At 47.4% G+C, this 71,229-nt stretch overlaps 1 protein-coding gene and 2 long non-coding RNA genes across 4 annotated transcripts; 1 reads left to right on the forward strand and 2 right to left on the reverse strand.

Annotated features, from left to right (window-relative positions):
* Nucleotides 1–1,247: 1,247 nt before the first annotated feature.
* Nucleotides 1,248–32,365, reverse strand: LOC129147711 (uncharacterized). Its single transcript, XR_008554979.1, has 3 exons — nucleotides 32,076–32,365; nucleotides 8,236–8,326; nucleotides 1,248–1,628 (listed from the first exon to the last, which is right to left on the reverse strand). It is a non-coding gene; the product is annotated as an uncharacterized LOC129147711 (long non-coding RNA).
* Nucleotides 32,366–32,757: 392 nt separating this feature from the next.
* On the forward strand, nucleotides 32,758–34,907 carry LOC114230842 (uncharacterized). Of its 2 annotated transcripts, none has more exons than XR_003616810.2 (2): nucleotides 32,758–33,452; nucleotides 34,775–34,907. It is a non-coding gene; the product is annotated as an uncharacterized LOC114230842 (long non-coding RNA). The 2 variants fall into 2 exon arrangements; XR_003616811.2 differs by having other exon boundaries at nucleotides 32,758–33,421.
* Nucleotides 34,908–66,331: 31,424 nt separating this feature from the next.
* Nucleotides 66,332–69,844, reverse strand: HSBP1 (heat shock factor binding protein 1). Its single transcript, XM_008139710.3, has 4 exons — nucleotides 69,682–69,844; nucleotides 69,012–69,078; nucleotides 68,246–68,366; nucleotides 66,332–66,579 (listed from the first exon to the last, which is right to left on the reverse strand). Exons 1-3 carry the CDS (start codon nucleotides 69,724–69,726, stop codon nucleotides 68,248–68,250), a joined length of 231 nt encoding a protein of 76 aa, XP_008137932.1. The 5' UTR covers nucleotides 69,727–69,844; the 3' UTR covers nucleotides 66,332–66,579; nucleotides 68,246–68,247.
* Between the last annotated feature and the right edge of the window lie 1,385 nt (nucleotides 69,845–71,229).

Here is a 71,229-nt window from a genome sequence, read left to right on the forward strand (position 1 = left end):
GTCCTCTTTGATTCTGGAGAGTAACGGCTGCCAGTGAGTCAATCTGATCCTGTCCTGCAACAATACTTTGGGCTATCTTTTCTAAGCTGTCAGCAAGATCTTTGGATAGGCTCTGATAGGAGAGGGAAGTTCCAGTGCTAACCCCTGTTGTAATGCCGAGCGTTATAAGGAGAGGGATTAGCTGGACTGCTCTCTTGTATAGGATATGGTGTGTTATGGGGACGGGCAAGGACTGATTATTGGGGACTAGATCTACATTGGGTGAGAGATAGATGAGAGTGCAAGTCCCTGTCCAGTTTGTGGGGAGACAGACACACGTGTTTTGTCCACAGAGGAAGAAGATTCCCTGATTATGGAGACAAGCTGAAAGGTGTAGAGAAAAAAGGTGAGTTGCAGGGTATGGGGGTCTCTGTCCTGATTCTGCGCTCCAAACCGAGAGGGTGGCTGCCACGGCGCTTCCGATAAGGGGTGACAGGTGTGAGGTTGAGACTCTTTTGCAGTGAAAATGGGTAGGAATACTAGTATGAGGTGTTATCCAAGGAAAAAGTGAAAGGGAAGGAAAAGAACAATTGAAGCCTTGGACCTGGACTGTCGGGTAAGAAGTAAAACTGCCTGGTCGTAGAAAATGACCATCGGCTTCCGGGGAGACCTGGTAGTCAATCCGTTGGGACCAATAGGTATTTGGCAGTTCCAATTTGACTGGTGTTGCAAGCAGAGGATGGGAGGTCACCCATTGATAGACTGCCCTGTGATCTTGTAAAGCATAAAGGGGCCTGGGCGAGTAGTGGGGTGTGCAGAGCAACAGGGCCTGTGACTGGGAGAGAGGACGAAGCTACCTTAGCAAGAGACTGAATATAGGTACGAAAGAGAAGGGAGGCTTGGTTTGCCTGGGCTGTAGGATAATCACCTAATAGGGTGTTAGCTCTTCCAGAAAATATATTCCCCTTCTCTTTCTTATAAGCCAGAGTGATTTTGGCCTGGTTCCATCCCTTGATGGGTGTAGGGACAGTGCCATATGGTGAAGAAGAGAGAGAAAGGCAGAGCCAGCAGTCCCTGGCTAAGGCCGGGTTGGTCTGATTTAAGAGGGAGAGGGTAAGGCTAAGCGTTTGGTGGAGATAGTGAGGAGTTAGGAGGTTCTTACGAGGCAGAGTGTAGACCTGGGAGTGGTCGAGATTAAGAGAGTTCAGTAACAGTAAAAGAACCAGCCTCAGCCTCATTTTGTTTCTTTGCTGTGTAGGAGGCAGTAATTTTATGGTGCTTCTGTGTCCCAGCACGGGCAGAAGAGTTCTCCTCCTGGGACTAGCCTAGGGTCCCGGCGACACTCATAAAAAGACAAAATAAGAATATTAGAAAGATAAAAACAATGATTATCCAGAAATACCAAAAAATATTACCTTTTAGGAGGCGATAAGAAAGAAAGATTAGTGTAAGGGAGAATTCAGCAGGGTGCTATCTGAATTCCTTGGAGCAGGTTGATCAGCCAGGTCCGCTGTCTTCTTGAGGGTGATCCGCAGGGGGTGTTTCTGGTCAGAGGTCACCTTTTCACTCAGGCTGGGTGTCACTCGACTGGTGGGCTGCTTTCACCCGGGAGTGGTGGATCCAGGTGTTCAGTCCTGCAACCTTGAGAGCTGTGGGGGTGGTTAGTATGACTGGATAGGGTCCCTTCCAAGTTGGCTTAAGGGGCTCCTTTTTCCAGTCCTTTACCCAAACCTGGTCTCTAGGCTTATAAGGGTGTACGGCTGTTCCTAGAGAGATGGGTAATCGGTCAATAACCCATCTGTGGACCTCAAAGACAATTTTTCCAAGTCCTTGTAATTGCTTTTGAATTTCTAAGTCCCCTTATTTCCTCCAAACCTCCCTTGGGCCGAAGTAAGGGAGGGGGGTCTGCCATATAGAATTTTAAAGGGAGAGAAACCTACCCTGGCCCTCGGGGCACAACGCACCCGCACGAGTACAAGAGGCAAGATATCTGTCCAGGGTAGGGTTGTCTCTTGGCATAGCTTAGCCATGGCCTGCTTGATTGTCCGGTTCATGCGCTCTACTTTCCCTGAACTGAGGCCTGTAAACTGTACGTAGGTTCCACTTAATTCCTAAAGCCTTGGCTACCTGTTGTACTATTTCTGCTACAAAGGCTGGGCCATTATCGGACCCTATGGTCAGAGGCATTCCATACCGCGGAATTATGTCCTTCAGCAATGCCTTAGTGACTTCTCTTGCCTTTTCTGTGCGGGTGGGATATGCCTTGACCCAGCCTGAAAAAGTACAAAGACTAGTAAATATTTATTCCCTCTGCTAGGCCCTATTTCTGTAAAATCTACTTCTAAGTCCTCAAAGGGAGCTTGCCCGCAGCGTTGAACTCCTATCGGTCCCACAGGACCCTGTTTGGCATTGCTCTGCACACAGAGGAGGCAACGCTGAGAGACTGAGGCACACAAGGAGGGAAGACGGGCAATCAGGTAGTCTCTGCCTAACAAAGCTTCTGGTGAAGTCTTCCCTGGATGAGTGAGTTCATGCTGCTGGAGGACTGCCTTATGGGCTAACTGTTCTGGGACACAGACCCTATGATCTGGGAGTATCCACCAACCTTCCTTCGTCCTCTTACCCCCCTCTGGCTGAGCCCATTCCTCTTCCTGAGGAGTGTATTTCAGGGATTCAGGTTTCAGGAGCCAGCATGATTCGTGAGGACACCGCCCGCTCCTTAGCAGCCAGAGAGTCGGTTCCCTTCAGACACTGAGTCTTTTCTCTGCTGATGTCCTTTTCAATGGATGACTGCTACTTCCTTGGGCTCCCAGGCTGCTTCTAATAACTTCAAGATCTCATTGTGATTTTTGATTCCTTTTCCTCTGGCCGTCAGGAGCCCCCTTTTCTTATATACGGCCCCATGGATATGCAGGGTAGCGAAGGCATAGCGCGAGTCAGTGTAGATGTTGGCACGCTTATCCTTACTGAGTTCTAGGGCTCTGACTAGGGCCCAAAGTTCTGCCCTCTGCGCTGACCATCCTTCAGGCAGGGCCTGTGCCTCAATTGTCTCAAAGTCTGATACCACTGCATACCCGGCTCGTCTTTTTCCTTCATCTAAGAAGCTGCTGCCGTCTGTGAACAATACTGAGTCTGGATTCTGTAGGGGCTTGTCTGTTAGATCTGGCTGGCTAGAGTAAACCTCCCTCAGTGATAGGTAAAAAGGTGGCAGGATTAAGAGTTCTCACTGCTTCTAATCGCACCCTGCGGATTTTCACATAGGAGCCCCTGATACTGAGTCACTGGAGCATGAGTCAGCCAGTGCTGCCCCCTAGCTTCCATTAGGGTAACAACAGCATGAGGTACTTTTACATTTAAGTTTTGTCCCAAAGTAAGCTTATCCGCTTCTCTAACTAATAATGTCGTGGCTGCAAAGGCCCTGAGACATGGGGGCCACCCAGAGGCAACTGTGTCAATCTGCTTGGAGAGATAAGCTACTGGTCTTTGCCAGGGTCCAAACTCCTGGGTTAGAACTCCTAGGGCTACCCCATTGTTCTTGTGAACAAAGAGGTTAAAGTCCCATGTCACATCTGGTAGTACTGGGGCCTCGGTGAGCTTTGCCTTAATAGTGATGAAGGCATTTTTCCTGCTCGGGACCCCAGTCGATGGGTGCCTTCTCTTCCCCCTTCAAAGCTTCATAGAGAGGCTTAGCTAGGTCTGAAAACCCTGGGATCCAAATTCGACAGAACCCTGTTGCTCCCACGAATTCCCGAATCTGCCACCGTGTGCTAGGGACTGGGATGGCACATACTGCCTGCTTCCTTTCAGACCCTAGCCTTCGTTTCCCTCCGGTGATTCGGAAGCCTAGATATTTGACTTCTTTCTGACAAATCTGTGGCTTTTTCTTGGACACCCGGTAACCTGTTTCAGTTAAGAGTCTCAGAAGGGCTCGCGTTCCTTCCTAGCACTGAGCTCGTGTGGAGCTGGCCAGTAGGATGTCGCCTACATATTGGAGTAGAACACACCCCAAGTCCTGTCCTGGGAACTTAGATCAGATGCTAGTGCTCCACTAAAAAGAGTAGGGGAGTTTTTGAACCCTTGTGGCAGTCTGATCCAGTGAACTGCTCCTTGGCCCCCGTAGTTGGGTTTTCCCACTCAAAGGCGAACAGGGGCTGGCTGGAGGGTGCCAACTGGAGGCAGAAAAAGGCATCTTTCAGATCTAGGCATGTAAACCATTCCGCCTCTGATGGAATGAGTCCTAGAAGTGTGTAGGGGTTTGGCAGCACCGAATGCAGGGTTATAACAGCCTCATTAACAGCCCGCAGGTCCTGCACCGGCCGGCAGTCATTAGTCCCAGGCTTTTGGACAGGCAAGAGAGGAGTTCCATGGAGACTGGCATCGTCTAAGAAATCCTCACTGAAGCAGCCGGTCTAAGTGGACCTGGAGTCCTAGGTGTGCCTCCCTTGGAAGTGGATATCGTCGGATTTTGACAGGCTGTGCCCCAGGCTTTAAATTAATTAGTATCGGGGCGTGGTCCTTGGCCAGGCCAAGGGGATTTCCTTCTGCCCAGACCAGCGGGAATTCTTCCTCTAATTCAGGCTCTAAAGGTGAGGCCTTTGACTGAGGGGTATAAAGTCTCCATTCTTCCTCCCTGGGCACTGCTAAGGACAGGATCGTTGGAGAAGTCTCCTCCTCACCTAGGCGCAGCTGTGCTGAGCCATCTGGGGCCAAGGCAGATCTCTGCCCCCATTTTGGCTAAAAGGTCTTTACCTATCAGAGGTACTGGACAACCTGGCAAGTACAGGAATTCATGAATTAATCGGTGGCTGCCAAACTGGCATCAGCGAGGCCGGCAGAATGGTCTACGGGTCTGGTCCCAGTAGCTTCGATAATGGTGACCTTCTTTCCTGAGAGGGCCGCTACTTTCTGAGTGACTACTGAGTGTTCAGCTCCCGTATCAATCATAAAGTTCCGTCTGGCCCCCTATTTTCATTCTGACCATGGGCTCGTGGGGGGCCCAGCTGAAAAGAGCCCGGTCTGTCCTAGTCAGAGTAAGCTGCCGTCAGCCCAATAAGGTCTGCTTCAGGCAGTTCTGGCCAGTAGCGGCTGGGTGGGTTGGACGGCCCTGGCCTTCCTTTCTGGCGCTTTGGACATTCATTCTTCCAGTGTCCAAAGTCCTTACAATGAGCACACTGGTCTCCCTTCAGGTTTGTCCTCCTGCCCCCCGGCCTAGGTTCTTGTTTTCCTTTCTTATCTGTCTGGGGGCTTGATTCCTTAATAGCCACCGCTATCAAGGTTGCTTTCTTTTTCAGTCTCTCCTCTGCTTCTTTCTTAGCCGCCCTGTCTCGGTTAATGAAAAGTTTGTTTGCTACTTCTAGCAGCTCAGTGGCGTTTTTTTCCTGCAAATCCTTCTAGCTTCTGTAGCTTTCTCCTTATGTCAGGCTGGGCTTGGCCCACAAAGGCCGAATTTACCATAGTTTGATATTCTGGGGCTCCAGGATTAAAAGGAGTGTAGACCCGGTATGCCTCACATAGTCTTTCATAGAAAGCCGCTGGACTTTCATCAGGCTTCTGGAAGACCTCAGAGGTCTTAGCCATATTGGTGGGCTTCTTGGCCCCACCCCTGACCCCCCTGGAGGAAGGCCCGCCGATATCTTTCTAGCCTGGCCCTTCCGTCTTCTGAGTTTGGGGCCCCATCAGGTTCCTCATCTGGGAGGGCCTCCCTGTCTGTATCTAATATCCCTGCCCGGGCCTGGGTCTGGAGCCACTTCCGAGCCTGTTACTATTCTCATGCACTCCTCAGTGTTAAAGAAAGTGAAAAGGAGCTGCTTGCAGTCCACCCAGGTGGGCTTCTGAGTCTGGAAAATTGACTCAAGGAGTCTACCATGGCCTGAGGTTTTACAGAATAAGCATGAGTGTGATGCTTCCAATTCAGGAGATCGGTCGTGGTAAAAGACCGATCTCCCTTCTTGTAGGGTCCCATCTTCTCCAAGCACTAGGGGACCCCAAATCTCCCAGAGAGGCATCTGGAAGGCTGGATGTGGCTCGGGTCTCTGATCAGCTGAGCACAAGCGCCGTCCAACTGGCTCTGGAGAGTCCGGTTGGGGAGAGACGGAAGGAGGTGATGTATCTAGACTTCCCTGACCAGGCAAGGGAGCACTGGGTGCCACTTGAGGCACATACGGAGGCGGTAAACTGGCGGGACTTCTTTGGGGGGGTTCCTGTAGAATAGGGGGCTGAACTTCCTTCTGAGGGACCTGTTTCTTTTCATCTACCTGATCCTGGCCTGCCTGCTTCTGTCCTGCTGCTGCTAAGGCCTTACTCTGTCCCTTCTTGCACACGCAGAGCCGGATCCAAGGAGGCTCGTGCAGAGCTATTCCTAGCCACTGATCAATAGAAGGAAGCTGTTCAGGATGAGCTGAATCTCCCGTTATAATTCTGTGAACATTCCTAATTGCGGGGACATCCAATGTGCCCTCTAGTGGCCATCCTACTCTAAGAGATGGCCAGTCTATTTCACACATTCCTTTTAACTTCCAAGAGATGAATTTTACCCCATAGTCCCCAGCAAATCCTTTCTTAAAATTCCTTAACATACATTCTAACACAGTGCGTGCTGAGGAGCTATTTCACACGTTGCAAGTATGTAGCCCACCCAATGATCGGAGACGCAAGATAAACAGGAGGTAACTTCGCCCGCCCGGCCGTGCTGGTTGCCAGGACTTAGGTGCCTCTTAGCTTTGATGGAGGATCCATATAAACCCGGGACCCGGATTGCCACCACAGGGAGGGACCGAGTTGTCTTAGTCCCCCAGGTGACGATGCCTCCCTTAGCCGTAGGAGGTCACCACGGAACCCTGGGGTAGCGCTCTCACAGGCTCTGTAGCTTTTCACTGTGGAGCACGTGCTTTCACACTCTCATTCACACACCAGTCAGTCCTTCCACCCACAGGAAGTCCCTGAGGCAAATATTTTGCCTAAGTAGTGATCAGCTACTTCTTCTGCCCCTAAAGGCAGGCCTGACCTCGGAATGATTCCCCAGGGGACACTCACCCATCAGACGTCTGGTCCAGAAAGGTGTTTCCTGCCTCAGGAAAATCCACTCGGACAGCGGAAGCTCAGCAGTCTTCCTGGGCCCCATGAGTCCAGGAACCAGCGAATGAGCCGGTGGCACCTTCCCAGAGTCACAGAGCCCGGGCTGAGCGCCCCGGAGTCCATTCTCGTCAGCGGTGGCCTCAAGAGCCAGTCTCAACTGACACGTTCCCGGCCAATGCACCAAATGTTATGGAATACGGAATTTATGAAATTGGCACGGAAGTGACAGTCAGACACTGTGAGGTTCGGGAAAGAGCCTTTAATTAAAGCAGCGCTGCTGGATCAGGGGACTCTAAGATCCAGATCCTGAACAGCCTGGACAATGAGATTTTCTCTGTATACATTGAAGGAGTTGAAAAGAACAAAACGGGGCAGAGAAAGACTGAGTGTGCTGAGCAGATATCCTGCAGAAAGCCTGCAGCCTTGAGCACAGCATAGCTTAGATAACCAGAAGACACCTGGCATGGGAGGAACCAAGGACGGGCCTGACCCTTCTGTCAGCAGAGCGGCTTGCAGGACCAGGTAATTAAGAAGGGGCGGGCAGTGACTTAATTATAGGCTATCAAGAGCATACATTAGGTTACTGGCACAGATTCAGATTGCTAGGGCCCCCCCCCCCAAAAAAATGTCTCATTTTCCCCATCACTATGTTCACTGCAGCATTATTCACAATAGCCAAGGTATGGAAACAACCCCAATGCCCCTTGTGGCATATATATATATATATATATATATATACAATTAAATATTGTTCCGTCTTAAAAGAGAAGGAATCCTGCCATTTGCAACAGCATGGATGGACCTGGAGGACATTGAGTTAAACCGAAGGACAAATACTTCATGATTCCCTTATTCGAACTATCTAAAGCAATCAGACTGATAGAAGCGGATAATAGGCTGTTGGCTGCCAGGAACTGAGAGGAGGAAATGGGGAGTTGACTTCAAGTTTCAATTATGCAAGATGAGTACGTTCTAGAGATCTGCTTGCTGTACGGCACAGTGCCCCTGGTTAGCAACAGTGTACTGTGCAATTCAACATCCGTTAAGACTGTAGATCTCATGTTAAGTGTTCTTACCACAAAAAGCAAATAGTGAAAACAAAACAAAACAAAAACAAGCAAGCAAACCCACCCAAAACCTAAGGGACAAGGAAATGCTTGAGGCGATGAATATGTTTATTACCTTGATTGTGGTGATGGTTTCATCGGTGCACACCTGTCCAAACTCATCAAATTGCATGCTTTAAATATGCACAGTTGATACTTCAATGAAGCTGGAAAAAAAAAAAAAAAAGAAAATACAGATTTCTTGAGCTTGAAAATCTCCCCACTTTTCCTGCTGAATCTTCTTAGATGGAGAACTCTGATGCCTGTACCTCCATTTCTCCACCACCCACCCTGCATCGTTTTAGAATTCAGCGAACTTCTCCCGGGAAGTCCACATGGATCAGGATCACTGGCACTTGCAGAGGTAAGGACTGTGGGAGCCTTAAATATGTACCTGTGCCCTACTGTAGACTTTCTCATCCTAAATCTTAGGAGACGGGGAGAGGATACAGAAATCTCCACTAAGAAAAAACAGCCTCTAAAAGGGGACTGGGGGGAGGTAGAAGAAGGTAAAGGGGGGATAAACAGAGATGGAAGGAGACTTGACTTGGGGTGGTGAACGCACAATAAGATAGACAGAGGATCTATTATAGAATCGTACACCCGAAACTTATAGCATTTCATTAACCAATAGCCCCCCCCCCCCAATAAATTCAATTAAAAACAAAAAACACCCCCAGCACTTCAGAAGATTCTTAACCCACAGTGAAGATTTAAGAACCACCCGTTTGGATGTAAAATGCATCTCCTATTCAAATTTTGCTAATAATGTAGCAAAACCTGGAAGTTCCAGCAGGGGAGGATGTTACTGCGTGGAAGAGGTCTTTGGCTGGAAAATGAGATCTGACAAGCCCGCTTTCCAGAACCAGGAAATGAAAATGTTTCCTTTGAAAGGATGTCCACCTGTGAAAGGGCTTCCCCACCGCCCTCCGTTTCGGAGATCTCAGAAGGGAATGGGGCACTTTGTGGGACAAACACTGGCCAAATTTGTGCATGTTCCCAGAATTTGGGAAATTGTCAACACACAATGCTGTTAAATTAGGAAGATCTTTGTTTTTAAGGAAATTATTTTGACACCCATTGCCATGTCAAGTGTGTTTCATTCTAAGTTGATTGACTCTCATTGTCAGGCTTGGCACTGTTTTGAGGAAGCTGTGAATGAAAGAAGCTGTGTTTCTTAATCCCTAGATGAACCGAGAAATCCAGAAATCATAGCAAAGTGGCGTTCACTCTTGGACTCAATTTGCTCTCACTTTTTTGCATCTTTATGGACGAGGCTTGTTCCCAGCATGAAGAATTGCATGGATGGAAATTCTAGCTGGAAGAGGGAGAGAAGCAGCAGCCTTGTGCAAGCAATTTATTCACTGTAGCCTTTAGTCCCCCCCCAGCCACTCTGAAAAGTCTGGCTTAGTTTCTGTTTTAAAGAGGGGAGAGCGCAGGAACAGAGAGGTGAGAAAATTGCCCAGATCATTCAGGGAGTGAGGAAGTGCTCAGATCATGATTTGAACCAGTAGAAAGCAAAAGAACCACGCCAACGTTACCTCAACTAGAGGAGGTTTGCCCTATCTGGTTTGGCTCAGTGGATAAAGCATCGGCCTGTGGATCGAAGGTTGGATTCTGGTCAAGGGCACGTACCTCGTACCTCAGTTGCAGGCTCCTCACTGGCCCGGGCCTTGTCAGGGTTCTTACAGGAGGCAACCAATCGACGTTTTTCTCTCACATTGATATTTCTCTCTGTCTTCCCTCTCTCTTCCACTCTCTCTAAAAATCAATGGAAAAATGTCCTCAGGTGAGGATTAAAAAAAAAAAAAAAGGAAAAAACACACGAAACAAACCAAAACACAAGAGGAGGTTTATTACTTTTAGCCCAAAGGGCAGAAATGTGACTGAAGAAATACCACGTGCATTAGCTGAAGATGAGGTTCAGTGCCCCTCAAAGCGTAGCCCAGAGAGCAAGCTTGTGGGGACTGCCCTGCTGGGAGTTCTCACATCCAATCTGCCCCGTCACCATTTCTCTCTTCCTTGGGCCAGTCATGGTTCCTGCCTAAGCTCTTTGTGGCAGGCAGTGTGACGGCCTCTAAAGATGTCCTCATCTTAATCCCCAGAACCTGTGAATATGTTTCCTTACATGGAAAAGGTGACTTTGCAGATGTGGCTGAATTAAGGAAGCAGGGCCAGGAGCCGGGGATGGAGTCTCCTCTAGAAGCTGCAAAAGGGAAGGACATGATTCTCCGCCAAAGCATCCAGAAGGAACCCAGCCCTGCTGATGCCTTGATTTTAGCCCAGTGAGACCCATTTTGGACATCTGACCTCCAGAATTGTTGTTGTTTCAAGCCACCAAGGTTATGGTCATTTGTTTCAGCAGCAATAGGAAACTGAAACAATTTCCAAACTTTTTTTTAAAAAAATATGTTTTTATTGATTTCACAGAGAGGGAGAGAGAGAGAGGGATAGAAACATCAATGATGAGAGAGAATCATTGATCATTGCCTCCTATATGCCCCCTGCACCCCCCAATTGGGGATGAAGCCTGCAACCCAAGCCTGTGCCCTGACCGAAATCAAACCAAGACCTCCTGGTTCATGGGTTGATGCTCAATCACTGAGCCACACCAACCCGGTAAAAAAAATAAAAGCTAAATATTTTTGATTATACATACCCATCAATAAAAAAAAAAAAAATCTGTACTGAACAGATGTATATTATATGTATACTAGTGACCCAGTGCACAGATTTGTGCACATTGAAAGGAAATGAATTAGAAGGTGGCTGGAGGGGCAGGACTGGGTGAGATGGGCCGGACACACCCTGGAACCAACCTCCCTCGGTCCCTCCCCAGTGTCTGCAGAGTGAGTGGAATCCTCTCGGTCAGGTGGGGTCCCTGGGCCTGGCCTGCGGGGATCGGGCTGAAACCAGCTCTCCGACATCCCCCGAGGGGTCCCGGAGTGCGAGAAGGCACTCTGCAAGTTTGCTGTTGTACAGGGTGTGGAAGTCAAATGCAAGTGTGCAGAGTAAACCAGATTCGGGGCCAATAGTGCCCCAGCAACAACATAACCCATGGCCGAAGGTGGAATCGCTCGGCCCCGTGAGGAATTGGGCTCCCTCCTCTCTGGTTTCAGGGTGCTTCACCCAAGAACTGCTGCTGCCAAGTCACTGCACCTTGGCAGCTCCTGCGTTGAGCATCTGCCCCCTGGTGGTCAGTGTGCATCATAGCAACAGGTTGAATGGTTGGACACTTAGCATATTAACCTTTTATATTTATAGAAGATTATAAAGCAAACAAAAACAAATGTTAAAAGGGATAAAATAAAGAGGACATAAAAATATTTCAAAATGCATTTTTAAGTTTAAGTGAATCAACAGTACAGATTTCTTTTGGTTATCATTTGTATTATGATGTTAGAGTGAAAGATTGAATATGCTTCATTACATTTTAAACTCTTTAACACTTTTTGATATCACAATTTAAGGACCTGATTGTAAGGTCCAGTAGATTTTTGTAGGTCATTTGAAAGACTATCATAACTGAAAAATATTCCACACAAAGATTCATGGATCTATGTGTAAGAAGATAATGATGTTTATTTTTGAATCCCAACGGCCAATTATGCAAAAAATTTTGCTGGCATCTGACTAGTAAATTTCCATGATTCAGGGTCTTGATGTTGTTCTTGCAAACTAATTGAAAGGTACTTACTTCTTCCAATATTTTTAATAAGTGAATTCAAAACCCAATAAAATTTTTTGAGAAATTTTGTAAATCGTTAGATTTATTTCCAAGATCTTTTGTCACATAGCTTTTATAGATGACTAGAAGCCCAATGCATGAAGATTTGTGCTAGAATGGGCCTTCCTTTCCCTGGCTGCCTGCACCGCCTTTCTACTCTGCCCCCAACCCGCCTCTTTCTGCTCTGGCCCTGGAACGGCCTCTTTCCACTCCTTCCCATGCTGCCCAGAGGCCCTGAGTGGCTGGGGAAGTGTGGAACACCTGCGTCATTGCCATGGCGACAATGCAAGCGTCCCGCCCGGCGCATTCAGATGCAAATTAACCTGCCATATTTGTTGGGATAATTTGCATACTCACTCCTGATTGGCTGGTGGGTGTCAAAAAGGTATGGTCAATTTGCCTCTTTCTCTTTTATTAGTGTAGATATATTTAAGTGTGTTTGTTTTTGCAAAAAAAAAGCGACATGATGAAAACTTCCCCATAGCAGGAGTTTCTTTAAGAAATGCTATTGGGATTTTGATGGGGAATGCATTAAATCTGTACATTGCTTTGGATAATACTAGTATGGTCATTTGAATTATGTTGATTCTTCTAATCAATGAACACAAAATATCTTTCCATTTATTTGTGTCTTCTTCAACTTCTTTTAATAATGTCTTGTAGTTTTTGGTGTATAGTTCCTTTATATCCTTTGTTAAGTTGAACATGGATGGATCTTGAGAATATCATGCAAGTGAATTAAGTCAGATAGGAAAAGTCAAGAACCATATAATTTCACTCATGTGTGGGATATTAAACTGAAAGCAACAAATGAACAAACAAGACAAAGAAAGAAAAACTTATAGACACCATAATAGTATGGTGGATACCCAAAGGGAAGGGGGGAGTAAAGGGCAAAGGGGGTCAAATATATGGTGACAGGAGATTTAACTTTGGGTAGTAAACACAGGATGCAATATACAGATGATGTATTACAGAACTGTACACTTGAAACCTATAGAATTTTATTACCCAATGTCACCGCAATGAGTTTAATTTTTTAAAAAAACTTTACTATGGCCTCTGCCTGGAGGTACTCAATGTCTGTGAGGTTTCTTCCCACCTCACTATGAGCTCTGGATTTCAGGGTAACTGCACCAGCGCCATCTAGTGGCACTGATGCGAGGTGCACTGACCTCAATTTCTTTCCCTTTTCCTTGCCTCCCTTCCCCCTTTGTTCCCTTTTTTGACCTTGGGCAAAGACGATTGGGTTAAACATAACCCTCAGTTCATAACACTCCATCATCACTGGTCCACCCAAGATCTCTCATTAAAAAAGAATTACTCCCTTGTATCCCCACAGGTCACTCATATTTCTCTAGCCCACTAAGAAATTGTTCTCCTGTATTTAATGTGAGGTGTAGGGTATGTGTCCTGGAAAAATACATGCTGATTTGTATGATGTATTTTTAATGTACCTAAATGGTATTCTATCTCATCATTACTTTTTCACTGAGCATTTGTCTTTAAACTCATTCATACTGCTGTGTGTGCACCTAAACTGTTCCTTCTAACTCCGGGCCACGGTATGCAACCTATATTGTATTTCTTTCTCTCCCAGGATGGACATCCAGCTTGCTTCTGACTCCTTGCCACCATAAAAATAATACATTGGACACCCTGTCCCTGGCCCTTTAAAAAGCTGTGTGTGTCGCTTCTAAGTGCTGGCTTCCTCCTCCCAGAAGAGCTAGCCTGCCCTCTCCTGCCCGAGGTACATGAGGAGCCCAGGTACCCACATCCTCCGCAACACGTGGCGTTATTCAGCGCTCTGACTCAGTCTTATACATATAAAATGCTATCTCACTGCTTTAACTTCCATGATTATTAATGAATCTGAACATCTTTACTGATGCTGGTGAGCTTTGTGCATTTCCTCTTTCACAAGTTGCCTGTTGATGTCTTTTGCCCATTTTCCTGTTGGGATTGCTCCCTGTTCCTACTGATTTTCAGGACTTCTGTGCATTGTCGGTGACTGTGCTGTCCAATACGGTAGCTTCTAACCACATGCGGCTACTGAGTGCTGAAAGTGGCTGGTCCAAACTGGGATGTGAAGAGTGTAAAATACACTTAGAGTTTAGGAGGCTCGGTGTGAAAAAGGTAAAGCAGCATTCTGATTAATAAATTTCTTTTTACTAATAGCATGTTGAAAGGGTAATATTCTAGATAGATCAGATTAAGTAACATATATTATCAAAATTACCTTCATTTGTTTATTTTTAAGTGTTAAAATGTGGTTACTAGAAAATTTAAAGTCCTACAAGTGGCTTGCATTGTATTTCTAGTGAAAAGGGCTGGGCCAGATAGCAAGCCTTTGTCCATCTGAGACTCTGTCAGTGTCTTCTCCCTTTCTGCCTCCTTTTCACCAACCTTATTCATGGTGTCCTTTACTTCTGAAAAAGCCTTAATCTTGATGTAGTCTCATTCGCTGCTTTTTGTTGCCTCATGATTGACGCTCTGAAATGTGTTTATAGAGAATTTCTTTCTCTGTCCTGACTCACAAAGATATTTTCCTAAATTTCTCCTATTAGCTTTATAGTTTCATCTTCCACTTATAACTCTTTAATTCACTGGAGGCCACTTTTATGTTACGGGAATCTTATCTAAATGGGTTTTCCTTATGTTATCTATTAAGCAATCTACCTTTCCCCCCTACTAATTGTGGTGCTACCGTTATTGTACAGTAAAAATACTCTTTTTTAAAAGAAGTCATTTACTATTGAGAATGTATATTCTCTGGTACATTTTTCATTTAATGGCTCACAAAAAAGTGGCCTTTTGTGTATTTCCTTATTGAAACAAAATCTCGCAAATACCATTAGCTACAAGTTTAAAAAAAAACCAACCCGTGCTCTCATCCACTTGTACAGAAAACCGCCCACACAACATACTTCTCATTCTGGTTTGTTCAGATCTTCAGTGTTTTCTGTGCCTTTTGCACTGGCGATGCTCACAAAGGGATGGATTTTACTTTCTGCACTTTTCTTTGTGTTGTTTCACCCATTTCTACTGCAGCAGAACAAGCAATTCCCCAATGGCATGTGTCTCTTTTGCCTTTTATTAAGAAATCTTAAAAGAGACTTTTGTATATTTATAACGACATTTAGTAAAATAATATAAAGTACTAGGCTGAGTACCGTCAAACCTTGGTTTTCCAGCGTCTCCCATCTTGGACAATTTGGTTCTCGACCAAGTTGTTCATGAAGAGGGGCGGGAAATGTGGGAATGTTTCAGTTGTCAAACAAAACTCTGGTTCTAGACCCACAGCCCTTCCATGCTGATACCTGTTTGATCAGTCAGGAGTCTCTCAGGCGACAAAGAGAATTCAGGAGTATGAGTCAGTTTACCGTTAAACCTTCCATTGTGAACATATCAGGAAAAAGTGCTGTGAATATTTCCATGGTTTTTTTGCTTTTGTGGCTGTTTTATTATTATTAAACTAGAGGCCCGGTGCACGAAATTCTTGCACTGGGGAGGGGCGGGGGTCTCTAAGCCCGGCCTGTGCCCTCTCACAGTTGGACATCCTTAGCACTGCGCAGAGGCGGGAGAGGCTCCCACCACTGCTGCTGCGCTTGCCAGCCACGAGCCCGGATTCTGGCTGAGTGGTGGCCCCCCGTAGGAGTGCACTGACCACCAGGGGGCAGCTCCTGCATTGAGTGTCTGTCCCCTGGTGGTCAGTGTGCATCATAGCGACCGGTTGTTCTGCCGTTCAGTCGATTTGCATATTAGCCTTTTATTATAGAGGATGCTTGTAATAAGTCATCATGGACCCTAAGGTTAGTGATAGCAGCAAAGTAAAAAGGAAAGTTGTGAGAACAATGATAGAGCTTAAAAAAGAAATAACTGCAAAGTATGATAGAGGTGTTTGTGTGTCTGATCTGGCTACTTGAGAAATGGCTCACCTGTCCAAATTTCAAATGACTGGGAAACAGAAGCATGGCAAAAATGAGACTTTTAATAACACTCTCAAGAGTGGGCATCCATTGTATGGCACACACGAGGGGCAGGGAACATAGCCTATTTAGTCCCTTCTCCAGTTCCTCATTGGTTGAGTGCCATTTGGTCACCTGTTTCCTAATACATCCCCTAGGTCTTGCTATCTCCCATTGGGCAATTTAAAATATTGGGCTGAGACCTTTCTAGCTATCTCCATCTCCCCTGTCTAGCTGAGGCAGACACCTCGAGGGTTGCTACCATGTTGGCCCACGTGTGCAGTTCTTTTTTTCCTACATCCTCTTCCCTCCTCCCCACATTCTGCTTGACCTGGGAAAATTCAGCAAATTCCATCAGAAGCCGACCATGCTGGAGATGGATCACAGAGGTCCATTTCTTACACTACTGCATATGGCATGGAGAAATCCATGATTAGCATAACGTTAAAGGAGGACATCAAGAGTGCTGATGTTGCTAAGGGTGTGAAAGTGCTCATGAAACAACCATCACAGGCAACTGAGAAAGGTTAGAGCAGAATCATTTAGGGGCCTGGAATGGATTATTTCAATTTATATTATTTCTAATAGGGGAAATTATTAGATTTTCAAATAAATCGCTTCTCAAATAGCCTTCCAGAACGAATTAAGTTTGAGAACTGAGGTTCCACTGTAGTGTCTTATTTTACATACTAGAGGCCCAGTGCACGAATTCATGCACCGGTGGGATCCCTTGGCCTGGCCAGCGATCGGGGCCTTCTCACCCAGTCCCAATCGTGGCTGGCTGGCTGGGGGGAGGGACCGCAGGAGATTGGCCTGCCGCGGGAGGTTGGCTGTGGGAGCGCACTGACCATTGGGGTAGCTCCTGCATTGAGCATCTGCCCCCTGGTGATCAGTGCACGTCATAGTGACCAGTTGACCAGTCATTTGGTTGACCGCTCGTAACAATAACTTAGGCTTTTATATATATGTGTGTGTGTGTGTGTGTGTATATATATATATATATATATATATATATATATATATATAGATTACTGAAAAGACAAACAAACACAAACTGTGGAGGCTTGCCTTCATGTCTTGGATTTTTTTTTTAAGGTCTTGTTCATCATGATGGCTTTGACTCTGGCTAGCTAATGGCTACTGGTGTATGAGAGGACAAGCTGAGAAAGGGGTGTGCTTTCCTACTCGTGTCCACTCCTCCTTCCCACCATCAGCACTTGGACTCTCAGCAGGTGGAGTTTTTGTACAACCGACACCAGTCCATGTGATCCAGAGGTGAGCACATGACTGGGCGCTGTCAGTGGGTGCGAGCGGCAGCTGCCAGCCCTGATCGCCCCTCAGGGCTTCTCCACCTCCCCCGGCTCCTGAGGGGCAATCAGGGATGGCAGCCGCATCTCACACCTGCTGCCGGCACTGGCCCCACTTGCACCTGCAGCTAGCGCTGCTGCTTGCACCCACTGCTGGCACCCAGCGTTGGTCCTGATAGCTCAGCGCTGTCAACAGGTGCGAGCAGCAGCTGCTAGCTCTCATCACCCCTGAGGGCTTCTCCACCTCCCCCTGCTCCTGAGGGGTGATCAGGGCAGCAGCTGCCACTTGCACCCGCTGACAATGCCAGCCCTGCTCACACCCGCTGCTGGTGCCGGCTCCAAATGCTCCGTGCTATCAGCAGGCGCGAGTGGGGCCGGTGCCATCAGCGTGTGGGAGTGGCGGCGGTGGGAGTGGGGCTGCCGGCAGGAGGGTCTGGGTGGGGGTGCTGAGGTTGGGCCAAGACCCGCCCCTGTGCCTACCACAGCCTCGCAGCCCACAGTTCCTTTCAAGGTGCATGAATTCATGCACTGGGCCCCTAGTTATATATAAGAGGCAGGGGAACTGCAAAGACATTTTTCCAAAGAAGGCATACAAATGGTTAAGAGGCATATCAGAAGATGCTCAACATCACTAATCATTAGGAAAATGTAAATCAAAACCACAGTGAAATATCACCTTACACCTGTTAGAACGGCTATTATATATATGTAAAAAAAGATAACAAGCATTAGCAAGGATGTGGAGAAAAGGGAACCCTTGCGCACTGCTGGTGAGAATGTAAATTGGTACAGCCACTATGGAAAACAGTATGGAGATTCCTCAAAAAGTTAAAAATAGAATGACCACATAATCCAGCAATCTCATTGCTGGGTATATGTCCAAAGGAATAAATTCAGGATCTCTAAGTGATATTTTCACTCCCATGTTCATTGCAGCATTATTCGCAATAGTCAAGTTATGGAAACAACCTAAGAGTCCGTAATGGATGAACGGATGAAGAATGTGGTACCTATTACGTACAATGGAATGTCATTCAGCCACGAGAAAGAAGGAACCCCCGCCACTTGCAACAACGTGGATAGACCTTGAGGACATTGTGCCAAATGAAATAAGTCAGACAGAGAAAGACAAGTACCGTATGACCTCACTAAGGTGTGGAATTTAAGAAAGTCAAGCTCATAGAACCAGAGACTAGGATGGTGGTTACCAGGGGCTGGGGGAAGGGGGAGACGTTCAAAGATTACAAATTCCTACTTGTAAGATGAGTAAGTTCTGGGGATCTAATGTGCAGCATGGTGGTTGTAGTTAATAATCCTGTATTACATACTTGAAAGTTTCTAACTGAGTAAATCTTAAATGTTCCCACCATGAAAAAGAAATAGTAACTCTGTGAGGTGATGCCAGTGTTAGCGAACACTATGGCGGGAATCATTTTGCAATATATACATGTATCAAATCACCGCATGTACCTTACGCTTACACAACGTTATATGTCAATTACAGCTCAATAAAGCTGGGGTGGGGAGGGATGAACTGACAAACAACATGGACGAATCTCAAAGCTATTATGCTAAGTGAAAGAAGCCAGGCCTGCTGGGCCGGTGTGGCTCAATTGTTGAGCATCGACCTATGAACCAGAAGATCATGGTTAGCTTTCTTTTTTATTTTTTTTAAATGTATTTTATTGATTTTTACAGAGAGGAAGGGAGAGGGATAGTTAGAAACATCGGTGAGAGAGAAACATCGATCAGCTGCCTCCTGCACGTACCAGACAATATTAATTTAACTACCGTAGTAGTTAATTTGTAATGTGTTTTTATTTTTTAATTTTTAATTTAATAAATCTTTATTGTTCAGATTATTACAGTTGTTCCTCTTTTTTCCCCCATAGCTCCCCTCCACCTGGTTCCCATCCCACCCTCTTCCCTTACCTCCCACCCACTGTCCTCATCAATAGGTGTACGATTTTTGTCCAGTCTCTTCCCGCACCCCTCACACCCTTTTACCCCTGAGAGTTGTCAGTCCACTCCCTTTCTATGACCCTGATTCTATTATATTCACCAGTTTATTCTGTATATCATATTTTTAATTCACTTGGTTTTTAGATTCACTTGTTGATAGATATGTATTTGTTGTTCATAATTTTTATCTTTACCTTTTTCTTCTTCTTCCTCTTCTTAGAGAATACCTTTCAGCATTTCATATAATACTGATTTGGCGGTGATGAACTCCTTTAGCTCTTTCTTATCTGTGAAGCTCTTCATCTGACCTTCAATTCTGAATGTCAGCTTGGCTGGGTAGAGTACTCTTGGTTGTAGGCTCTTGCTATTCATCACTTTGACTATTTCTTGCCACTCCCGTCTGGCCTGCATAGTTTCTGTTGACAAATCAGCTGACAATCGTATGGGTACTCCCTTGTAGGTAATTAACTGTTTTCTCTTGCTGCTTTTGATATTCTCTCTTTGTCTTTTGCTCTTGGCATTTTAATTATGATGTGTCTTGGTGTGGTCCTCTTTGGATTCCTCATTTGGGGTTCTGTGTGCTTCCTGGACTTGTAAGTCTATTTCTTTCACCAGGTGGGGGAAGTTTTCAGTCATTATTTCTTCAAATAGGTTTTCATTATCTTGCTCTCTCTCTTCTTCTGGCACCCCCATAATTCTGATGTTGGTACACTTGAAGTTGTCCCAGAGGCTTCTTATACTATCTTCAAATTTTTGGATTCTTTTTTCTTTTAGCTTTTCCAGTTGAGTGATTTTTGCTTCTTTGTATTTCAAATCTTTGACTTGATTCTTGCATTCCTCTAGTTTGCTGTTGGGTGTCTGTATAATATTTTTTATTTCAGTCAGTGTATGTTTAATTTCTAGTTGGTCCTTTTCCATATCCTTGAGGGTCTCTCGCATATCCTCGAGGGTCTCGCTAAATTTATCAGCCTTTTCTAGGAAATTCTTGAAAAACCTCATAACTGTGATTTTGAACTCTATGTCCAGTCATTTGTTTTCCTCCATTTCTTTGGTTTGTGATCTGTTTCTTTGTCTCCCCATTTTCGCTGCTTCCCTGAGTTGGTAGGGTAGCTTTGTGTGCTAGTTGTCCTATATGGGCCAGTGGCTCGGCCTCCCCAGTTACCTGAGGTGGACACTCTTGGTGCACCCCTTTGTGGACTGTATGTACAGCCTTGTTGTAGTTAAGTCTTGATTGTTGTTGGTATCAGTGGGAGGAGTTGACCTCCAGGCCAATTGGCTGTGAGGATCAGCTGTGTCTATGCTGGGAGACAGCCTTATTCGACTAGACTTGCAAAATTGTAAAAGCCTCTGTGCTCAGCTTGGATGGGGCGGAGTTTCAGGATGGAGCTTCAGGGTGGAGCCTACAGCCTTGGCTTCCCGTCGGCCCCGCCCTATGAGGTTCCTGGGTCTCAGTGTCCCTTGGTACTCGCTGCAAGCACCTCTGAGAGAAAGGCACCCTCGAGTTTTGCCCGCTGCCAAACAGTCTAGTCTCTCCCCCAATGAATCTGGATTCCCAGATTCTCGCCCGGAACTGGGGTGCAGTGCAGTCGGAACTGGGGCTTAGCGTAGTCCGGAGCTTTTGTCTCCTTCCTGCTAGAGCAATCCTGAGGCACACTCAACAGTCCGTCCTCTGCACGCATTCACGTGCGCGCCTCTGGAGCTCTGCCTTTTGCTGCTCCCCTGAGTTTCCGCCTTACAGCCCAGATTCCCCCAGTATGAGCCTGGGTCCCCAGGGTCTTGCCCAGTACTGGGGTTCAGTGCAGTCGGAGCTGGGGTTCAGCGCAGTCTGGAGCTTTTATCTCCTTCCTGCTAGAGAACGCCAGCCAGGCACTCAGCCGCCCGTCCTCTCCGGCTCCGTCCTCTCCGCACGCGCACGCCCGTGTCTCCGTACCTCAGTCTTTTACAGATCCTCTGATTTTCCTTATGGTTTTCTCTTTCCTTCTAGTTGTAGGATTTCCAGTCAGCCAGCCTTCCTGTGGTTCTGGATGATGTCCGTTTTGTCTTTTAGTTGTATTTTTGAAATTGTTGTGCGAGGCTGCAGTTTAGGTGTTTACCTATGCCGCCATCTTGGTTTCTCCTCATGGTTAGCTTTCTGGTCAGGACAAATGCCCTGGGACATGCAGGAGGCAGCCGATCAATGATTCTCATCATTGGTTTTTCTATATCTCCCTCTCCCTTCCTCTCTGAAATAAATAAAAAAATATATGTATTTTTAAAAAGAAGCCAGGCCCACCAAGTGCATAGTACATGATTTTGATTATAGGGATTCCAGGACAGACAAACTGATCTAGGGCATAAAAATCTGCTTTGGCAGCTCCGGACCCATGGTGGACTGTCCATTGAAAGCTGGGACCCAGGAAGGAAGGCAGCCACTTCCAGAGAAGGGTCCAGAAATACTCTGACTTCTCCCCTCCTCCTGCCCTCCAGTCACTGCCACTGTCTCCACTGCTCAAACCAGCTTGCACATACGGATCCTGCCAAACTTACATGGTTAGTGACAGAGCAGAGAGGAAAACCCAAGTGTACTTTGCTCCTAAGTTCAGGTTGCCAGATTTAGCCAATAAAAGACCACGTGACTGAATTTGAATTTCAGATAAACAACAAATGGCTTTTTAGGGCAAGTGTGTCTCATGCAATGTTGGGACGTACTTACCCTGGAACTGCCCTGAAATGGAAATTCAGCTGTGCATCCTGAAGGTTGTCCGGCAGTCCTCTCCTAAGCTCTCCACTTCACTGTCCCCCCGCCTCGTACAGGAAGAGACACATTGCTCCCCGCTCCCGGGGCCACATTTCCCACGAGCCACAGAGGGGCGTCTTCATTTATTTAGATTGGAGAACAGTCACAAGAAAGCCCATTTTAGGTCACGGGGAAGCAATTTCCACCCCGCTGGCCCTCAAAAGCGTGGTCCCCAGAGCGGCAGCGGCAGCGGCAGCATCCATGGGAGTTGGAGGACTGCCTCGGAGGCACTGAGTTGGAATCTGGGTTAACCAGCCTCCACGTGATTCTGACACACGCTCAGATGGGAGAACCACTGCACTAGACCCGCGATTTTCAACCTTTTTATCTCCTGGCACATGTAAACTAATTACTACAATTCTGAGGCACCCCAAAAATACATTTTTTGCTGATCGGACAAAACAAATAGGTATACTTTTGATTCGTTCACACCGAACGGCTATTGTTGTGTTGGCTGCTGTCATTTTTTCATTTGACAATCTAAGGGAAAAGAGGTCAGTGCCCCTGACTAAATATTCAGGTATTGCATGTTTGGAAAACTCTTGCAGCACACCGGTTGAAAATCGCTACCCCAGATGACGGGACGAAGGGGAGTTTCTCTTTCTGGAGGAAGAGAAGGGTTCTGGGCAGAAAGCTGTAAGTTATTATCCATCACCACACAAGCCTCTCTGAACCCAATTGGCATGAGTTCTCACAATGTTTTTTTATTTATTTTTTTTAAGATATGTTTTTATGGATTTCAGAGAGGAAGGGAGAAGCAGAGTGAGATAGAAACATCCATGATGAGAGAGAATCATTGATTGGTTGCTTCCTGCCCACTCCCCAGTGGGGAGTGAGCCGGGAACCCAGGCATGTGCCCTGACAGGGAATGGAACCATGACCTCCTGGTTCATGGGGTGACCCCCACCACAGAGCCACACTGGCCGGGCATCTCACAGTGCTCTGATAAAGTTGGGGGCTTGCAAGACGTCACCATGACAGGCGCACGGGTGGGGTGGAGTGGCCTGATGCTCAGCCTTGCCCGGGGGCATGCCCAAGCAGGTGCCTTTCAACCCTTGACCCCTCCCCTCTCAAACCAGGCTTTCCTGCCTCCATCCCTCCATAATTAAGCCACAATCAGTTGATCATTAGTATCCAAGACAGCAAGTCAGTGGAAAAAATAAGGATGCAGTGTTAGTGGTCCCTTTTAATGACATAAAGGGAGGCTTTTACATTTTGTAAAAATATGCCATTATGTTGATATGCCTAACCTAATTATGGTTTCTTCAAGTGCTTTTCTTTTTTCACTTAAGACATTAAGGTAAACATTTTAAACAATATCTTTGTGCATCTCCAACATTAACAAATTATTAGACACTAATTGCTCTGGGTTCTAACCACCTCTCTGAACAGACAGAGTTTTTCATTTGCAGAATTTAAAACATACCAGAGCAATTTATGTTCCTGAATAGCTACAGATTTGTTAGCTTGACTCAGAATCAGCAAAACCCAGGAAGCCATTATGTAAATATAGATAATGTCTCTCCAATGCGGATAATTAATGCAGAGATCTCCAGAAAAGCCTTCTCTTTATGATTAGGTTGTGACAAGCACTTGAAAGCCTGTGGGGTGGTACAAAGAACTGCCCCCCCACCCCCCGCAGTTCTTTCTGAGCCTGAGAAAGCTCTCAGGTTTCCATAGAGGGACACACAGCAGAGGAGGAAGGCTGTTTCCTTCTCTTCTGACGCCCCAGCATGGACCACTGCAGAGTGGCCCGTGTCTCCCTCTCAAATGGTCAGTTCCATTCAACCCCGAGTGCTGCGGCTGATACTGAGCATTCTAATTTGTATTAGAATCTTTCATTAAAAGTTGTGTTGGCTCCTAATCAGGGCAGAGATCTGCTGCATGTGTCAGGTAACTCTAGGCAATGAGGTCAATTTGCCGTTGCAGCTGACCTCATGCTTGTATTTGATGGAAGAGGAAACTGAGGCCCAAAAAGAGATTCATCCGACTAGAGAAGCAGCAGGTTATGGAAGGGGACTGGGAACCTCCCCCAAAGGATGGACTGGTCTTTGTAGTATCTACTGACTTCAAATCAATGAAACTTAACATTTTTTTTTTTTGGGGGGGGTGTCCCTGGTTTCGGTTACTCTACAAGGTGCATGGAGGACAGAGTGATGGGTAAGACATGGTCTTAGTCTTCAAGTAACTTTCAATCCAACATGACAGTCACATAGAAAAAGAAACAATATAAGAGAGGATGGAAAAAAATAATGTAAGTTAAATGCCTTGTCCTACGTGCCACATGGCTTTTACGCATGCTGTTTCCTCTGCCTGATGCACTCTCTTTCCTCTTTCACCTAGTTAACTCCCACCCACCCTTCCTCGTCCCGTCATCACTTCCTTCCCACTGGGGGGTGGGGGGGTCAGAGCGCCTCGCATGCACCCTCATTACACACTCAGTTCCTTAACAGAAAGTTCCTTGAAGGCCTCCACTGCATCTTTACTGCTCACCGTGGGACTCATGCACCCGAGAATGGAAACGAGTATATTCTGTGCATATTCAAACTGAAAAAGATGCGTGAGTGCCCATCAAGATAACAGAAGGTCTCAAAGGGCAGGGACAGCCTTTTCTTGACTGACTGTCCCACACATTGTAGGATATCTAGCATCTCTTTGAAGGCCACTGCTCATGCCAGACACTGGGACCACCAGAAAACCCCCACAAACTTCCAGAGCCCCCTCCTGGGGGTGGCAACTCCCACATTCAAAAGCCACTACTCTAGAAACCCAACAGAATTGGTTACATCCAATGAGACTAGCCTGTTGGGGTGTACGGCACGGGTGGAGATTGAGGGGTGACAATGCAGTGGCATGCCTTTGCCGCTTCATTCATTCAACGCTTATTTGTGTGTACAGTCGCACAGGCTGGGGGTTGAGGACTCACGGGTGAGCAAAACCTGACATGGTCCCTGCCTCCGTGGGGCCTCCCTCCAGGATTATAACACAGGCGATAGGAAGGTCCCTGATGAGTAGATGAATAGGAGCTTTGCACCACTACAGGTTAGAAAGTGCTGGAAGGAGTTACAGACCTTTGGCAGGACTTTGGCCCTTGTGGTGCACTGCACAGGAGATGCTGCTGACAGCTCATTTTCACGTGTACACTCATCTGTCGGCCCATCTCGGATGACACAGAAGACATATTTATCAGAGCTGAAGATGAGAACAAAAAGCAAGGGCTCTTACACTGGGTTAGAGCACTTACACAGAATTAAGGTTTTTTTTTTTAATTTAAAATATTTTTATTGATTTTTTACAGAGAGGAAGGGAGAGGGATAGAGAGTTAGAAACATCAAGGAGAGAGAAACATCGATCAGCTACCTCCTGCACACCCGCTACTGGGGATGTGCCTGCAACCAAGGTACATGCCCTTGACTGGAATGGAACCTGGGACCCTTCAGTCCACAGGCTGACGCTCTATCCACTGAGCCAAACTGGTCAGGGCCAGAATTAAAGTTTGATAAATCTTAACAGATTGATAGATGTTTGGAGAATAACTAGAAAAAATCAAATGAGGTGAATACTAAGAATTAGTCTTGTTATCCCCCTGTCCCAATTCCCACAAATATAGGACACAGGAGACCTAGCTCAAGAGAAGCTCATATGAAGACTCCCAGGCAGGGGGGGCGGGGAAGTTAGGTACCTTCAGACCAGCAAGCGGATGTGGGGGCCATTAAGTAAAAGCAACCCATTGTCTATATTAAAAAAGGTATTGGGTCCAGATGCAGGGAGGGGATTGTCCCACTAACTAGAGAGACAGTTATTCTTGATGAAAATCATATTATTACTGTTACTGAGTCCCTGATCTTCCCCATCTATTGTTGCCGCTTGCACTCAATGGACATCCTATTGAGATCACTAAGATACTGGGACTTTGAGAGAACCCGGATAAAGCCCAGTGGAAGGGGAGTGGCCTTACTAATTAGCTGTCTTTTTGAATCTCAGCGCCAGCACTGTTTAGCTGAGTGACACAGGTCAAGTCAGTTCATCTCTTTGACCCTCAGTTCCATCACCTGTGAGGTGGCGATGCGATATGTGAGGACTGAAGGAAACAATTTATGGACAGCATGAGGTCAGCCTTCAATTACTCTCAGGTCCCTCCCCTATAATTTCTAAGATTGGACGCAATTATATTTCTTCTTTCTTTGTCATCTAAGTTTGATGAATGCTTAAAACGTTCCACAGAGTGAAAGCGAGGGTCTTGTTACCAATCCCAATTGGGCATTACAAAAGCCCCATAAATCTTGGTGAACATGTTGTAGGAAATGGAAAGCTGAAACTGTACGGCCATGACTTTAGAGAACACAGCCACGTTCTCCTAAAGACCTCACGTAACTCTTCCTGTCTGCTTGGCAGTCTGTGTCTATCGATGACTGGCCGGCATCCATTTCCTCACCTGAACGCAGTGCATGGCTCCCGCTTCCCCGCCAGGACTAAAGGAAGAGGCGAGAGGGTGTTGAAAGAGATGGCCACTGGCTTAGGATTTGGGAGCATGTTAATCCAAACCATGAGTGACCTCTACGGAATTTGGGCGTCTCTGACTTTTGAGAATGGAACTGATTATTGACCTCTGTACCGCTCTCTTATTGTTTAATTAAAGAAACCACAGTCCCTGAGTGTATGCTGGTGACCCAGTCTCTTACACATTAACAAGCTAAATAGGGGTTGGGTGGCGTGGCTCTGTGGTTGAGTTTCAACCTATGACCCAGGAGGTCAGTGTAATGCCCAGTGTTCAGAATCCCCAAAAACCCCCCAGGAAGGAGCCAAGACCCGCTGTAACTGCAAGAGAACCTTTATTCGTGCTAGCACGAGCTCTCATCTCCAGCGCTCACCGGGGACAGAGAGAGCTTCTCTCGCCACAATAAAGGCTTTAAAGGGCGTCTCAAGCAGTGGGCAGGGAGAGTGTTTATGATTGGTCAGGGGTAGGGTGAGGGGTCCAGTTACACAAAGGCACACTGGGCAGCTTGCTTAAGGTGGACTGAGTCCACCTCTCTACATTCCTATTGGCAGGTTCATGCAATTGTTACATTCTCGCGGTTTTCTAAGAAAAAGGAGTTATATACATAGTTACACAGGGTGGAGGGTACAGTACATTTTGTGCTGTCCTGCTCTGCCCTTTCAGTCAGGGCTCGATTCCCATTCAGGGCACATACAGGGTTGTGGGCTCGATCCCCAGTGTGGGGTGTGCAGGAGGCAGCCGATCAATGATTTTCTCTCATCATTGATGTTTCTATCTCTCTCTCCCTTTCCTTTCCTCTCTAAAATCAATAAAAAATATTTTTTAAAAATTCCTCTTTAAAAAAAAAAAAGCAACAAGCTAAATGGGAAGGCGTATGAGCTATCACACACCTGTCACAGCTCTGTGGGAGTGGGACCCCGGGGTCCCTGACAATTCATAGCTTGTGTTCTACTTCCTGTAGAAGACAGACTCTACTCAAATCCATAGTAAACAACCCTGGTTCCTTATCAAGAGGAACATGTGAAGGTTAATTTTGTGTCAGCCTGACTGGCCACAGGGTGCCCAGATTCAACATTACTTCTGGGTGTGTCTGTGATGGTGTTTCCAGATGAGGTTAGTATTTGAATCCGGGGGCTCAGTAAAGCAGATGTCCCTCTCCAATGTGATGGGCATCATCTAATCTCTCGAGGTCCTAAATAGAACAAAAGGAGGAAGAAAGAATCCCCTCCTTTTTCTCCCTCACTGGGTTAGCTGGGAGTCGCATCTCATCTCCTGCCCTCATTCTAGGCTTTACAGCATCAGCTCCTCTGGTTCTTATTGGACTTGGACTGTGTTAGGTCGAGGCAGGGGGAAAGACCACAGCCATGCAAGCATCCGCAAGGTAGATGGTGACAAAGATAACTGGCGCCTTCCCAGACCCTTGCCAGCCTTCCCAGACCCCTGCCCGAGGCAGGAATTCCACATCTCTCATGCCCTCCACCCTCCCCTCACTAAACAGTTGTATAAAGGAAGTACCTAAGCCCCTGTTTTGGCGCGAACTCCCCTGGCCCACTCTTGGACCGGTGAGTTTCGCCCGGGAGCGCAAGATTAAAACCTCCCCCCTTTTCCATGGCCTGGACTCTGTGTCTTGTTTCCTGCGTCGCAAACCTTTCAGACTGAACTATGCCACATGCTCTCTCGAACCTCCGGCTTGTAGATGGCAGCTTACGGGACTTCTCAGCCTCCAGAACTGCTTGCGCCAAGTCCTCGTGATAAATACTTATATACCTGGATCTGCTCCTGGATGCGTTTCCCTAGAGAACCCTGACTGACTTGCCTCTGTTCCCCTTATTTATCGGTCTGCCAGGCATGTGTCTGGCTCAGCACTCCCCAACCTCATTCAGTGTAGACAGCCCCTGGGAAGGCACATGCGCATTCTTTAATTATTGTCAGCTGAACCCAAGGCGACAGGCAAAGCCATGCCCTGGGAACACGCTTTGCCAAAAGGGCAAGAGTGTTATCAGCTTGCCCTTCATTTCAGCCCAGGTGTCAGGTAGTGGGTCTTTGATATGTAAATCCAGTCAAGCACCAGGAATGCTAGGGCCTACTCAAGAATGCAAATGATCTCCTTTGTCTTGACTTTTGGTGAAACTTCCTGGTATTTGGGGATATAAAATAAACGTGCTGTATCAGCTCTGGGTCACTGTCTCTCCAGCAGAGAGGGCGGCGGTCCCACCCGGCTCCCAGCTTTTTCCTTCCATTTTGTGTCTGTCTCTTTCTTTTATTCCTCAATCCCCAGCCCCTCTACTCAGGAACTGGACCTGCTCTCTACCCTCACTGGACACGGAAAAGAGAGAAATATATTTACATTAATTCAGCCCTGGAAACAATGTGCAGGAATGGGGGGAAGTGGGCAGGAGGTAGCTGGGGAGGAAGAGACAGTGATTGAAACTGTGTGTGTGTGTGTGTGTGTGTGTGTGTGTGTGTCAGGAGGAGCACAGGAAGTGGAAGGTGGTCATGCCTGTGGAAATGGCACTATTTATACACAATTCTTTCCTTCCTGTCCTTGCCAAGACATCATTGTAGGTGGGGTCAACTCCGCTCTGCTGACTTAGAGCGTAGCCCTTGGACTTGCTTTGGCCAATGGAATATGAGCAGACATATAAGCGACACTGTACCAGAGTACTCACATGTGCTTTTGTGGTTTGGGCTGTCTTCTGGTGTTGGTTGCCCCCAACTTTCAAGAAGAGCATGTCCTAGAAAGCCACTGGCCCTTCAGGAATAAAAAGACACATGATGCATATGGGAACCCAGCCCAAGGCCAGAACAGAGCTGAGCCTAGCTCACTTGCTGATGCATGAGAGAGAAATAAATACCTGTAAGCTCCCAGTAACTGGGCATGGTTATTACACAGCATCACTGCAGCAAACCCTGACTGCTACAGTAGCTGTATCAGGTGCTGGGGGACAGGGAGCAAGAGGTGGAGAAGGCAGTGCGAATGGGGATCTGCCTCATGAGGCCCAAACTCTGAGCCATGGGCTGTGTCTGAGATTCAGATGGTGGCTTCCTGCTGAACGCCCCACCCAAGGTGTATTTCCCTGACAGGTAAATGCGACATTGTCATGGGCGCTTCAGGAGCCGTGGGTGCAGACTGTAATAGCAGCACTGTTTGTAAAGAGGAACAATGTAATACAACTTAAATTCCCATCCGCCGGAGAAATAAACAAAACCTAGGGGGTATATTAAAATGCAATGGCATATGAAACGTAAGTCGAATCGACTGAGCTAGAACCACGTACAGCCACATGGATGCTTTTCACAAACAACGTGGCGCCGAAAGAGCACGTTGTGAAATGAAGCAGTCTGGAGGATCAGATTTACATAAAATTAAAACCTCAAAACCAACACCACCCATCGTTTATGGATGTAGGAATATGCACTAACAGTATAAAAACACACACACACAGGAGAAACACCACACTGATGATGGGAGGACCTCAGGAGAGGGCGGGGTGGAAAGCGATGGGAGGCGGGCACTCGGGAGGCCTCAGCCAAATCAGAGAAAAAACAACAACAGAACAGAGAGATCTGAGCCAATGTGACATTTGGCTAAGACTGGATCAAGCTGCGTGGGGGCACATGGCATGCGTCATCTTGTTCTCTCTTTTTGTCTGTATGTAGGAAATACTTCAGATAAAACTGCTTTAAAGAAAGACATGTCCATGGTGCGTGATGTGTGTGAGGACGGATAAGGGATGGTGGTGACGGTGGGTGGGAGTGTGGGTATGGGTGTGGGAGGGGAGGTGACGTGACGGGGGATGACTCTGGGAGGGGATATGCAGGTGGTCATCTATTGGGGTGCCCTGGGATCAGCACTGTGGCTGGGAGGGGAGCAGCCTGGGCGGGGCACTGAGCTGCCATGCAGGCTTGGCCTGCCCTGGGAGCTATGGAGCTGGGGTGGCCCTCAGAGCTGTCCCCGCTGAGTCAGGATGGCTGGGCCTTCATGCACCAGCATGGGGCCCTGAGCACCAGCTGCCTGGGAAGGCCGACCCTGTGTGCTGATGACTCTGTGATGTGACAGCTGAGCTGTCTGTTGACGGCAGCACCAATGGCTGGGTCATGTCCCCTTTGAGGGGGTCTGGGAAGCCCCACAGATCATTTGGGGCAAATTCATGAAGGACTCAGGAATCTGGACATGGTTCTCTCAGCAACTGTCACTCTTTATTTATTTAAATATATTTTTTATTGATTTTTTTACAGAGAGGAAGGGAGAGGGATAGAGAGCTAGAAACATCGATGAGAGAGAAACATCGACTAGCTGCCTCCTGCACACCCCCTAACGGGGATGTGCCCACAACCAATGTACATGCCCTTGACCGGAATCAAACCTGGGACCTTTCAGTCCGCAGATCGACGCTCTATCCACTGAGCCAAACCGGTTTCGGCTAGCACACGACTGCTACACCTAGAATTTTAAATACCATTTGACAAGTGTTTAATCTGAAAAAATTTCAGAACTAGAGAAGTTGCAAGAACAGACCCGCATGCATACCCCTCACCCAGATTCATCCTTGTGACATGGGCCCTCAACAAATCCTGCCCCGCTCCTGCCCTTCCTCAGGACCCTCCCCCAGCCCCCGAGTCAGAAGTGGGAGCCATCCTGAGTCTGTCCTTCCATCATCAGCCAGGAACACAGAGCACAGTGACCACACTCGGGAAGCTGGCTATCCAGCCAATAATCTTATCTAAATAATAAACGATATCCCATTATCCCATAGTATGCTGGCCAGCAACTGTCCCCCATCCAGGGTCCAATCTAGGATCATTCACCGTATTTCAGAGTCATGCTAATAGCTTCTTAAAAGGGACACAATTTTGTGCTTTTTTGAAGTTTCCTGACAATTTCCAGCTTCAATTCACGGGGAGCTGCCGGGGTTCTTGTCCCAGCATTAAGAAGGGGTTCAGCAATCTGGAGAAAGGCTGTGTGCAGATCAAGCAGGAGGCCAAAGACAAAAGATAGTTTTGAAAGGCATTGGGGGTCAGAGGAGCTTCAGCTAAAGGAGCTAAAGACTCTCCTTGACTCAGGACCTGTGCTTTTTATTAACACAATTTGTCTTAAGGCAAGGTGGAGAGAATACACTTCAAAGGGTAGGGTATAGAAGCATTGTCAGATTGGGGAATAGCCTACGGCTGTTCAGGTGTTTGGCCAACAGGAGGCAATAACATGTAGGTTAAGATGCCCTGAGCTGCTGGCAGCAAACGATTACCCTATTCAGGTTTGGGGGAGATGCTTTTTAGCCGTTCCAACAGATGATTACATATGTGGCTCAGCCCTTGTTGAGCCCCTAAGCTTCATCAACCTTTTGATGAAACTCTTGTAATTATGACATGCTGGAACTGGCTCCCGGCAGGGAGCCTAGCTGGAAAGAGAAATGCTAGCTGCCCAGTGTAGGAGGGTCAAGCCCAAGCCTCTCTCCGTCTACCTCTCCTCTGTCTGTCCCTCCTCTGGGGCACTAAGGGTGACCACTGGGAAGGTTTCACTTGGCCTGTGGCTCTCAGAGCTTTGCTGTCTGTCTTCACAGCAAGCAGGAGCGGGAAGCCTCGGAAAGCCTTATGATGAGCGTTCTAGCCTCAGCAGGGGCTCTCGGGCCCCTGTACCTGGTGGGATTGTGGGGGTGCTGGGTTGGAGGAATACGCACCGTAGGTTGACCAGAGCTGAATGCTGATGCTTCTAAATCTGTGCAGCTGCTCCCATTGTTTCCAGGCCTGGCCTGCTCACTGAAACAAGTGCAGTGGCCCCGACATTCTACCAAGCTCCTGCCGCCAGCTGCTGCCGGAGGCCGCCTTCCACCACAGCCAGGCCTTGACCGCACACGTCCTGCAGCCGCTGCCTTCCCTCGCAAGTCTTCACCCGGAGGCCGTGCAGAGTAAAACCAACAGTCACAGACGCCATCAGAGACGCTTCACACACAAGTCGCTGTTCACGTCACACTAACAGTAATTAAACATCCCTTGTGAAAATCCCTATTAGTTCACGCAACTGTAGTTGCATTTTGTTCCATGTGCCAAGCACTCCTAACTGATACAAACTCCTTCAGGTACGGTGGCCGGAACCTGGCTTTCCCAGCAATGGACGCTTGTTCTAGCATCTGGTGCTACTAGCAACACCCTGCCGTCAGGCTCTGGCCCTGGAGACACACTGCTTGGCTTCCAATCCCGGCTTCATCCCCGAGGGACTCTGGGTCGAGGACTGAAGCCCTGTGAACCTCCACTTCTCATCTGTGAAAATGCCAGTAACGCTGTGAGAATGACGTGAACTGATGTCATAAAACACCTTGACAGTGACTGTGGCCGGGCAAGCACATTCCACGTTAGCAACAAGCGTCCTCACACTGACCTGCCGGTCCTCCCGCGAATGCTCCTGCGCCTGGGCCTGGGTCTCTCACGCAGAATGCACATGGCACACAACTGTGATCCCGCTAGTTCCTGCACCAATAAAAAAATACTAGTCAACGGAGAAATATTTGTACCGTATGTACAGATTAATGGTCATATCCTTAAACACAGAAAAAGAAAAATGAACCCAACTTTCAAAAATGGGCAACACCCTTATGCTGGCAATCCACAAAGAAGAACCATAAATGGCTGATAATCACACATTCCACTAGGAACTCAAGAAATGCAACTTAAATCAACAAGGAAAGAAATTCTTTAGCTATCATTTTCAGCTAAAAACTTTTCCCACACTGCTGGTGGGATAATAAATTAACATCAGTCGAGGGTCAAATTGGCAACACCTGGCAAGAATTTGCAATCATTTGGTATCTGTGAACTTACCTTGAGGAAATAATGATCGAGATCCAGAGAGAGTTTCGAGCATTCACGGCCTGATGCTTGTAACAGTGGAGAACTGGGCTCAACCTAATGCCCAACCACAGGGGATCGTTGACAAAAGTCAACGCACCTCCACACTATGAAGAACTTATACCTTTACACCGTGAGAGATACAATGTTCACCGATACGAAAACTGTCCACAATTTATTGGTTGGTGAAAACATAGTTTAAATACTAAACTGTACATATAGTACAATCCATTTTGGTAAAATGAAAAGTGCATTTAGGCAAAGGGGAAATATTAGAATAGTACATCCCCAAACTTTAACAGTGGTTAGCTTTGAGCAGTAGAAGTGTAGATAATTTTTATTTTCCTTTGCTTGTTATGTTTTTTAATTTCTCTATAATTTTATGGGAATCACATTTATTTTTTTAAAATGAAAATAAGTGTTGATAAGGTATGGATGAAATATTTTTAATATACTTTTTAAAAAGTAGCAATAGCCCGGCAGGCGTGGCTCAGTGGTTGAGTGTCAACCTATGAACCAGGAGGTTGCGATTCAATTCCTGGTCAGGGCACATGCCCGGGTTGCAGTCTTGATTCCATGTGGGGTGTGCAGGAGACAGCCAATCAATGATTCTCTCTCATCATTGATGTATCTATTTCTCTCTCTCCCTCTCCCTTCCTCTCTGAAATCAATAAAATATATTTTAAATATACATTTTTAAAAAGGGGTAATAGCTATGACTGGTTTGGCTCAGTGGTTGTAGCATCGGCCAATGGACTGAAGGGTCTTGGGTTGGATTCCCAGTCAAGGGCACCAACCCAATCAAGGGCACATACCTTGCTGGGTTGCAGGTTCGAACCCTGACCCCAGTTGGGGTGCGTGTGAGGCAACCAGTTGATGTTTCTCTCTCACATCTCTCTCTCTCTCTCTCTCTCTCTCTCTCTCTCTCTCTCTCTCTCTCTCTCTCCCCATCCTTTTCCCCTCCCTCTCTTCTACTCTCTTAAGGATCAGTGGAAAAAATATCCTTGGGTGAGGATTTAAAAAAAAAAAAAAGTGGTTTTCCTACTTTCTTTGGAACCTTTTAGTTTTTTTCAAAATGAGAAAAGGACCAAGTTGTGTGAGGAGACAGCGTGAATCCTGCCAGGTTGGCTAAGGAATTACTAAGGCCCTGACATGTGATGTAAGGCGGCCTCTCTGCATGTCCAAGGTTTCGGCCTTTGTCTTGTCCTAAATCCCCCAAGAAGGGAAGTCATCTGCTTAGCAGAGTATTTATTACACAGTAAGTTGAATGTAGACACTGAAAATATTCATGCAAATATCTTCATTAGTAAAATCATGCAATTAACCTGAAATATGTGCTAAATGAAGCAGCCAAATTGTTGCATATTTCCCCAGCTCTTAATTATAATTTTGGTAATCAATTTTTCTCCTGATTACCAAAAAGGAAATCTTCAGCGTGTGCGCGCTCTGAGGATGAGCCGGAACATGAGATAAGCCCCCGAATCGTTTTAGCAAAGAAGGCCATTAACCTTTCCTGTGTTTTTGTTCATCACAGGCATTTCCTGCTAATGCTCGCGGCTGAAGATGATTGGATTTTAACAAGAGCTTTTTGGATCAAGCGCCGGGCCTTCCTGGACTGTACATTTTGCAAGCGCCACTGTCATTAAAGGTTACCGGCACCTCCATTATCAACTTCCCGGCGTGTCTTAAATGGCTTTTGACTGCAGGGTAAAAATCCCCCCTAAGTGAAGCTGACATGCAGCTCACAGCCTGACGTTTGCGGGCGGCCCCAATGCCCAGCGGCCGCAGGGAACGCAGGCGGGGTGGGGAGCAGCGCGTCCTAGCGGACGCATCTCCCGGGCCCTTTGGTCTCTTCTTCCAATTTGCTGAGCTGTCTTGAAGGAGCATTTCCAAGGTGACCCTGGAGGAGCGACTAAGCCACGAGGAGCCTCAAATTGTGTCTGTAAAACGGGGGGAGGACGAATTCACCAGCTCCTGAGGGCTGGCACAAATGGGCCAAGTCTCCAGCACATGGAGAGAAAATAATTTGCCAACATTTAGGCTTTAGCTTCCCTCTTTTCACAGGTTCTCCCTGAAGTGGTCTCCCCCCTAAGGCTCAACAGGGACGTGCCACGTCCAGATAGGAAAGGGCAGGACTTGATCCTTCTCGCAAGGTGCTGGTCTTGACCACTTGGTCTTAGGGTTCCTCCCAAGATGTGGAAACGCCTAATGCTGAGTGGTGAGAGACGAGCTGGAGAGGACAGGTCTAAGATGCACAGGGAAAGCCAGGAAGCGGGGCTGGGAGTGCAGGCTGTCCCCGCACAGAGGGGGCCTCAGGGAGCCGGCACCTGCCACTGGGGGCAGGGACTCTGCCGGTTGGCCTATTTCTCCTGACAGTTTCTAGCTCTCAAGTAAGTACATCCCTCCAGCAAGGAAGGGAGGAGAGACAGAATATTACCCAACTTCACCAACCTCCTTCCGTGTGTGTGGTATGTGTGTTCACGTGTGCTATGTGGGTGGTGTATGTATTTTCTCAAAGGGAACCAAGTACGTAACAACAAGAGCTGGATCTGAGCCTGACTCCTGTCTCCAGAGCCCACGCTGTGACTGCAGGCACCGGTGCCAACCCGGCAGGAGGAATACCCAGGAAGGACATGCACCGGCTGTGGGGAAAGGAGAGTGGGTGGCTGCGCCTGCCAGGGAACGTGCGTGGGAGAGACCTGGTTTAGTTGTCCTATACATTGGGGGCCAAAGAATGGGGGGGGGGGCGGTTCCAGATGAAGGGCATGGGGGTGGGAAAGGGTGGCATATTCAGGATGGCAGGAACTGCCAGCTGACTTGGTTGTGAGGGTAGCAGGAGAGAAGGTGGCTGGGAAGAGCCTCGCGTATCGGGCTTCCTTCACGGCACCAAGGACAGACGCGCTCCAGAGCGGCACACATGGAACTCCTACCACTGCTCTTAGGCACGCCAGCAGCTGTGTCCTCTGCTTCCCCCAAAATGTCCTTTCTGGGGGCAAGTCCCTCTGGATAACCTCTGTTAGTGAGAGACAGTAACGTTGTGTGTGTGAGCGAGCAGTGGGGGCAGAGGGAGGAGGAGGGAGGAAGGGAGATCATTAAATCCAACCTTTCTCTACTATTCAATCCCAGAAACGTAGTTAAATGATTATCGTAATCTCTTATAATGGAATGTTCCAGAGCCATGAAAAAATCCCATTTCTGAAAACTATTACAGATCAATAGCACATGCAGTGACAGATGCATAAGTCCTTGATAAAATCTCACCAACCAGCATAAAACAACTCATTAGAGAAAAGTCACCCAGACCAAATTGGCTTTGTTCTCAATGTAATTTATCACTAAATAAGAGAGAAACATTTAAAAGCATTAAAAACTGAAGCAGAAAATTTTAATAATGATTTGACGCCCCCTTTTCATAAAGACTTGAAAACAGTGGTTAAAGGGAGTTTTCCACGAACACAGTGACACGTTGCATTTGAAATTCAAATCCAACAGATGTGCAGGGAAAAGCATGCGTTCTGTGCGTGGCTGTGCCAGGGCACCGGCGGCCTCCCCGTGTCCTTCAAGCGATGTGCTGAGCCCTACTCTGGGGGCCCTGCGCCACCTCCCCGCTCGCCTGGAGCATCCCAGCTTCCCTTTTGCCACAGGATCTCCGCACTGAGGGTTCCCTCTGCCTAGATCACTCCCCCCTGCTCCACAGAGCCTGTGGCTGGCTCCCCCATTCATTGAGGTCTCAGCTCCAAAGTAAAAGTACAAACAAGGTCCATCCCAACTCCCAGCAGCACTGTCCCTCTCGCCCCCTGCCTGTCCCTCTCTCCCCCACCACTACCATATACTGACTCATTTATTTGTTGTGTGTCGCCCGCTGCCCCCATGCAAAGGCCATGAAGGCCGGGGGTCTGTTAGCTACTGCCCGGGCCCAGAACAATGCCGGGCACAGCCACTGCTCAGAATACTTGTGCCATGAATGCATGAGCAGGCCAAAGGGTTGTCCGGGGGTAGAGGCAGAAACATCTGCAAATGCTCCATTTTAAATATTTTTGCTTAGAAATTCTGCTTGCTTGCATTTATTTAAAAAATATATATATATTTTTATTTATTTCGGAGAGGAAAGGAGAGGGAGAGGGAGAGAGAAATATCAATGATGAGAGAGAATCATTAATTGCTGCCTCCTGCACGCCCCACACTGGGAATTGAGCCCAGAACCCAGGCATATGCCCTGACCAGAATCAAACCGTGACCTCCTGGTTCATGGGTCGATGCTCAACCACTGAGCCACACCAGCCAGGCTGCTTGCTTGCATTTAAAACATTTATTTTTTGAAAAGGCAAAATATGTCCCTGGTATAAAATTCAAAAGGGCCATAAACTTAAGTGTACACAGTAAGCACTAAGCCAAGCGCATCCGTGGAGACCCCGCCCCTCGCCAGTCTGACGGAGGGAAAGGGCCGCTCCTGTCATTTTACTGTGCATCTCTCTCTTCCCCACTGAGACTGAGCCTCTTCTCAGACTCAGAGCAGTTGCTGTTCCTTTGTTCTGGGGACTGCCTGATGATGGAGAGCCTCGCCCATTTTTCTATTCAGTTTGTCAGCCTTTTTCTTATCGATTCAGAGGCGCCCTTCTCATATTAAAGAAATCAGGCCTTTGGATATGCAAATCATTTTTCAGTTTGTCAGGTCATTTGACACACATTCCCATGCAGAAGAGCTTAATTTTCCTGTCAAAAATATTGATCTCCTTTATGGCTCCTAAGCTCTTTTCTAAGTGTCAGACTTAGAAAAGCTCTCTTTACTTGAAGATTACACCATCATTCACCTGCATTTTCTAGCTGTGATAACGTCCCATTCAGATTAGTAGGCTTGTCCCTCTGTATTCCACGCAACAGGAGAGGGCTTTGTATTTAGATTTCACCTCGAGCCCATGTCTGTCCCAGGGAAAAACACTAAAAAGACCAGCGAAGCACCGGGCCTGTGGCTGGAGGTGTTACAGCGGCTGCTGCGGGGGCGGGGCTGCGGTGTGGTGCGAAGGCCGTGGTGGCGGCCTTGGCGGCCGGGCACAGCCACCCCAGACCTCACCCCTCAGGCACTGGGCTGGAGGCAGGCTGGCTTCTCTGGATGTTTCTGGACATGGCATTTGATACAGAAGAATACTGGGAGTGCGAAGCCCTGGGATAGGTCTCTAACTCGTAGTGTTCTAGGATTTCTATCATGCAGTGATGCAACGAAGTCCAAACCTAAGCTAACCAGGGAGCACCCTGGAGGTCGGGAGAGGCCCCTTCGGGGAAACCTTTGCGCCTGGACTGCAGTGGGGTCTGTTCTGTGCTGGCGCCGCTCAGCGCACCCCTCAGTCCTCTGGGCCAATTTGTCCGCTGATAAAGGCGATGCCCCCACAACTCTGTGCTCGCTCTCCGTATCTCCTCTCCGCTCCCTCTGGGTCACTTCCTCCCAGATGGACACGAGAATCCTCTACATGCGATCGCTTGCAAGTGCACTATCTTAGCTGCATGCCTTTAAAGCCAGGCGTTTGGAGGAAACTGGGAAAAATATTTCAGCTATTTGGTTTTTTAAAAAATGACTATAGTTTTCATAAAACAATACATGGTTAAGCTCTTAAAAAGTTGAGCAGTTAAATAAATAGTCAATTTGAAACCCAATAGGATTTTTAATCATTAAATTAAAAAAAAGAAAAAGAAAGTTGAGCAATGCCCTAGCTCCGTGGTCGGCAAACTGCGGCTCTCGAGCCACATGCGGCTCTTTGGCCCCTTGAGTGTGGCTCTTCCACAAAATACCACGGCCTGGGCGAGTCTATTTTGAAGAAGTGGCGTTAGAAGAAGTTTAAGTTTTAAAAATTTGGCTCTCAAAAGAAATTTCAATCATTGTACTGTTGATATTTGGCTCTGTTGACTAATGAGTTTGTCGACCACTGCCCTAGCCAGTTTGGCTCAGTGGAAAGAGCATAGGCCTGTGGACTGAAGGGTCCCAGGTTTGATTCCAGTCAAGGGTACGTACCTGGTCAGGGCGTGTGTGAAGGCAGCCCATCAATGTGTCTCTCTCACATCGATGTTTCTCTCTCTTTGTGTCTCTCTCTCTTCCACTCTCTCTAAAAAATCAATGGAAAAATATCCTCAGGTCAGGATTAACAAAAACAAAAAAAAGTTGAGCAGTGTATAAAAGTGCAAAGAATAATGTCAAAGTGAAAACACCCTCAATATCCTACTCTCCCAAAATCATCATCACTGTTATAGGGGTAAAAAACAGATAATAGGCTTTGCTGAAAATGGGGAATTTTACTATATATACTATTTTTAATGAGAAAGTATTCAATTTTACCTAGACTTGAAAATAAAATTTGAAGTTGAACTAGAGAAATTGCCAGCTGAAGACACACACACACACACAACCAAGAAGAAATAAGTTTACTATCTTTCTAAAGTTAAGGAAAATGAATTTAAAAATTGTAGAAGCTGAACTTTTTTTATTGGCTATTGACTCTCTGGCATAAAAAATGAGAAAATTGGTCCATTTATTTTTCTTCCTTCTCCCTCCTTCCAGCCCCAAGAAATCATTAAAAACAAAACAAAACCGGGTTTATGGTAGTTGATTAACAAATGTTTATGCCACATAAATCTCAAAACTTAACTATTGGCTGAATTTAAAATATTGAAAATCTGGGGAGTAAGCAATTTAGATAATTACAATCTTGACACTTGAATTAATTAATCTGTTTTGTCTTCTCAACTCTGTCTTAAAGCTGAAATCTGAGAAGACATGAACACAATTCTATGGCTTTGAAGATTCTTTGCCTTCTGGATTTGCCTCAGGAGTAAGAACTTGATACTATCAAGTGGAAAATTAAGATTTCTGTTATACATGATAAAGATATACTAAGAATTCCAGGGAGTTCAAATTATTGCCAGTATTCCCAAATGGTACTTTTTATCTGTGGTTGCAGAAAGGAGAAATATCAACCTTACTAATAACTACAATAATCAATTTGAGTGTACTTTCCTGAAACGTATTAATGAACGGTTTAGTTTTTATAGCTGTCAGGGGACCTGGACCTGAAATTTGGATGTTCTTTTACAATCCATAGAAAAGACATGACAAGTTGTTCTAATGCAATTAGAAGATCATGTCCCGTCACATTTTTCTTCCTAAGCACAGTCTATGAAATCAGCAATTAAAAAGAGATCATGGTTGTTGTAATTTGATTCTCCTACTCTGTGGAATTATTCTGTCCAACAGAATAAAAGGATTGCATCTCTCACATTTCTCTTTTACTTATTCACTCACTCACTCATTCATTCATTCATTCAACAAATACTTATTGAGCATTTACTAGTGCCATCCCTGTGCTAGGCATGAAGGAAACCATGGTGAATGTATCAATTAAAGTTTGCTGGGTAACAGCTCACCCCAATACTTAGTATTGAAAGGTGGTTTGAAATAACAGTGATATTTTATTTCTCATGAGTCTGTGGGTTGGTTGGTAATTCTGGGCTTGCTCATGTACCTACATTCAGCTAGAGGGTCAGGGGCCTGCAAATCCTAGTATGACCTCACTCACAAATACGGTGGTTGGTGCTGGGTGTTGGTGGGGTGCCTCAGTTTTCCTCCAGGTGGGGGTTAGGCTAGACTACCTGGGTTCAACTGGCTTCCTTAGAGAGCAGCATTCTGCAAGAATGAGAGGGGAAACGGCAAGAATTCGTAAGGCCTGGCCTCAGAAACTGTAGAATGGCACTTGTGTGGCGTTTCCTGGTCGGAGAGGAGAGCCTGAGGCCAGTCCTGACTCAAGGGGAGGGGCACTAGGGCTCTACCTCTGGATGGGATGGCGGCAAAACCACATTGCAAAGGGATGTGCATACCGTGCATATCGGGATAAGGGGAACGCGGGGCCATCATTTGCAATTCACCACAGTTAATAAGATGGATGGGTTCCTGCCCTCACATAACTCGTAGTCGAGTCATAACAGTAACAACAGATTGCATTTGAGTTCTTACAATACAATGTGTCAGGTACTGTCCTAAATGATTTACACGTATGAAGATATTTAATCCTCACAGCAAACTGAAGACATGATAGTCTGAGCCCCATTTTTAACATCAATAAACACAAAGAGGCTACAGGATTCTCAGGGTCGAATACAGGAAACGTGTGTGAAAATCTGGGTGGTCTGTCTACAAGTGTTACTTACACTCTTTCCCGCAGGTTAGGAATATTTCTCAGTTTAACATGTTAACTGAACAAATGGCCGTATAATCACAATTATGTTGAGTATGAAAAAGGATGGCTCATGGTGTCGCAGGGTGACTTGTTCTATCCTGGGGGCTGTTCCGGGGGCTTCTCCACAGAAGAAATGTTCTAACTCTCATCTAAAGGACACACGTAGCGAGGGAAAGGGGAAGGGAGGGAGAAGGAGAAGGGCCATGGGCACAGTCGCTGAGAGGTAGAATTTTGAGAATCACCACGGTCGACAGTGGAATGAAATCTTGACCAGGTGAAGTTGCCATGCCTCTGGATTAGGGGCCTTCACCTGTCTTAAAATCACTTGCAGATTTTAAAAAATAAGTAGTACTGTTAAAATTCCATGAACAAAATTTGAAAGGCAGATGCCAAATGGAAAAAGATATTAGCAATGTGTATTAGCCCAATCATTTATTCATTTAATGTGTATTAGTCCAATCATTTATTAATCTACTAGAGGCCTAGTGCTCGAAATTTGTGCACGGGGGGTGGGGGGGAGTTCCCCCTCAGCCCAGCCTGCACCCTCTCTAATCCGGGGCCCCTCGGGGGATGTCTGACTGCCGGTTTAGGCTCGATCCCTGGGATCGGGCCTAAATTGGCAGTCAGACATCCCTCTCACAAGCTGGCTCCTAACTGCCGCACCTGCCGGCCTGGATGCTCCCACCTGCCCCCCCCCCCGCCAGTCTGGTTGCCCCCAACTGCCCCCCCTGCCAGCCTGGTCGCCCCTTAATTCCCCCCTCCCTCCACCCCCCACCACAGGTCTGGTCGCCCCACGCAGCCTGCTGTTCAGTCGTTTGGTTGTCCCTCACTAACCCCCCTGCTGGCCTGGTCGCCCCACGCAGCCTGATGTTCGGTCGTTACTGTGAGGGTGTCCTGAGCAATTTGCATACTACCCTTTTATTAGTATAGATTGGGTATCTAGATGCTACAGTTCCAGGCTGTTTTCCAAGCATCTGTCTAAATAAATACCCATATAGAAAATTAGTTGAGGGGGGGGGGCATTATCTAACATCAGTTCAAACTTAATTTTTCACTGCATTTTTTCTCTTCACATCCTATATAATAAAGAGCTAATACGCTAATTAGACTGGACAGCAGAATGACCTTCCAGAACGACCAGTGGGCGGGGGGTGGGACCGAGAGTCAGCCGGGGCTGTGAGGGCCAAGCCCCTTGCATGAATTTTGTGCATCGGGCCTCTAGTGTATTTATAATCATTACCAGTATTGGTTGGTCTTCTTCATTATTCTTTAAAGTATGTACACTAATGTTTAAGTCTTGATGGGTTTTAAGTTGTTTATAATTTCTCCTTTGGCAACCAATGCTATCAGTTATCTCTCTGTTCTTGTCTCTTCACATGTGAATAGGCTTTTCTCTAGTATACTCCTTAGAAACGAAGTTGTTGCATTCTAAACATTTTAATAGCTACCACCACAATACCTTCCAATGAGGCTGTACCAATCTGTATATTATTATCTTGCTATTTGTATTTTTTTATATTTATTTATTTATTTATTTATTTTTTTTTAAGAGAGGAAGAGAGAGGGATAGAGAGTTAGAAACATCGATGAGAGAGAAACATCGATCAGCTGCCTCTTGCACACCCCCTACTGGGGATGTGCCCGCAACCAAGGTACATGCCCTTGACCGGAATCGAACCTGGGACCCTTCAGTCCGCAGGCCGACGCTCTATCCACTGAGCCAAACCGGTTTCGGCTATTTGTATTTTATTAACCTCCTTTGAAAATACTAGCTATCATTAAAATATTTAACAATCTGGAAGGCAAATAAACAAACAAAACCTCCCATAAGTCCCTGCTCTATCATTGTTGAGTTGGTTTGAATTTGAATTGTCCTCATTTCCAGTGTAGTCCTTACCAATTTTAAAACGGCCATATTTATGAGACACGGTCTCACATTTCAGGAGTAATTTGCTTTGGGAAATGGCCCAGTTTTCTTTAAAAGTTTGTGGATAAATTGAGGGTTAAATTGCCTCCAAATGAAGTTTCCGGTTTATAACAAAATGTATGGCTCTGAAGGATATCCAAGTAGCGGCTCAGAGCAATTTCAAAGTACTTACAAGGCCCCTATCAGAATGAGAGCATATCTGAACAGGCAATCCATGAGATGTCTAGGGCTTATTCATTACAGAAGTCCTTGCAGGATAATAACACAAACTGGCAGGCCACCTTTCCTTCTGAGCAGAGTAGATGTGATAATGCCGTACTCCTTGCATTCAAGACAGGACGGTAATGTCCATGCTGATGAATGTCGGCTTTATCATTTCAGAAGTTGTTTATGAAAAGAATGACTCAGCAGGAAATGCAGACATAAAACCACATGAAATCTGAACTGGGCTTCGGACTGGAGCTGGTTTAATAAAAGCCATTATGTTTTACTTTATACCTAGCCATTTATATTTTAAATTTAATCAAGTTGAAGTCTTAAGTGGCATAATCTTATTAAACATGGAATTGATTGACTGCAATGTTGGTTTTATTTCTTTAAAAATTACTCTAGATTGGGCTGAATGGATTCTAAGTGCTCAGGACAGGAACATTTGGTGAAGTCATTGGTGGGGACAGAAAATATTCCCAGTAAACCGGGCTCTTATTCTTACGGAACTTCCCCTCTGAAAGCTCATATTTATAATAGAACAGTGTTTTCTGTGGTGGCTTTGGGATGCGATTACTAGAAAATTGAATTTAGGGAAACAACCGTGTAATATTTACTCCATATAAAGAATTTATCTCTTGTACCCAGCTATCCAACCCATCAAAAAGTCCTATTGATTCCACCTCTCAAATATACATCTGATTCACCCAGTTCTCTAAATGTCTGCTGCTGGTCTCAGGCCCCTCACCTCTCGTCTGGACCACTGTGGGAGCCTCCGCGGGTCTTTCGGCATCACCGCAGCTCTGGGTGGTGGATGTGGTTTGGTGCTAATGCTGCAACCATCTCCCTCCTTGCTCAGTGCTCCTCGCTAAGAACACCCAAGAACTCCAGGGAGAGTAGTGACTCCATCTCCAACCCAGGGGTGATTTTGGTTAGTCTAAGCCAGTTAGGGCAGCCTCATTTTCCTTGCAGGGAATGGTTTGGAGTAAGTACATCATCCCATCCTGGCCAATGGGCCATGAGAAGGAATTTTGCCAGGAACTTCCGGGAACAGTGTCCTCATTCCCAAAAAAGAGTTACTGAAGCTGTGGGTATTCTTTTCTTTGGATGTTGTTGTAACTGGATGTGATGCCTGGAAGAGCCCCCACCTTGCCACCAGCCCAAGGATGAGGCCTACATATTGGGGTGAAGTGGGGTCAGAGCAGATACAACTAAATTGGTCTGGAGCCCAGACGTATGAGCCTGAGTTAGCTCTACTTCCCTGCGCCACAAAAAGGGAGATTCAAATCTTCCTCCTTCCCAAAATCAGCTGCAACTGGGTTTTTTATTACTTGCAGGCGGGCACCTAATGCTTATGGTGCCATGGTTTCCCCACCCCGGCATTATAGGGGCAGGTTATAAAAAACACAAGTACCAACATGTCGCTTCGGTTTACCTCTCCATGGCTTCCTGTGCCTCTTAGAACAAAGTCCTGATAAGGTGCTTCATCCCCTGAAAAGTACTTGGCACCTACTGAATGCACCTTCTGTCTCTCAGCTCCAGACACTGAGGTCTTCTCTGAGCTGCTAGAAGCTCCAGCTGCCTCGTGCTTGGGACTATCCCCTGCTGTAATCACCTTTCCCTCCTTTGTCCAGCCAACTATTTCAGCTCCTGTACAATCTTCCTGGGTGCCTTCCCCCTAGACACGGAAAGCCCCCTTTTATAGGTTCTCATACCCCTCTATACTTTTTAATAACCCCTCCCATAGCTCCTTAGAGATGTTTTGATGACCTTGATCGTTTTTAGAAGTGATGGCCAGGTATTTTGTAGAATGTTCCTGTACTGGCACCTGTTTGATGTATTCTCATGATAAGAGTTTGGTTATGAGGTTCTGGGACCAAGACTTTGAGAGGTCCAGGGCCCTTCTCATCGTCATCTCCAGGGTGCATGCTGTCACGTTACTTATCACTGTTGATGTTGATCTTGATCACCAGGTTTGTCTGTCAGGTTTTCCCACTGAGCAGTTACTCTTTCCCCCTTCCGTCCTGTAGTCTCTGGGAGGAAGTCATTCCGTGCAGCCCACGGCGAAGGAGTGAGGAGGTTTGCTCGCCTGTGGTGCAGTTTTAAAGAAAGCTTGGCAGGGCTGTGGGAAGTGCATGTGCTAGGCGAGTGGTCGGCAAACTCATTAGTCAACAGAGCCAAATATCAACAGTACAACGATTGAAATTTCTTTTGAGAGCCCAATTTTTTAAACTTAAAACTATATAGGTAGGTACATTGTTATTAACTTAATTAGGGTGCTCCTAAGCTGGCCTTTGCTAAAAATTCAAGGGGCCAAAGAGCCGCAGTTTGCCAACCACTGTGCTAGGCTCACCCATCCGTCCTGCGTGCTGTGGGAATGCAACAAGCTCAGTATTTCAGTCACACCCCATCCGTGGCTGAGCACAGCCTATGGCAAGGAATCGTGATCTCAGTGCAGAAATGGCAATGGGTTTCAGGATGCAGCAGCTGGGGTGGGGGCAGGGGGCAGCTTCCCTGCGGTCAAGAGATCTGTGAGGTGAGGCATCTCTTCATGGAAGCCCAGGTCACTGGGAGAAGCCATGCATAGTGCCCCCATGATAGTCCCAGCTGACCGCCAGATTCTGCCTTGAACCTTTGAGTCTTCCCAGCAGAGGCCCTGATAACACGGAGCAGCCACACACATGCTTCCTGCTGCTCCCCATCCGAAGTCCCGACCCCCAGAATCTTCAAGCATGAAAAACGGCTGTGAGGCCGCCAGGATTCGGGATGATGTGTTGTGCAGCTCAGGTAATGGGAACACTACCTACCTCACTTCCCCAAGACTGGCCTATCCAATATAATAAAGAGGTAATATGCAAGTTGACCATCACTCCAACACATAAGATGGCCAACCCCATGTGGTCAAAGATGGCCGCCCCCATGTGGACACAAGATGGCCACTACAAGATGGCCAGCAGGGGAGGGCAGTTGGGAGGGACCAGGCTGGCAGGGGAGGGCAGTTAGGGGCAATCGGGCTGGCAGGGGAGCAGTTAGGCATCGATCAGGCTGGCAGGGAAGTGGTTAGGGAGTGATCAGGCTGGCAGGCAGAAGCAGTTAGGGGCAATCAGGCAGGCAGGCAGGTAGGCAGGCGATCGGTTGGGAGCCACTGGGATCGGGCCTAAACGGGCAGTCAGACATCCCTCAAGGGGTCCCAGATTGGAGAGGTTGCAGGCTGGGCTGAGGGACACCCTGCCCCCGTGCACGAATTTCATGCACCGGGCCTCTAGTTCTCTTATAACAAGCTCCCCTTTCGCTGATGTGGCTGCGGTGCCTCCTGTGACATCCAGCCTGAAGTGCCTCACTGAAGACCTTCTCTGGCCTGCGATTTAAGCCGCTGGTGAAAGGTACTGAGAAGAACATTCTGTTGTGACGCCCTCGGAGAGCTCCTCCAAGCTGGATGTGGTCCTCCGGGAGCCATGCCAGGGGCACTTCTCCTCTGGGTGAAGGCAATTTGTAATTTACGCTCAACCTTGGGAATGCTTCTATTCGAAGGGAAGGCACTGCAGCGGAAGCCTGCCACCCAGCTGGTTCCATGTGACGAGTCTTCCCACCTGGGTGGGAACTGAGCTTCTTCTGAGCAGCACCAACTGAAATGGTGAGACCAATCCTTTGACACGAAGAGGATTCTGGCAAGGACACGGGAGCTATTGTCTGCTTATATAAAGAAATTGAAGCATGATTTTACGCAAACAAGACTTGTTGATCTTTAATGCATTCTGGAGTGTTTATTCACCACCTTTCAGAAAATTAAAATTTCTGTTTAAACAAAAGATTTTCTTCTCATAATCTATTTATGCCTGACATTGCAAAAGTCATTTTAGAATACGAACTAAAGAGCGAGAAGTGGAGAGTGAGGGGAAAGGGAAGAAGGGCAGAGGAGAGCCACAGAGGTGGGAGAGGAACAATGATTGGATTTTCAGTTGTCTGATTTATGCAAGCATGATAATAATTACACCCATCTTACAGGGCCGTGCGAGGACTGAGTATTGTAAAGTGCTTAGAATGATGCCTGGCACAGAGACAGTGTTTTGTTCAATAAATAAAGCCAATCTTCCTCTCTGAACTGGTACTTGGTTCAGGAATGGCTATGGGACTATCTCCAGCCACATATACTCGAGGAAACTGCCCTCTCCAGGCTTCTTGTTACTGAGAAGAAACCCCCATCTGTGTGACTGAGCACCAAGGGGGTCTGATACTCAACACTCAGCCTTCCTAACCCAGTTCCTTCACCATAAGCCGCTCAATTAATGGTCGGCTACGATCTCCCAGCACTGCATACTTGGGAATTTTTGTGACGTGAGAAAACAAAACCTGAAACTTACTCTCAAGTATAATGGCATGCTATGAATGTTCACTGTAACCATGAATAAAGTTGCATAATGATATTCTGCAGATATGTATTTAAACATGTGTAGGTCTTTGCAATTTCCCTTTTGTATCTTGGCATCAATACCATTTTCTTCCAGGTCTCCAAGAGGCTTGCATGTGCTGAAAAGTCCGTAGGCCCACGCCCTGAGCCACTGACTAAATGGCTGCCTTCATCGTCGGCAGACTTCCCACAAAGCGGCGAGGCGGCTGCAGAGCTCCGCCCAAGCCTCCGTCCTCCGTCCAGCTCGTTATTTCGGAGAAAAGAGAACCCGAGTCCGTCCTTTCCGCTGATCAACACCTGAGAAGGTTCTGCTTGGCCTGCTCAGGCGGCACAGAGGGCCACCTCTGGACCAGGAGTGTGTGTGTGTGTGTGGGGGGGGGGGGGGGGAGGATGGAAGAGGGGGGAGAGAAGTGTTGTTGAGCAGGTCACATGGCGGCTTTGCCAGAGTCACCAGGAAAGGGGCAGCCCTAGGATATCTATTGCATCAGCCAAAGTGACACCTTAGAGCAGTGGTCGGCAAACTCATTAGTCAACAGAGCCAAATATCAGCAGTACAACGCTTGAAATTTCTTTTGAGAGCCCAAAACCGACTTCTGCGCATAGGCCACGAAGTTTCAATCGCACTGTACGTTCGCGCCCGTACGTGGTGTTTTGTGGAAGAGCCACACTCAAGGGGCCAAAGAGCCGCATGTGGCTCGCGAGCCGCAGTTTGCCGACCACTGCCTTAGAGTTATGGCAAGACCAAGTAAATGCTGTCAAACCGACTAACTCACCGCAAATGACACAGACGCTCCCACCCGCGCGGACGGACATCAGGGCCACAGCACGGCGCGCTCGCCGCTCTCACGGTTGCAGGTCGGCGGGATGCTCAGCCCCGGAGGCACTCGGGCCAGGACGCGGGTGCTGCCCCGGCGCAGTCCTCTCACCGCACAAGCGGAGCACAAGCAGAGCACAAGCAGAGCACGCGTGCGCGCGGGCCTGGGTCATGCGTCACATCCGCTCGCTTCCCATTGGCCAATACAACGCACGTGGCAAGCTTGGTCACGTGTCCGTGCCGGGAAGTCCCGCACGGATCGCGAGTTCCTGGCCTGGGGACGTGACCCCGAGCCGGGCCGCTGGGGAATGAAGAGCTGGGCGCTGAGCCAGTCCCCCGGCTATTTACTGTTGTGGTGGTGTCGGTGAACTTGGACCTTCCTCTAGCACGGCGCTGCCATCCCCGTGGCCAGGCTGCTACAGAGCAGAGAACTGACCAGATGCACCTTCGAGATACAGATTTCTCGGCCATTCCAAGGAACGGGTGCTAATCCCTGCAGAGCATGCCGCTCCCTGCTAATCCCTGCAGCTCCATTACTATGGGAAGCAGCAGGGAAGTTGGGCAGAGGAGCCATCCTGCCTGCTGGGGAATAAAAAGCAAAGAAAAAATGATTCTAGAGGTCATTGAGAATATGCCCGTTCTACCATGCAAACCATAAAGAAATGTACGAATAAAGATATTAACTCACCCTGCACCCTTCCCTGCCTCCCTGTGGGTAGGTAGACATTGTGATCCCCTGTCTCTGCCTCTTTGCTGTCGCTGAGCACACGTTCCTCCAGAACACAGTGGCCAGGACAAACGGGCAGAGCAGTCCCCAACTTCTGTCCCGTGGGGACGCTGGGGAAGGATCCTTCCTTGTTTCTTCCAGCTCCAGGCGGCTCCAGGCACCCCCTGGCGTTCCTTGGTTTGTGGCAGCATCCCTCCAATCTGCGCCTCTGCCATCGCATGGCCTCTCTCTGGGTGTTTTGCATCTGTCCCAACTTCCCTCCTATAAGGTCCGCAGTCATAGTTAGGGCCACCCTGAAGCAATATGACCTCATCTTAATTACATATTCAAAGACCCCTTTTCCAAATACGGCCACAATGCACAGTCTGGGGGTTAGGACCTCCACATACCTTTTTGGGGAACAGTTCTACTCACGATAGTGTCCTCATATCCCGCATCGTTGCCACTTCAGCAAACGGAACATTGACTGCCAGCACCTGCGTCTCTTCGCCTGAGAGCTATTTCTCGCCACTGACACCCGTGTTGCCACAGTGCCAGTGAATTAACACACTTCATACCCACCCCCTCCGCCCCCAGCGGTGCTCCAGCAAGGGCTGACGGTAGTTGATATATGAATATTTCAGCCCCTTGCCCTTGAGATAACTGCCCTAGACTGGCTTCTAGCGTGCCCCGGGGGCACCAAGCTCCCGGTGCCGGAAGTGTAGTTGGCTCCATCAGCCAGCCTTTATTAGCTGCTTTCCCTTCGCGGCCTCACTTGGCAATTCCCATGTTTCTTTCACATACTGGCATCAGGACCCTTAACCAGAGTTCACTTCGGGAGAAGCCCAAGTAAGACAATAATAGACACTCCATAGTCCTTCCCGGGGACAGGAAGGAAGGAGGTGGCACCGCTGTGCACGGCTTGACAAAGCCAGTGTCTTCTTCAGCTCCCAAAGAGGCCTCTGTGCAGCCTTTGAATCCAGCACAGAAGCTGGGAAGAGCATACGTCTGGGACTGAGAGGTTTATGTTGGACTTAACCAGCTGTGTGGTTTGGGGCAGGACACTTAACCTCTCTGTGCCTCCACTCCCCTGCTTTAGAGTGGTGATGGGGGGCCAGGACCTGTAGATTCCCTTATGCCTCTGGGACTCTAGAATGCCGCAGCCTGCTCCTCCCCAACCCTGACTTTCAACAACATCTTTGCCGGTTCATCTATTTATTAAAACATTTTTTATTGATTGATGTTTTCAAGGCAGAGAGGTGTGGAAACTGCGGTTTGTCTCTGAGGGGCAGGCTCATGCTTTTTGTATGGATTCAAGAAAACATGACATGGTAACAGGAAAGTTTTATCATTGAAAGAGAAAAAAAATGGTTTCCTTTATCGTATTTATAACTGGTGTTTGCTCATATTTGGCAACAAGATAAAGTGGGACGTGGACCGACTTAGGGGTCAGGCGACCTGTGTTGAACACCAGCTCTGCCTCTTAGTAGCTGTGTGATGTTGGGCATGTTTATTCATTCATTCAACAAACATATTTATGGGCATGTGCCCAGCAATATCCCGGATATTGGAGAGTCAGCGATGAACAAAATGGTGAGTTCCTGTCTTCTTGGTGCTTATAGACTAATGAAAGACATTAGTCAGATAGCCACACAGATGTATGTAGATGCCACAATAGAAACCCTGAAAGGGAAGGACAGGTTGATATGGAAGCAATTAACGAGGCTACCTGGCAAGGCCTACAGGATTTGAAAAGGTCTCCCTGATAAAGCGATGACTGAACGGAGATGGAAGTATGTGTCGGTCATCCGAGTAAGGAGTGGAGTAGAATAGTATTTCCAGCACATGCAAAGGCCCTGAGGTCGCAGGGAGCCAGCATCCCCTAGTAACAGCTCTGGGTGTGTTTAGAAGTGAAGGACGATATAAAAATGCGTTGCTCTCCAGGCCATTGTGAAATGAAATACTGTGTGGGGATATGCCCATCAAGTGCTTCCTGTTTCTTGGGAATGCCAGGCAGGCTCTGAAGTTCCACATCCTGGGGATAGAGGAGTGCGAGGAACTGGTTATAGGCCCCAGGAAAGTGATCGATTCGTGCTGCCTCTTTATTGCCTTCGGGTTGTGTGCCTTTTGCTTTAAGCTGTTTACTATCTTAGTCGTGTGCCGAAGGTTACTGGTTGGGATTATTTCTTGAGCTTTGTTTGCTTTAGTTTTGAGAATGAAGAGTAAATTACTGGCTCCCAGCCATACCTTCTGGGGCAGGATTCCCTGGAGTTGGGGCTTCCCTGACTCCTGTGGCTGTAGTTGCACAAAGCTGCCCTCTGCTGGCCACAGCTGGAAGTCTGGGGGCAGCTCTTAGGTGGGGCTGGACGCCATGCAAGGAGGATAGTTTTTATCTGTCAGTTTGCCGGTGGAGACGGGACCTCCACTCACACTGGGTGGCCCAGCTACCTCCTTTCGCCCATTCTCCTTCCCTTCACCCACCAAATGGATATGCAAGCCCCGCCCTAAGCATTACACATTCGTGGTCTTAAGATCTGCACAATAACCTAGAGGTAAATATGCTATCCCCTCGCAGAAATGAGTCAGGAGTTTAGGGAATCAAAACCTTTCCCAGGATTGTGAGCAATAAAACTGGGCCAGCTTCACAGCACGTGACCTGTGCCCTGGCTCTGCACTCAGAACCTCCCCGGCTGCTCCCTCCCTCCCTCCCCCGCCTCCTCCCCCCCACCACCCCGCTTTAGTTTAATGCTCTGCTGTCACCATCTCAAAATTCTTAGTTTCTGAACAAATGACCTGCATTTCATTATGCATGGGGCCTGGCAAATTGTGCCCTCAGTCCTGCTGTTAGAGTTGGAGCTTCAAACCAGAGCTGCTCCACCCCAAACCCGTGCCCTCTTGCTGCCCCCAGGGCTGTTTCTAAACCGCTCACCTGTCACCTCCCTGTTCAGCCGGCCAGTGGTCGGCAAACTCATTAGCCAACAGAGCCAAATATCAACAGTACAACGATTGAAATTTCTTTTAAGAGCCACATTTTTTAAACTTAAACTTCTTCTAATGCCACTTCTTCAAAATAGACTCGCCCAGGCCGTGGTATTTTGTGGAAGAGCCACACTCAAAGGGCCAAAGAGCCGCATGTGGCTCGCGAGCCGCGGTTTGCCGACCACGGCCCTAGGTGGCTCTCCTTTTCCTGTCGGACTAAGCATCTCATTTCCTAGTGCGGGGATTCTTAAGCCCGGCTGCATACACCTGGAGGAGGGAGGGTTGGGGGAAGTACTAACACCTTGGGCAACTTGCCCAGAGCAATGAATCAGAATTCCTGTGGGTGGGGCCCCAGCACGGTGTGTAAAGGTTTCCAGGTGATTCTAATGAGTAGTCAGTATGGAGGCCTTTGTTAGAGGGCTTGGCAATTGTTCTTGGCATTTTTTTTTAAAGAATATTTTTCCTGATTTCAGAGAGTAAGGGAGAGGGAGAGAGATAGAAACATCAATGATGAGAGGTCAGCTGCCTCCTGCACGCCCCCCACTAGGGATTGAGCCCACAACCCGGGCATGTGCCCTTGACCAGAATCTAACCCGGGACCCTTCAGTCCCCAGCCCGATGCTCTATCCACTGAGCCAAACCAGCAAGGGCCGTTCCTGGCATTTTGTGGGTGTTTAATACATGGGCTCCAACGCTTTAGAGTCATGAATTTACTGAAGAGCTCAGGGTGAGAGTTCAACTGAGTTGTGAACAAGAGACTCATCTCTGGGTTTCATGTTAGTGTCGGAATAGGAGTTCAATGGGGAAAGTTACCGGGTGGGCTGCAGAGGGCAGGTGGTTCAGTGGGAGGAGGGAGAGTGAGAGACTGAGAAAGACTTGGAAATTAGGTGCATCTTCCTGAACTGATACTCTTTGCCTGAAAGGATCATCTGCTTGTATTTAGGCAACATTTTCAATTCCAGTTCTTTGATGAGTGTGTTCATCCCAAGCCTGGTCTCAGCAGCGGGCATTGGCCCAGCTCAGAAAAACTCTTATTTTTGTTATTTTTTAAAAGATATTTTTTCCATTGCTTTTCAGAGAGAGTTGAAGGGAGGGAGGGAGAGAGAGAAAGAAATATTGATGTGAGAGAGACACATTGACTGGTTACCTCCCACATGCGCCCTGAGGGTGGAGAGCAAACCCACAACCCAGGTATCGAACCCTCATCCTTCTGGTGCTCGGCCTAAGACTCTAACCACTGATCCGCATTGGCCAGGGCAGGGAAACTTTTTTGAGGGGGTTGGCACCTGAGAGGGCTGGGTGCAATTTGGAACTGCTGGTGGCCATTGACCATGATGGTGAGAGCCAGCACAGAGGCAGCGGAGCTCCCTGGGGGTGATCAACTTCTGATGAGTGTGTTTGAGCGTACCAACCTCACCTTTCGGTGCTCCCCAAAAGTCACCTTATTCGCATAGACTCAGGTGTGGTTTCAAGGGGTTAGTTATGGACATCAAGATGCCTGTACAGCTGTATTCACGTAGGAAATTCCAAGGGTTTTAGGAGCCCTGCGCCAGAAACAGGCGTGCAGACCAAATGTGTATTCCTTACTGTAAATCACAAGCTCCCAGGACTTCTCTCCCGGGCTGCTGCGCTCGGGAGAGAGAGCTCAGATCTGCTCTGCACTCTCCTGACAGAGTCCCCAGAGCCATTTGTTAATCATCTAATTAAAAAATGGGTTCTCCGATGGAGAGAGGGCTGCAAAGAGAGTAGAGACATGATCAAGCAAGCACCATTGTAATCAAGTGAATTGCTCGCCCCAGGACAGCCAATAAGTCGAGTGACAAGGAGTTGGGGCAAGGCTGGCGACATTATTCTGAAAGCCAGCAAGCCGAGACGATGGCAGACTAGTGTCCTAAAGAACATCCTGAGAGCCCACAGAATTCAGGCTTCTTTTATTCGGGGAGGGGCTAAGTGGGGGAGGGGCTTGAAGGCAGGAGGTGACTGGTGACAGCAGACATCTACGTGTCAGCAAGGGTCCCAGTCGGAGGTTCTCATCAATCTTTTGATAAACAGTCGTTGTTTTTGTACGTACCTTCCTTTTCTCCGTGGGGAGGTAGTTTTGAGCAAGGAGGTTGGTTGAGTCCCTCCTGGGCTACAGGCCAGGTCCCTGCAATGATCAGCGTGTCCGTGCGCAGGACTGAGCAGCGTGTCCGTGTGCAAGACGGTGCAGGCCCACCTGCTATGGGGCCTGGGCAGGTTTGAGCAAGATGGCGTCAGAAGGGCTGATTATTTTATTCCATTACACAGTCCAGGTGTTAATGGAAGAATCTAGGTGGTACATATGTAGGTGCTCACTAGAGAAATTACACCAGTTTTGCTGCATGTTGGAAAATCCTCATAAATAAATGTTTGGGAAATGAGCTCAATTCAAATGTATTATTCCCCTCTCCTTTTCACATTGCTCAATTTTTCTTATGCTTCTCTTTGATTATTAAAGTCACCAGCACCAGAGCAATTACTTCCCGCAAACAAGTTGTCAGAAGCCTCAAATTAATTTTAGACCTAATTTAATTCCCAAATTACTTGCTTATGAAAAAAAAAATCCTAATTTCTCCAAGCCAAATCAACCCTTGATATACCAGTCATGATTTCTTTTTAAAAGTCGGCTGTAAAATGCTAAGCCAGTCGCTCCGGGGTAGCCTGTATGAGTTAATGAGAACGGGGAAGAGAAAGGGGTGCTCAGAGCCTCGGGCCGCAGGACAGATCCCAGGCGCAGAGCAAGGTGAGCTGGGGAGTGTGTGTCAGGATGAGAGGAAAGAGGTGAGAGCTGCTTCCCAAACACAGGGACAAACTGGCCCCCTAATGGCTGGTGGAGATGGGGTGGTGGTGCCAAGGACTCGTAGATGAGGACCTGGACAGTCTGACCACTTTCCAAAATGTGACCGTCTCTAAGGAGACCAGGGGTCGGAGTCAGACGCTGGAAAAATGCACCTGGGCTTTTGCGGCCGCTGTACTGGGGGTTGGACTAGTGTTGGTTGCTAAGCCTGTCCTAACCAGTGGCCACAAACTAGGGGGCTGAAAAAACAGAAACGTGTCCTCTCACAGCTCTGGAGGCCGAAGGTCACAGCCACGGTGCCCTTTTCGGGGACCGAGAGGAAGAATCTGTCCCATGCCCCTCTCCCGGCTCCTGGTGCGGCCTCAGTTCCTGCTGCTCCTCGGCTTGCGGACCCATCCCTGCAGTCTTGCCTGTTTCACGTGGTGCTTGCTCTCCAGGTGTCTGTGGGTCTTGGTGTCTCTTCTCTTCTTAAAAGGACCCCAGTCATTGGATTGGGGCCCAGCACGACCTCATTCGAACTTGGTTCCGTCTGTAGAGACTCTGCTTCCGGAAGAGGTCACATTCATAGGCGCTGGGGGTTAGGGTTCAACATATCTTTTGGGAGGACACAACTCAACCCATGACAGGTGGACAGGGAGGAAGGGTTTGGGAGGGGTGCTGGGTTGTTCCCCAGACGTGGTGCTTGGAGATACCCCTCAGGATGAGGGGAAAGGCGAGAGAAGCAGAGCAGCCAGCCTGGAGTTGGGGCGGAGTGGAACTGGTAAATTAAGCATCCCCAGACCGCCTACCTCCAGGCTTCGCATTTATGAGGTCATTACATCTCCTTACCGTTTAAGCCATTCTTAGTCATTGCTTGCAATGGAAAGTATTCAGATTTTTTTTTTATCAAAATAAAATATCTGGCCATCCATAAATACTTGAACTCAGTGCCTTCATTTTGGACTTGAGCTTTAAATGCTTTTCTTTCTACCAATAAGAAGGGCAAAAAGGTCAGGCTTTAGGTATTTCTTTAGGATGGACGATTCAAAAGATAAATGAGGAACTTGTTCTTTTTTGAAAACAGCAAACATGGTTTCTTTTTAAGTACATAAAACTATGCTTCAAATCCTCCAAATGTTCTTTTGAAATGTGATTTTGCAGAGTTTTTTTTTCTTGTAAAATTAGTAAAATCTTGTAACTTTCACAAGTCAAGTTATATTTCCATACATTTACTTATTACAGAATTAAAAACTCAGAGGTTAATCTGCTGTGGAAATAGAATAAAAGTGCCCAGATGAAAGGAATGCACTTTCATGGAAATAAATATAAACGAACTAATAAGTTACTAGTATTTAATAAATAACTTCTTATTGAATAACTTATCTTCTTGGTAAAATATTTAACATGCTCTTTAAAACCTTTTTAATCAACTGAAACATGCAGGAAGCTTTACATGATTGGATGTCCTTCTGTGGCTTAAGAGTTGAAATTAATCAGGGTCAAAATGAGCCCCATCCTTCCTCTGCTCTGGAAAGAAGTGAAATTAAGTGTAAAAAAAGAGTTGAAATTATTTTTTACTGGAGTACATTTTAATAAGAAGCAAATTGATTTAAACTGATTCAAATCTTTGTGGAGTGAGGCTCTTCATGCTCTCGACTCCTTGGGCTGGAGGGCAGACTCCTCATTTGACAGGGTCTGAAAGGTCCCGCTCTACCCCAGTGCTCAGATGTTCTGGGTAAATAAAGAATCAATTCCTGTTATATCACCTTAGGACTGGCCCAGGCCGAGTGACTCAGCAGGAGAACATCTTCTTCCACATCTCTATGCAGTGTTTCCTGAGTAGAAAATCTACACTAATAAAAGAGAAGGATGCAAATTGACCATACCTACGTGACGCCCACCAGACAACCAGGAGTGAGTATGCAAATTAACCCAACAAAGATGGCGGATTAATTTGCATATGCAGGTGAGGATCAAAGACTGAAGACTGTGTGGCTGGAGCAACGGCCTGGGTCCCAGGTGCTGGAGGAAACCGGTGCCGGCAGCCAGGGGAAGGAAGTATTATTGCACGAATCTTCGTGCAACAGGCCTCTAGTAATATATAACAGCCATAACCTGTGGCATTGACAGAAAACATGGCTCCCCCAGGCCCTGCCCACAGATGCTGGGTCAGAATATAAAAAGGAAGAACCCGGGAATCTGCGTGTTAATCGGTGCCCCAGGGGCTTCTTTGGTTTAGTCTGACTCCCAAAGTTATTGGACAACCAAGGTTGACAGCAAAGGCCCTGCTTCTCATACCTGGACGGTGTGTTAAACTCCGGCTTCCGGGCCCCACCAAGGTCTCTGATTCAGTGGAGGTGGGCAGGCCTGGGGGTCTGCATTTCTGCTGCTGGCCTGGGGACCACATTTTGAGAACCACGGCCATAAGGTAGTTTGGTTGAACAAATGATTGTTCTGCAATACAGATCTTTTTCTCCGAGGAAAAAATATTCTCTCGATGTATATTGTGTTTAAATCCAGAACACATACCTGTTCTCGGACCCAAATATGGAAAACAGGTGTCGGTAGAATGCAGAAGAAGGGATATTGTTAGAGCTTTAGTGATTCTGGCCAGACGCCACCGCAAACCCTTCGGAACTTCCCAGCACCAAGCGCACGTCGTGTGAAGAGGGAGGTAAAACATCCCCACGAGAACAGTTGTTAGTTCCCGAGGAAGCAAACGCTTCACGTCTCAATGGTGTTAAATATGGCGTAAAGCAGACAAATTACCACATCAACTGAGTTTCCAAGAATTCTTCCCCCCTTTACCATGTGACTTAGTACAAAAAGAGATTCTTTAAGTTTTGACTCGCCAAACAGTAACTTGCTAAAGCATCACTAGCCAATCTCGTTGAGGACTGTTCTGGAATACAGATGCACTTGAGTAAACCCGAGGAATTTCTGGCCCAGAGTTCACCGTGGGGTGAGTTTTCTCAGTCGGCGATTCCAGAAATACCGGCTCTGCTGTGCCAGCGGGTCCGAAGGGCCTGCTTCTCATTATGGGGAAGACAAAGTTGGGTCACAGGTCACTGCTAAGCCTCGTCTGCGCTGGAGAAAATGAGATTGACCCACTGAAAGAACCTCACGGTATTTCCTTTTGAAGATGCTGGCGCACAATGTATGTTTCATAGAATCAGCCTCTCAGACTAAGGGTTCTGATGGAAGGTCTGGCCTCAGTAATGAGGGCCCGCAGGCCCCGAGGCAACCTTCTTTTTACATTCTGCTAGCGAGACAGCTTACACTTGACAGCTGGCTCCCACAGAATCTTTACGATTCATTCTGGGCCCGAAGAACACAGGTTCTCACTGAGCAACATCCGAGTTTGGCTCGCCTCAGAGCTGTCTGCCCATCGAGGGGACAGACTGGCTTCTCTTGAGGACATTGCGTTGCTGCCTTTCCGGCTTTGCGATCCGTGCGCCGGGCCAGTCCCAGGCTGCTGTTCCACAAATAACCGGGCCTCAGCCTTTGCTTCAGTAGGAATTTGGAGCAGAATCGGTCAAATGACCTTCCCATATTCCCAGGAGAATGTGGCATTAAAAGAAACAACCGTATTATCCGTAAGTTTCCAGAAATGACTCCCTGCTGATTATCCACCACCCATCAAAGCTCACTGCGCTTTCTTCCGAACAGGCCTTGAGTTTTAAGATATGTAATATTTAGTTTCTTTCTGGAAATACTCACCGGATGGCAACTTCTAAAGACCGATGCAAGGGAAGAGGTACCTGGTTTAGGAATGGAGTGTTTGAAGGCTGAGTAGAGGGAGGAAAATTCCAGCTGGAAACCTTTCTGATGTCCAAGCCTGCCGGGCTCCGGGGAGTTAAGGAGACGGTGCAGGTGTAGGCAGCTCCCACCTCGCCCGTGGCCGGCAGCAGTGACACGTGAGGTAAACCCGCAGTTGAATCTGGGTAATAAGACATCACCTGTCAGGGAATGCGACATCCTTTTACTGAACAGTGGCGGCACCATCCCGTCATTAGAGCGAAACGACACGTGCATTGAACTGAATGCCAGATAAGGTGCGCCTATTCCGACTGTGAGTCGCGAGTGTCAGCGGGGTTGACAGAAGGTTGGCAAAACCCCATCTCATTTGCTTGGCGAATTCCGTCACCGATGAGCAGCTGCAGGCAGTCCTTCTGGAAGGCAGTCCCCAGTTCTGATGCACATGCAAGCTTAAAACCACCTGTTTGGACCCACCTGCGGGGATCCTGACCAGTGGGCCTGGGTGCTGCCTGGTCCTGAGTTTTGAAATGCTCCCTAGGCGACTCACAGCCACGGGTGAGAATCAGCTGTTTCTTATTTAACCACCTCCACTGCTACAATTCACCACCAGAAGCCACTAGTCTATCTAAGGGGCCTGTGGCGGCCCCTGCAGGTTGCCCACCCTTTCCTTTTGGACGGAGTCCCGGTTTTGTTCTTGATTTCCCCCCCTCCGAGGGCCCAGGGGCCATTAGGCCTCCCCTCACCCCAGGCACAGGTGGAATCCTGAGTGGGTGACGGGGTTTCTCCACCTGGGCGCTGTTGACATGGAGCAGGAGAACTCTGTAGTGGGGGCTGGATTGAAGGATGTTAGCAGTACCCGTGGCCTCACCCACCAGATGCCAGAAGCACCCCCAGCCCCCAAGTGGTGACAAGGGAAAGGTGAGACTCAGGGCTCAGCTGTCACGTGAGGCCCGTGCCTTGTCAAGGATCGTTTGAGGCACTGGTGGGTAGGAACCTGTTTGAGGAAACATTTTCTTCATTCGAGACAAGGGGGAGAGAAAGGTTCTCTTTCTGTGTGATGCATCGAGATGGGGCACACCCACCGCCCCTGCAGCTGCCGGCCCCCCGGCTCCCGCCTCGTGAGGCAGTACAGCCCGTGTACGCCCGGGGCTGTGCTCTGTTATTTACAGCTAAATGCTTCCAACGGCTTCACCCCGAATCTAGGCTGTTAATTATTGGGAACTAATTGTTCCTCTTTGCAAGGTAGACATTTTGCCACAGACCAATATGAATAATTGGTCAAAGTGTGTCCAAAAAGTGGAAAACTATGAACATACCACCGAGATTATGACCACGAAGCAGGGAAGCACCTAGGTGAAGTGCATGTCATTTGTGGACGTGGCACATGAACGCCCTCTGGCCTTGCTCAAGGAGAGAGCAACAAAACATCACATTCACCGGTGGTGGCCAGGGGCCCGCGGAAGCAGATGTTCTGTTAGATACAAATCGAATCCTAGGCAGGGGTCTGAGGGACCTCCAGGCACGTCTCTTGCTGAAAGGCTCAGCATGTGAGGGCAAAGCATTAGAATTGATTCTTTTCCAACAGTCAACCTGACGCGTAGAAACAAACTCCTTCCCTATTTCCAAAGTGATTTGTGGGGTCGATGAGTGTAATGTTCAATCACACTCCCTCTGGTTTTCGATTTTGGGCAGTGACTCCTGGCCCCCACCGCCGTTTCACTCACTGAAAAGGAATTTTAAAGAGGCTGAAGGGAAAAGCAGGTGCTTAACCTCATGAACCGGAGACTGAGGTTCCAGGTGATGGCTACGTGGGTACCGTTTTAAGACTTTTTTTTAAAACAAAGTGACCTTATGAGATGGTAAGCAAATAGGTCACGGGGAAAGGGGCATCAATTTCCCCCCAAGGGGGGTCTCAAGGGATAATTTTTGTGAGAAGTGATGGGGATGTTAGTAAACGAATGTGAAACCTGTAGGCACTGTTGTTCTGCTGAGGCAAACACTCGAGAGACTGAACTGGATTTGTTCTCAAATAACTTATTTTGGGGGAAAAAAAAGACGCTACTTTGAATAGTTTCAATTCTGAATAAAAATCCACATCAAGGTGCTGGCTGATTATGTTAGGTCCTGTTTGAAAATGCAAAATTAGGTTGGTTGAGGCCGAGAGGAACCAAGATGGCGGCATAGTTAAACAACTAATCTGCTGCCTCACACAACAATTTCAAAAATACAACTAAAAGACAAAAAACGTCTACCACCCAGAACCACGGGAAAGCTGGCTGAGTGGAAGATTTACAACTAAGAAGAGAAAGAAGCACAATCGCTGAAAAGCTGAGGTACGGAGGCACGCGAATCGGGCCGGCGGCGGGCGGCTGGGTGCGCGGCTTTTCTTCAACCCGCAGGGAGACAAGCTCCCGATCACTCTGAAATCCAGTTTCTGGGGACACTCGGGGGACCCAGGCACCTACGGGGAGAAGCTGGACTCTCGGCCATCGGGTCGGAAAGTGAGAGTGACTTTTTTGCGGTGGTGCGCCCAGCAATCATTGTTTACTGCGCTGGAGCGCGGGGCGCAGGGACTTGGAAACGTGGAAAGGCAGAGACGGCTGACGGCAGCCATCGCCGTTGGCCACGCCCCAGCCTAGTGACGTCCTGAGACCCCACCCAGCCCTGAGGCCCCGCCCCGCACATTCTACAAACCCGCCCCGGCTCCACACAGCGGCTTTTGCATATAAATGGCCTGTTCTGGAGCAGCTTAACCAACTGCAGCTCCAGTCAGACTGCTCCAAAACCGCTCAAGCAAAGGAGGAGAAAACTAGCCCTTGCTGTAGCTCCTGCTGGGGGACACACAGTACACAAGGGTACACCAAGAGTGTCCACCTCAAGTAACTGGGAGGCTGACCTGTTGAACCAATAGGACACCTAGTACACAAAACTACCCTACCAACTTAGGGAAGCAGAGAATATGAGAAGGCAAGGAAACAGATCACAAACCAAAGAAATGGAGGACAACAAGCGACTGGACATAGAGTTCAAAACCACGGTTATAAGGTTTTTCAAGAATTTCATGGAAAAGGCTGATAAATTCCATGAGGACCAACTAGAAATTAAACATACACTGACTGAGATAAAAAATATTATACAGAGACCCAAAAGCAGACTAGAGGATTGCAAGAATCAACTCAAAGATTTGGAATACAAAGAGGCCAAGGACACTCCTCCAGAGAAGCATGAAGAGAAGAGAATTCAGAAAGTTGAAGATAGTGTAAGAAGCCTCTGGGACAACTTCAAGCGAACCAACATCAGAATTATGGGGGTACCAGAAGAAGAGAGCAAGATGCTGAAAACCTATTTGAAGAAATAATGAACGAAAACTTCCCCCACCTGATGAAAGAAATAGACTTACAAGTCCAGGAAGCGCATAGAACCCCAAACAAAAGGAATCCAAAGAGGACCACACCAAGACACATCATAATTAAAATGCCAAGAGCAAAAGACAAAGAGAGAATCTTACAAGCAGCAAGAGAAAAACAGTTAGTTACCTACAAGGGAGCTCCCATACGATTATCAGCTAATTTCTCAACAGAAACCATGCAGGCCAGACGGGAGTGGCAAGAAATATTCAAAGTGATGAATAGCAGGAACCTACAACCAAGACTACTCTACCCAGCAAAGTTATCATTCAGAATTGAAGGGCAGATAAAGAGCTTCACAGATAAGAAAAAGCTAAAGGAGTTCATCACCACCAAACCAGCATTATATGAAATGCTGAAAGGTATTCTTTAAAAAGAGGAAAAAGAAGAAGAAAGATAAAAATTATGAACAACAAATAAATATCTATCAACAAGTGAATCTAAAAGTCAAGTGAATTAAAAATCTGAGGAACAGAATAAACTGGTGAACTTAATAGAATCAGGCATAGAATGGGAGTGGATTGATAATTCTCAGGGGGAAAGGGGTGTCTGTGTGGGGAGTATGGGAAGAGACTGGACAAAAATCATACACCTATGGATAAGGACAGCGGGGGGGGGGGAGGTAAGGGAAGAGGGGGGGGTAGGAACTGGGTGGTGGGGAGATATGTGGGGAAAAAGGAGAAACAATTGTAATCTGAACAATAAAGATTCATTTAAAAAAAAAAAAAAAGAAAATGCAAAATTAAGTCTTTTGCAACTGAATGTCGGTCCTCATTGAGGGGTGGGCTGGTGGTTCCCAGGATGCCCTGACCCAAGTATTTGGGAACCTGCGCTCTGACAGGGGTGGACCAAACAGCCAAGGGCAAGCCCTGCAGCCAGTCAGTGCCTCCAGCTCTGTGACCCGGTCAACCGAAGCCCAACTCTGGGTTCCTTCTGTTTAAACTGGGACTGATCAGACCCAAACCGAACTCAGGGCTGTTGGGAGGATTAGGCCAACTAACAAAAAGCTTAGAACAGCACAGTGTTTATAACACATGCTTTCCATGGTGCTGGACTAATTGTTAACTGTTGCCAGGTAATTCTCAGGGTTAGCTTTGACAACATATGGTGCAAATGACTCCATTGTCATCCAATTAAAACATATAAACTATAGAATACAAAAAGAGAGGAGCATGATTATCCATTCAGGAAACCTTCACTTTACAGGCAAGATGTGAAGGTCATTTTGAGCTGTTTGGAGGACTCTATGTCCCCATAGCAACAATGTTCTGAGTGCGCTTAGGATTCCAAGGACTTACAAAGGCACATTAACCTTTAATTACCTGAAACACTGTATGTTTGTCCTGAGAAGGTCAAGCATAGTACTTTACTAGAAATGAAACAGTAGAGAAACAAAATTGATCAGCAAATAAGATTAAAATATTTAAAATCCTTTGGTTTGAAGGAAAGCAGGATTAACTAGAAGTCAAATAAGGAAGCTGGTGGGGCCTCTGGGCCTGGGAGATGAGGGCATTTGTCAAATATATGGCTGCTTCCCTTGGTGCAAGCACCTCCACAATACTTGGATTTATTAACCCTAAGTGGGATCTTCACCGGCCTTTAAATTAACGAGAATGAGAAGCAGCCATTTTCCTGCACAAAAGGATCACGCTTGGAACTGGAAAGGGGCAGTGCTGATCCTACACAGGCTGCGGGACAAGGTGGGGCATGTGGCCCCGGGGCAGCGGAGGGGGGGGGGGGTGGAGGGGGGAGGGGTTGTTTCTCTGGCAGACACAGGTTGCTCCAGAAAGGCCGAGTGGCTGAGGCAGTGGCAGAGGAATGGGAACGTGGCCGGCATCTGCAGTTCTCACTTCACACAGGTCGTCTTAAAAGAGTGGAGGCAAACCATCCATTTGTGCAAACGGGAAGGCCTCTCCAAGGTCACAAAGCCTGTTTCATCCGAGGCTAAAGCTTTGCCTAGAGAATGGCTGGGGCACATGGCAGTGCAGGCGTTCGTTTATAAATGGAACCAGTGCTGCTTATGGGATTACAACTGCTATCTCCCCAGTATACAGTGTTTACACCACACTAGGCCAATGAGATGTTAATTAGGTGGTAAGTATATAAAAAAGATCCTTGGCCAAATAACTTGGAAACTGGCAGGTGAGAAAGTGAAATCACATTTCTCTGCTCTGGGACCTCAGAGCCTTCAACATGCTAATTTGCACTGTGATTTTCCATAAAGTGAATCCAGTACAAGGCAAATTTTCTAAACCCAAGTGACTACAAGCCCTTATCATCTGGAACTTCTCCAGGACAAGTGTCCTGGGGAACATACCTGGAAAAGGTTTCCGTCTGAACATGTAAAACATCAGCTTTCCTTTCACACCCGTCAGCACAAACCTCACAGTCAGTCACAAAGGCTCCTCATGACACAATACCCCGCACCACCTTCCCGTTCTGCCTTGGTTATTCACACCCAATCCTTCTAGAGGTTTTAGCTCATAATCTAAAATGGAGCGTGCATTTTAATCCGAAAATGTGAAAAACCAAACAAATCACTTTGACACACAAAGGAGGCTTTAATAGCAGGATTTCAGGCACCTTTATTCAGGGCAGATACTGTGGTCAGTGGAGCTTCCCTCAGGAATCTTCCCATTACTTAACGAAGCCAACTACTACCTAAGTCCTAACTAGCCTTCCTGCCTATCATTTCCAGTTGCTGTTTACTAGGCTTGAAAACCCCCAGCACACAGGTTCCATCTGATTGGCTGGAGTGCAGCAGGCTCTGGGCTTGCTGGGCTAACCCTGCAGCACATCAGAGGAGTTTCTGCACTGGGCAATTAACAGAGTTAGTTCATTTTATCACAGAAGAAATTTACTCCTTTGTGTTTTCCATACAATTTATAAATAGGAAAAGTTATTTAATATTATTATATATTTGCAATACAATCAATCAAATCTGGTGATATAGGAAACAAAAAAAAAATCAGTGTTCATTAAGTGCAAATCTAACAGTCACCAAAAAAGTCAACTTTTTCACTTTTTTTCTATAAACACTTTGCTGTGACAATCACATGGATCTCTTCCAGTCAATACTGGCCTTTAGGCTTAGCATTCCCGACACTACATTTTTGAGTTGCAAGAGTTATCCCTGTCTTCTAACATGAATAATAAAACCATTACTCTGCAGTTTAGGTAAGAAGTAGTTTAAAGAAACAGTATTTGTTTAAAAACTTGAGCCTACCACAAGTCTTTTATTATTTTTTAGTGAAGCAACTGGCATAGTCTCTTTTCCTTTTCTGTTCCTTTTTTTCCAATCAGTAATTCAAAGAAAAGATGGAGCAACTGAGTTTTAAAATCCTGCCACATTTTGTATGGTAACTATTGTAGATGAACAATGTAAGGTCCTACTCAAGTATTCAAATCTCATGCAGAACTCTAACTAATGAATGCCTCATTACATTAGGCAATTCTATCATTTTCCATATTTAAAAATTCTCACACTAAAGTGGCAGTGGTTACTATTCATTACTTCAGCATCTGACCTCAAAGATTTAGACAAAATCATGGTTCAAGTCTGAGTTTTGGCAACAGAGTAGTGCCAGATATTTCTGAATAAACAATTTTTAAATGTTCTCAACTATTGGAAAAGTATTACCAACACATTATTTGGTGTTAGTTAAGCAGTCACACTTTTGAAAATCAAAGAACCCCAAACTCTATAAATGTCTTACTTTACAAAGTCAAACTATAAAGGAATAACCTACTATATGTCTAATAGAAAAAAATTACACAGCAACTTTTATCAAACAGCAACTACTACAAAAGGAATGATAGAAAAAAATGACTTCACAAAAATACACTAAAAAATTTGACAATTTTATGGAAGAACCGCCAAAGTTTTAGTGTTTAATATTTAATAGCACAACTGACCAAGATCTGAGGTGTGAAGTTATCATGTTCAAGAAATGGGGGTTGGGGGACCACTCTATCAACTAAATATGTAGTATGCGATAAGAAGAATGCACGCTTTACAACATAAAACCTGTCTACACATAGCAATTAGTTGCATAAAGCCATCTGGTCTTCTCTTGGCTTATAAAAACAATGTTCCAGATTCCAGTGTAAATTAGCAACCTATTGAGAAAGGAAAAACCATCAGCATGTTATTCATTAAATAAGGACAAATAAAAATGATACTTAGAATTATCAACTAAAAATTCTTTCAGAATCCTCTAATGAGCTAAACTTATTTTTTGTGCATGATATTCTAACAGCAATACATTTAGTTGGAAATCTTTATTAAATAAACTTCTGAATCCATTTCCTCCCCCCACTTCTTTCTTTGTATCATCTCTGTAACTCAGTCTTAAATCCTCAGGAGGAGGTTCTCATTCATTTGATGGGACTTTTGAGATATGAGAAGCTTCTAAGGCTTGCAGGACGTTTTCCAAATTATCTTTATACTAGAGGCCCAGTGCATGATTGAATCATGCACGTGTAGAGTCCCCTACACGCTTTCGCTTTTTCACTTTTTGCGGTGGAGCTGGGTGCCTGTCCGCTGGTGCCGTAGCAGACAGGCACCCAGCTCCCCCACTTTTGATGGTCCGCGGCCACTGAGGGGGGCTACCCTGCTATTGAGAGGCGCAGGGGGCGGGACTCCCGCGGACACCTGGCTACCCTGCCGTTGAGAGGCGCAGCTGGGTGTCCGAGGCAGGCCCCCTCAGCGGCCTCGGATCTGGCCGTTGAGAGGCGCAGGGGGCGGGAGTCCCGCCCCCTGCACCTCTCAACAGCAGGGTAGCCCCCCTCAGTGGCAGCGGATCCGTGCCTCTTAATGGCCGGATAGGCCACCCCGAGTCCCGCCCCCCAGCCTCCTGCTGCCCAATCGTGGGCGTAGCGGAGTGATGGTAATTTACATGTTACTCTATTATTAGATAGGATTAGATAGGATAGGATTAAAGATGACAACCCACACAAAAACATTATGTGATTTCTCACACAGAGAATCAACCCAATCTATTTTTCTTGTACTTCAAAGCAACTTGTATTTCACAGTAACTTATAATTTGGTCCAGTCAGGACACACCCAGAAAGTAAAAAAAAAAAAAAAGAAAGAAATTTGGTGTCTTTTACTGTATTATTCTGTTTGGTACTCTAGTTACCTAAAATTCTCAGTGAACTTTATTTTTATAGGGAATTAAAATGCTAAAAATGGGATGTGAGAAAAGGGGGTTTAAAATTCTTTTTGGGTTGCAACGAGGTCACAACACACTCAGGAAAAGGATTATAACGAAGAAACCCATTGTGAGAATAAGGCAGCCAACTGTGCAGCTAGCTGGCTATCTTGCTATCTGGGTATTTTTGATTATTAGTCTTGCCTCTGATATGTAAAATTATGAAGTGGAAATTTAAATAAACTCTAGGGTGAAGGCTTAATGTGGCCATAATCTAGTTCATCTAAGTCATAACCAGTTACTGTCCTGGCACTAATTGAAAAGGTAAGTATTCCCAAAAGAATCCTTAGAATTTAAGGCATTATGAAGGTGGCAATGTAGATACTTGAGTTATATATTTTTTTTAATAAAACAGAACAAAGCAAAAACATTAAAAATCTTCCAGTAATAAAATTTTCAACAAAACACATTTCTTTGTTTTGGACTGTAATGATATATACCAGTGGTTATTTACCGTTAATCAATGGTCTTAGTCACTGAGGACACAGGTCTAATAAATAAAACCTGGGAAAAAGACTACATCAAAATGACAGTGACATACACCATCCTTATACTGCCCCTTCCCTCACCTTCAACTCTTTTGTGTAGCAGGTATCTTGTTTTCCCCTTCCAGTTCTTCCACGCCAGCCTGTGTCATGAGGTCTGCAATGTTTTTCTCCAGGTCATCAATGCGACTACTCATGTCATCAAGTGGTGAAGTTAAAGACAAAGCACACCAACATCTCCCATTTCTAACCTTTTCCTCCAGGGCCCTGCAGACTATGGCCTTAAACACAACTGTCTTAATGAAACAGGTTTTCCAATTGCATAACAACATTTCCGTCAACAACGGGCCAAATACATGAGGGTGGCACACCATTCGGCCTAGGTGTGTAGTCGGCCGCACCACGAGGTTTCTGTAAGTACACGCTAGTATGTTTGCAGGACGACACCACCCAAGGACACATTTCTCAGACTGTATCTCCGTCGTTAAGACTAATGTGGTGGTTAAGAGTACAGGGAATTGGGGGAAGGAACAAATGCCAGCCCTGCCCTTTCCCAGTTATGGGATCTGGGCAAATTGTTTTACTTTTCCAGGTTACGGTGAAGATCAGGGGAAAGATACACATAAAACGTTTTAGCTCAGTCACCATCCAATCATATTAGACACTATTAAGGTGGCCTGTCAGTTCCTTGAGGCCGGGGTCTAGCTCAGTTGCATTCCCAGCTCTCACACCGAACTTCTCAAGAAGAGTACCTCTGAGCTCAGTAAAAATGAAGTTGGGCTGACAGTTATATCCTGAGAAAATAGGACCCAAACACCCACAGGACGCCGACTCCAAATATAAAGGATATTTCTTCCAATGATCTGGTCGGACATGGTCTGAAATTTATCTTGCATCTGTTGCAGGAGTGTCTGCACCTGTGAAACAACAAAACGAACCACCCCACGCTTACCCGGAGCCCCCGTCACGGGAGAGGATGGGAACCCTGGTCCCAGAGGGAGGCTGGGATGCGGGGTCCCAGCCCCATTTAGCCTCTGGCAGCTCCGAGGCCCTCAGCGAGGATTTCCCCTCCCGGGGTTCCGTTTTCCCGGTCAAATTACACCGTGGGGCGGTGAAGCCCCTCCCCGTTTGGGCCCCGCAGCCATTCAAAATCTGTTGGGTCTTTCGGCAGCTTTGACGGCTTGGAGGCTTTGGGGTGTGAGGGGGGCAGTGAAGGGCGGGTTGCGTGGAGAGCTGAGGGGTGCGGGGCTGAAGTGGCGGGGACCAGGGGGTCACGCGAGGGTGCGGTTCAGGGACAGGTGAGGGGGCGTCGGATCTGGGGACCTCAGCAGGCGCAGGGGCCCCCACCCAGAGGCCCCGGGCGGGTCACGGTGGCCAGCGGCCTCCGCGGGCGAAGCCTCTGCAAACACGGCCTCCAGAGGCCGGGACCCGCGCGGCCGTAGAGAGGACGCCTGGGTCCGCGGGCCTTGCCGGCGCCGCCCCGGATGCCTCGGCCTCGGGCCCGCACGGACGCCCCTTACCACCGAGGTGAGATCCTGCACGGTCTTGGGGTCAGTCTCGGCCATCTCCCCGGTTCCCAGCTTGGCGGTGATATCGCAGACCGTCACCGACACTTCCGTTTATCCGCGCAGACGCCCCCAGCGGCTTCTTCTCGCGACGACAGAGGCCTTCGCGCGACCGCGGGGGATTGTGGGAGCTGTAGTTGGCGTCACGCGCCGGAAAGGCCTGCGGTCTCGAGCCTCGCTCTGAGCGAGGCCCCGCCCCTCCCGGGCCGCCCTAACCACGCCCATCAGCACTTCCCTCGCCCCCACCGCTGCGCCATAGCCACGCCCCCCGCCACGCCCCGGGTGGAAAAACGGGTAACACCGCAGTGGGGCGAACGTTTGAAGGGGGTGGCCTTGACCTCTTCCCAGGCTGTCCGTGGTTAAAGGCCGCACTGGTTTTCTTCGGCCCGGTCGGGGCGCACTTGCCAGGCGCCTGCGAGGTGCCAAGCCCAGGCCCGTGCCGCTGCCTGCCCGCCAACAAAACCCCGCAAACACCTGGAGGGGAAACTGAGGTCTCAGGCCTGCGGGGCGCGAGCACCTTGGGCATGGCTGCCCAGCTCCTTTCACCCTACCCACCCACCCCTGAGAGTGACCGGCGTCGTCCTGACTTTTAACACAATCGGTTTGTTTTGCCTGTTTCAACTTCATATAAATGGAATCAGACAGTAAGGCCTTCTCGGAGCCTGGTTTCTTTCATTCAATAAGATGTTCCATGGTGTTGAGTGGGGAGGGTTTCTGTGGGTCAAGGAGGGAGACTGGATTTGGTTGTTTAAGGAGGGGATGCAGCTGAGTTGGGACGCAGGTTCCAGCCCCACAGGTGGTCTTGGAGTTGGTCTCATTAGCAGGAGATAGGCGAGTCCTTGAGGGAAGGCCTGGCATGTCCTGGATCGTTCACATTCCTTATCTCATTTAAGGACTGAATCGGGGGTCAGTTCCAGCTTGCTTTTAGCTGCAGAGAGGCTGTAAGGGAACCCACCCGTGTCTGTAACAAACCTGGGGGATTGGTCATGGAGGGCATAAGACTCAACTCTTTTCACCCAATTTCACTCCCTGTCCCCAACAACAATCCCCCTTCCCCGGATCCCCTCCCTGCACCCCCACTCAGTCTTCCTTCCAGTGCCAAAGGGGTGAAACTCTTTATAATTAGTTGTTGTTAACTGGTATTTGGTTAGTGCTTTACCTGATCACTTAAACATCTCTCAGTGTTTTAATCCTCAGGAACCTGTGATATAATTATCACCATTTTACAATTGTGAGAAAACTGACACAAAGGGGCTGAAACTTTTAAACCAGGCAGTAAAAGTAGGGAGTAAGAGACAGGACTTGAGCCCAGGACTTTCTGACTCTACCATCTCATTTTTCTATCCTCCTAGAATTCTCTGAGTCGTCTGTGTTTAGAGCAGGGTTGCTCACCAGCAGCACCACTGGCATTTGGGGTCAGCTAATCACTTTGTTGTTCTGGGGGGTGCGGTGTGTGCCCTGTGCACTGTAGGATGTTGAGTAGCTTCTCTGACTTCCACCCAG

The sequence above is a fragment of the Eptesicus fuscus genome, chromosome 21 (genome assembly GCF_027574615.1).
Source record: "Eptesicus fuscus isolate TK198812 chromosome 21, DD_ASM_mEF_20220401, whole genome shotgun sequence".
Classification (NCBI taxonomy): Eukaryota; Metazoa; Chordata; class Mammalia; order Chiroptera; family Vespertilionidae; genus Eptesicus; species Eptesicus fuscus.

Bases quoted from the DNA above. Each gene is read 5' to 3' on its own strand.
- HSBP1 (XM_008139710.3), bottom strand. From the start codon at position 69,726: ATGGCCGAGACTGACCCCAAGACCGTGCAGGATCTCACCTCGGTG. The intron at 69,079-69,681 runs GTAAGGGGCGTC...GTTGTTTCACAG, and splicing joins TGCAGGATCTCACCTCGGTG to GTGCAGACACTCCTGCAACA. The intron at 68,367-69,011 runs ATATCCTTTATA...TAACTTCACCAC, and splicing joins CGACCAGATCATTGGAAGAA to TTGATGACATGAGTAGTCGC.